The 72089-nt window shown below is 32.3% G+C and overlaps 1 long non-coding RNA gene across 1 annotated transcript; it reads right to left on the reverse strand.

The window, feature by feature from the left end:
- Positions 1-4750: 4750 nt before the first annotated feature.
- Positions 4751-51024, reverse strand: LOC143043070 (uncharacterized). Its single transcript, XR_012968174.1, has 4 exons — positions 50860-51024; positions 38714-38867; positions 10410-10495; positions 4751-6148 (listed from the first exon to the last, which is right to left on the reverse strand). It is a non-coding gene; the product is annotated as an uncharacterized LOC143043070 (long non-coding RNA).
- Positions 51025-72089: the final 21065 nt, after the last annotated feature.

Consider the following 72089-nt stretch of genomic DNA (forward strand, 5'->3'; position numbering starts at 1 on the left):
TGTGCACAATTCGTCTGAAATATGCTTGTAGCCGCCGGACTATTATGTCTAAACGGGAATTAAAGAAAACATTATTGAAATGACAAACTATTTAATAACTACTGTATATGTCTAAATTAGATAGAACTACTTCTCGAAATATCTTATGTTAAATTATATATTGATCAATGGTATTATTTCTAGAGGGTTGTTTAAACACAGCCTTCTGTATAGACTTAATTGTTTAACTAAGCTTTATAAATCTCAATAATTGACAAGACATATTGAACACAAATACTTAACTCCAAGGTAAATAGAATGGTGAGTTAAAACTGGTTTTATAGTTTTTAAAGTTGATTTTGTCAGTTTTTTTGTTTATATTATGTATTCTTATATGCTTCCTCGATAAAGTGCAAATTAAGAAAAATAAGTTTCAAGGGTAAACAAAATGAAAACAATACTTCAAAATTGTACCTTTGGACCAAACTGCATCAAGAATGCCAAAACCCAACACCCGATGTAGCAGGATGCACAAATACACTGTCACGTCTAAAATCATACTACTATAGGGAACATTATATCAAGAAGATAAAAAATGTGAAAAAGTGAACACATGTTTAGCACCTAGAATCTGTCACTCAAAACTATCCTGTATTGTTTGTGAAGAATTCACTGAGTATATATCTATTAAGCAACGGACCTTTCAGATGCTTTTTCTTTCGAAACAACAAGAGACGTTCTTTGGCAAACCAAGGTTCATTTATTTTATCCAGGCAATAAGAGGTTTACAAATTCCGAGAAGCAGCTGCAAACTCTTGAATATCTTATAAGTTGAGAAATAAACGTGTACTCCATACTCGAATGAAATTGGAGTATTGTTACTAATTACTAGTAGGCAAATCTATAATTTTGAAATTAAAATCTTCTAGTTTAAACAAGACGAGTGCCACATTGGAGCAGGATCTGCCCTTCATGAGCACATTAGATCACTCCTAGTTTTTGGTTGTATTCGTGTTGCTTAGTCTTTAGATTTCTATGTTGTGTCTAATGTACTATTATTTGTCTTGTGTGTCTTTTTCTTTTAGAGCCATTACGTTGTCAGTTTACTTTCGATCTATGCGCTTGACTGTCCCTCTGGTATCTTTCGCCGCCCTTTTGTACCAGATTCTGGTACTGAGATTACTGCTGTTGTCAAATTCGAGGTAAATGTCTCAACATGAGGCGATGGTTTATTTAATGATATGTGTATATATGTTTACATACTTCTGAGAGTGGTTGGTGTGGCTGTTAAAACTATTTTCCTTTAGTTTAGTACTTGATAAAAATGTAACACTTGAAAAAAAAATCATTTTCAAATGGAATGATAGAAAACATTTTAATTTGATGACTAAAATATGACTTTTTTGTGTTTTCTTTTACTTAATACACCAAAGAGAATGAATGCAACCAAGTGATGCAAACCATACAAGATTAGTACATGATCTTCAACAGCAAAGTCGTATCAAGCTACATGGCCAGGAACATTTTCAATAATGTGCATGTCTCCATAATACATTGCTGTAAATTACTTAGGAGCTTTCTGTCCATATACAAGAAATTGTGTGTTCCATGTGGAATTCATATCGCTGTTGCATTTTTTATGTGCAGTTTAAAAATATGCAGTTCTTTTGTTTATATGACTTGTATATATGTTGAATGTTATAATATATTGAAATAATTAATCATAAAAAGAAATAAAGAAAAGAAACGGTGATGATGTCAAAGAGACGCCAACCTGACAAAAAAAACATCCAAAGGCCACTTATATGTCTTCAGAGCATCGAGAAAATCCCGCACCCGGAGGCAGACTTTACTTGTTTAAACATAACAGCTTGAAGTACATCAAACATTTCCTATAAATAATGTGTGAGGTAAGTGCCATTGATATGCAATGTAGTAAAGCAACCATATGAATTTTAAAGTTATTTATGTTGTGTCGTTTTAACTTTCTTTGTATTTATGTCATTTTTATTTTTTATCACGATTTTTCAGTTTTATTGTCTTAGAACTGTAGGTTTAAATATTTTTTGATACATTCCGTCTCTCATTTAATCTATAAATGCTAAGAAAAAATATACTTGAAACATTCCTAACGTCTTCGCTTTATAATTGTCGTAAATAGCTGGATAGAAAACTCCACTTATGGTTTAATTCGTCAGGCGTAATCATGCTTTTCTTTTATCATGTTCATCTGGCAATATAACCGATGTTGTCAAGTTTAAGGATCATGACATTGTTTTGCCATGACAAATTCTCAATAACCTTCGACATTTACATTGTCCTTATTGAATGTTCAGTGGCAAACATTTGATGCATATTAAGACTGAGAACAAAGATTATGATTAATACAATAGAAGGTTGTGTAGGGTAGGTAGAAAGGGATGACGGTCGACACATTTTGAATGCTACTGAGAAATGAAAAGCGTGTTGAACATTGATAATGACAGAAAAATACCTCCCCAAAGAATTCTTCCATGGTTTCCGTTTTATGTTTCTTTATTATATATACGACGTGGCTCTGCATGTACTTATACATCCCGTCATTGTGTTTTTGTACTATAACTTTGTGTATTCTTGATTAATATTTGTATGTTATTTAAGTGATTAAGATTATAACGCAATGTTGACTGCTGTATTTTTGACATTTGTGCCTATTATAAAATTAAGAATGGAAATGGGCAATGTGTCAAAGAGACAACAACCCGACCATAGAGCAGGCAACAGCAGAAGGTCACCAACAGGTTTTCCATGCAGCGAGAAATTCCCGCACTAGGAGGCGTCCTTCAGCTGGCCCCTAAACAAATATATATACTAGTTCATTGATAATGAACGCCATACTAAACTCCAAATTGTACACAAGAAACTAAAATTAAAATTATACAAGACTAACAAAGGCCAGAGGCTCCTGACTTATGACTGTTTGTTTTGTGCACGCATCATTGTCAATGAAATGGAATTTGTTGCGACTGTCGTACTACAAGTGAGAAGTTTAGCTAAAACCAGGTTCAATCCACCATTTTTTACATAAGTAAAATGCATGTACCAAGTCAGGAATATGACAGTTGTTATCCATTTTCCTCGGAGTTCAGTATTTTTGTGATCTTACTTCTTCCTTCACGTGCTGAGAGTTAGGGATGAGAAAAAGTTGGTGCAGTACCGATTACTATACTTAAGAAATAATTCATGGAAGCCATAGATTGTTGGAAATTTACACATGGCCCATGCCATGTGTAAATTTCCAACAATCTATGGCTTCCATGAATTATTTCGATTCTAATAGGACAAATACGGTCATTAAAAAACTGAATCGAGGGTGGGTATGCTGTGTGTGTGCCTGTTCTTTTTAACTTTTTACTCCCTGTTAGATAAAGCTCTAATATCTTTATAAATATGTAGCTTGCGTAGGTTATTTCGTGAATAACTGCTAGAAAAAAACTTTTTAATACTTTAAATTCGCAAACCCAACATTTGTCATGTTTTTCTCGTAAGCTTCCGTCACAAATCAAATGTAGACATTTTGTAACTAAGGAGCCGCCATGTTGACTTGCTGAAATGAGTAAATATGCGAATAATGCAATAGAACAGAAAATAAAACAAAACCTACCTCAAAAATCAGTTTTAATACAATATCATACGAATTCCGATGGTTCACGTAACAGAAAACTTTCAACTTTAGCGGTTTCATTTGTATGACGTCATGTTTTTAAATGACTTAAATGCGCAAGATAGATTAATAGACGGAATTTTATTTTATTTTTATTTTGTTGATTTCCCCGAGCTCTTGTGCATTACATAGAGAATAATACATGGCAAAATCCGTATCATATGTCGTATCATCCCGAGACACCAATATCAGCCCAAGGGCCTTTAGGCCCGAGGGATGATATTGGTCGAGGGTGATACGGCATGTGATACGAATTTTGCCATGCATTATACGCCTTATCATATATTTCAACAGGAGAGTATTATATTATATGAACTGTTTTCTGATCCATAGCACTGGGTTACCTTCAGTTCTACTTTTGTCTTGCTTCAAAGGCCTATGATTAATTACTGTAGCGTGGAAATCAATAAAATCCATCTGGTGTTAACTTCAGAGCCTGCTTAGTCATAAAAAAAAATCTCAATTTAAAATATACATTTCCCTGTAGAAATGTGTAGTATTCTTCATGTGAAATATTGCGTAGAGGCCAAGCTCTATCCTCACCAGGAAGTACTATCTACTGATGAATTGTCATTTATTAGTTACCGGTGTTTTGGCTGTGATAGGGGTGTGATAAAGGGTATGCGATAAAGGGTAGGGGTGGTGATAAAGGGTATGCGATAAAGGATGCGCATCAAAGTTGCGCGATATGGATTGAACAGCAGGCTATTTATCAAATATGCAAAACTACTGTATTTACTACTAAACATATGATAATTCTTTTTATTATGCATACGAATAAGAATAAAAGTTATTTTGTCTTTTTTTAATTGCACTTTTTAAAACAATAAAATCGGCAAAGGGTCTGCAAATAGGTTCCAATACATGTAGATTTACGTTGGAAGTATATTGTAACAGCCATTATTATGCATATCTTTGAGTCTGTGCTAAGTATATTGTATCGAGAATTTTATCACAGTGTTGTTAACAAAGCTAAAGAAGCTCGTCATATTAGAATACGAAATATTTTGAATTTGGTGGAATACTATGGTATCAGTAACTTTAATATTGAAAGATGACGTTTTACCTTGTTTATGCCTTAGTCTTTAATTGAAATACATGTAAATATTTTTTAAAAGGTTGTCATAAACTCTTTTTTAAAGAAATTTGTGTCCCAGAGTGTAAAATTATTTCTTTGGGTGATTAAAATTAATGATACATCTTCCTCATGCAGATGTGCGTATTCGTTGATCCTCCGTTATGGCGAATATTTTATACAACATAACAAGCTTGTTGACGACAGTTAAACGATTAACTTCCTGTTTTATTCTTTTTAAAATGTTTGAGGTCATTACAAGTTTTATTACACCTATCATTTACAATTCGTTCTTCCTAAAAATGGGAAGTGATTTGAAACAGCAAAGGAAAAACTTAAAGTTCCGTCTATATCGTTTACTGTTGAAGGCATACAACAACGGATTCACAGCCGACTTCAACCAAAGAAACCACGTTAGAGCTTCATAACTTAACAATTCGATGTCTCCTTTCCGTACGGATTTGATAATTGTATAAATAGTATACGGAGCCCACGTGACAAAAAACACTGCCATCAATAAACCTAACGATTTCATAGCTTTCTTCTCTCTACGCTTTCTATAATCAGTTTGACATTTTTTGTCTTTCCTTTTGGAGTCTTTGCTTTTTACAGAATCCACCTTAGATTCACTGATTGATATCAAAGAAGATTTAGATTTCGTTGATTCGGATTTTGACTTGCTGCTTCGTCTGAAACTCTTTCTAAATATTGATGTGATACGAAATTTTGTTCGTTTTCGTAGCTCAGTTATAATGGAAATATCAACAACCGAGAGTAGAATTAAAGGAATGAAAAATTCTAAGAATGCTGTTGTTGTTGTAAAAACAGAATGGTGTGCGAATTGTACATCGCACATTCCTGGTACATTAATGTCGTCCTTATCCTGCCAAATGTCCCAAAATATTATAGATGGTCCATAAACCAGAAAGGCTAATACCCACGATAACCCTATCACTATTGAACATTTTCTTTTTGTCTCGATCTGATTATACGACATACCACATCTTAGAAGCATCAGACGATCGTAACTTATAATAATCATCATAAACACGCCTTCTACACATACTGTAAAATCTATGACATAAAACGCTTTGCAGAGGTAGTAATCCAAAAAGAAAGAACTTGGTCCGATCTCGTAGACCATATAAATCGGTAGTACCACGAATCCAAGAATAAAATCTGCTACAGCTAAGTTTAATATATACGTGTTATACACTGAATGTAGTTTGTTGTCTCTTATGTAGGATAACACCGTTAAGAGGTTTCCAAGCACTGTGAACACTGTTATCAGACCGCCGACTGTACCAAATACGATATACACATAAATAGGAAAGGTCGGAAGGTTATCGTCGTCATCTGTACCAACAGTGGAATTATTCATGTTTACTGATCTGAAATATAATAATATGGGTTTTCAATGACTTTATATAAAATGTATATTGCTTGTACAATTTAAAAAGGGGGAAATCATCCTGCTGGTGATCTTTTAATATATTTTGTGTCTAACATGTAGTCATTGTCTTGATGTCTCATTGACACAGCACCGAAGTCTCCTTTGACTTACTGAACTACATTGTCAATCTGTTAAATATAAGCAGCGAAGCCGGTTTACAAATGTTGATCACAGTTATTTGTCTACGTTAATGTGTCACTGAAAGTGAGATTACTGTTTTATAAGCGTAAGTGTCATGTGTATTGCTATTAATCCAAAAATAGTTATTTGTTTGTGTATGTACATGCACTGTTGGATTGTTGTTATCTGATTATATATTGTTCTTTTAAAAAAGAGTTCACTTGTCTGTCTGATTTCGAGCGATGGTGTTTGATTGACCGAGTAGCTTTCTCCTTAATTTTTACGTTTACTTAAACCATCTTTTACTTGTCTGCTAACTATAAATGTATACATACATATCTTGTTTTCCTCTCCTTCTTCACACTAAGCATCCCTTAAATACGCCTTAACATAATTGTGTAACTTAGCAATGAAAAAGTACGTTTATAGATATAGGAAGATGTGGTGTGAGTGCCAATGAGACAACTCTCCATACAAATAACAATTTAAAAAGTAAACCATTATAGGTTAAAGTACGGCCTTCAACACGGAGCCTTAGCTCACACCGAACAACAAGCTATAAAGTATGTTTGATATATATTTGTTAAGGTGATGTATTTTTCATGTTATGCCCAGAAAATTTAACGATTAGATTTATAATCATATATTTTACGAGTTAACTTATATCTTTTGACAATCTACACGAGGTTTCCATTAAAATAACAGGAACTATGTCTGTCTGAATGAGATTATAAATGTATGTTTTGCGTAAGCATAAAGGAAGACGTTGCCACTAAACAGATTGTCACAGCGTTTACATGGAAAAAAGCTAGGATAGAAATTTATAATTTCGGAATTTAACGCAAATCTGATTCTAACTTTACGAAAGCTGCCTTAACCATGCATGCATCATGCTTTACAATAACCAATGGTCAAATTGCATGAACACCCCTTTCATCACCTTAATTATTGGAAGCTATGTTTCAGCTTTGACAATAATACATTTGTGTAAATTAGATAAACCCATTTTGGCTTATATGCCGTCATGGTGTATTAATACAAATAAAATAATGTATGTGGTATATATATCGAATAGACAAGAACCCAACGACCAAGAGAAAGCAAAACAGTTAGGTAACACATACAAGAGGCGGATTGTTTATGTCTTTTACAGACATCTTCACGAAAAAATGAGGACAAAAATACTTGTTTTTAAAAAAAGAGGTTTTATTTTAACATTAGACTTGTGTTTAATCGTTGTATATCTTTCATCAGCAGGAGAGAAAAAAAACTGTAATCAATAGAAGGAATTGTGGGGGTTTACTCCTTATTGTTGAGAGCCGTATGGGGATCTGAAGGTGCCAACGTCCTCGTTAGGAAACTATGTGAATAAATAATATAAATGATATCAAAGATATATATATAAACAACACTACGATATCTTAAGCCCCAGTCCCACTAGACCACGATCGCACCACGCTCGCCGCGATCTAAAATAAATTCAGATGGTGGTGAGGTTGTGGTATGAGCGGCATGAAAATGTAAATTTTCGTTGCTTTCACGATGCTACTACGTCCTCATTACGCTTCTACAATGATCCCGCTACGATTATACCACGTTCTCACCGCGCTTATTCTGCGACCTCACTGCGCTTATCAAGATCTTTCTACGCTCATCACGTTCTCTTTACGACCAAACCACGAGTTATCCGATTGCAACACGATCTTGCCACGCTTCTACTGCGATTACATCACGTTCTTACCACGATTATATCAGATTATTACATGTCATTTTTCATATCGCATGTATTATCAGCCCTCGGTCAATATCAGGCCTGGAGCCATGCGGCTCTTGGGCTGATATTGAACCTAGCGCTGATAATACATGCGATATGAAAAATGACATGTTATGATCTTTTTATCATATGCTTCAACAATGGAGAAAAATAACAAATTCATATATTGATCCTTTTACGTGGTTCCCAAATAGAAGTTCAAAGATTGAAAAGTTCAAGGACGTCGGACCCAAATTTAGTACATTCGATATCAAATCTTTCTACCATATGCCTCAGCAGAGCAGAACACATTTTTAATATGGACGACTCGACCAAAAAAAAAAACAACAATATACATAATGAACACTGTTTGGAAAAGTCAACCTTTTCAAAGTAACTTTCGAAATTATGTTTGAAACTTATAAAGAATGCATTTATTTAATAATTTGTTTGTTTTTTTATTTTTATTTTATTTTTATTTTTTTGTTATTTTTTTGTTGTTATTAATTTACACAATATACTTTTCAGTATCAGACTTAGTAAATAATTGTTTTGTACACTATTTCGTAATGTTTTTCACTGAAAACGTAGCATTTGGGTGTATTTTCCGGAATTTGCAGAGTATCACCGGAATGCCATGTGATAACGTTACGGAAAGGCATGTGATAACAATCGAAGCATGTGATAAACTTTTCATATCAGCCCACCAATTCGAAAAATATGGAATTTACGTTAATTTAATGCTATTATCATACAGTAAAAATCATATGTTATTTAGTCTAAGTGTATGATAATACTACGTTCATACCGCGATCTTACTACGTTCTAATCAATAACGTCAACATCGTGTTCCATATCAATACAGTTCCATTCCTTCTATTTCTGATTAATACATAGATTCTCTGAAACAATACAGTCATGCCACCAAAATCTACTAGAACACGTGGGCGTAGTGGTAAGGGCTGATGCAGAGGTAGAGTGAGCTCTGATAGTAACGAATCCTGGTCAAGCATGTCGGACCGACCAATCCAACCTAAATAACAATCTATTGCCGGTCCATAAAGCTCAAATGACGATTTTTAGTGAACGATAGCAGAGATGACACAGAGGTGTCATAGATATAGGAAGATGTGCTATGAGTGCTAATGAAACAACTCTCCATCCTAGTAACACTTTATAAAAGTAAACCATTATAGGCCAAGGTACGGCCTTCAACACAGAGCCTTAGCTCACATCGAACAACAAGCACAAGCTATAAATGGCCGCCAAAAGTACTAGTGTTAAACCATTCAAACGGTGAAACCAACGGTATAATCTATATAAAACGAGAAGCATGGTTGAGCCGCTAGGGAAAATGGACAAGAAATCCTAATTACATACAGACTAACAAAACCTGAAGAGATTTAATATCTTTTAAATGAAAATGTCAATGACAATGATGGTCGTACTATGAACGTAGTCAGGTCGTAAGAAGAGCGTGATGAGGACGACAAGGGCGTGCTAGAATCGTACTATGGTAGTGAAGAGCGTGGTATAGTCGTAGTGGAAGCGTAGTTGGGTCGTGGTGAGAACGTGATGGTCGTAGTGAGGTCGTACAGATCTGTAATAACGTCGCTGTGAGATCGTAGCGCAGTCTCTCCGAATAGAATCACGCTTTCGCTACGCTCTCGCTACGATGGTACAGCGACCTTTGCGATCTTACTACGATCTAAGTGCGCTCTCACTACGCTTCTACTACGACCTGATTTCGCCACGACCGCACCACGATTGTTTTGAACATGTTCAAAGTTGGCCACGCTCATCACGATCTTGAAGACCTCACCACGACCGTGATACGACCTTACTGCGATCTACACGATCGTACTACGATCATCAAAATTTGCATTTTTTCACAGATCGTAGTGCGATCGTGGCCTAGTGGGACTGCGGTATAAAGGACAGCTAATACGAGTAACGAGTGTACCAACTTGAAGATAGTCAATATGCAGAGATACATTTCTATGATTGTTTAATATAAAATGGAAATACACAATATATGATGATTGATTGATTTGTTATCTTTATTTCATACATTCATATGAAGATTTTGAAATTTAAATTATACGAAAATAAAGATTTAAAATCCACAGGAACAGATTACTGTTTATCAATTTTAAAATCTTCCAGATGCATAACTGTTGAAGGTAAAACATTCGACTAATTAGATAAACTCTTCGTTTAGTGTCTGTTTTGTAAAGGCGAAGAACCGATTATTGCAACCAGAATTTTTTAACTTTAGATTATTTCTTTAAAAAAAATGTAACCATGATAACATAACCATACTTACAACTAAATATCTCTTACTGTATTAATCCATAGAACGACTCTGCGACTTCGTTATTGGCTGACAGTAAACGTAGTTCTTCATATTTCCTAGAAATAATTCAAAATAATTACACAATGTTGGGAGTAAACACAATGTTACATACTTAATATCAAAAGAATTGTAACCTTTTATTCCCAACCTTTTGTTCTTTATTATCTTGTATTATGGTATCTAATTAAAACTATGAAACCCAATATTGTTATAGAAATATTTCAATAACAATGTTAACTACACAAATAGGATACATTAAGCTATTCTATGGAGTCGGAAATATCTCAGACCATCTGGGACAAATATTATTCAAGACTTTAAAAGGATTATAATTTGCATAGAATATTTATTCTATTTTCGTTTGTAATATATGTTTAATTTTCATTACGTGACTCGAAGTACATGTATTAAAGCCGCAATGTATATTAAAAGAACTTTATTGCAAATGCATGTGTATGTGATACCCATCATCGAATAACAGGAATCACAACGCATTTTCATTACATGTTTCCGGTATCATCAACATACTAGACTGTTCATCGCTACTTACATAGCACTTACACAAATTATAACAAAATATTCAAATATTGTTCATCATAAATTTAGACATTATAAAAAAAATGAGATTTCATCTCCCTTAGACATAGTTGACCTGAGATGGTGCTTGTTATATTTTACGGTCATTTTTGCACATGTATAATGCATTTCATCTGCTTCGGTTCTTATACATCTATCATATATTGTGCTATTAATACCACTTTAAAAAAAAAGACAGATTAAACTCAGCATTCGATCGTTAAAGATTGAGAAACAGTATCCACCAACCGCAACCAACTGCAAACAATTGTCAACTATTGAAATCATTACATTGAGTCAACATATCGCCCGTAGATGGTGTGCTATGTTTGCTCGCAATACCATTACATTTGTGCGTATTATTTTAAAGGTAGACGCGGAATAATATCCAAGTGCTTCGTAAATTAGAAATGATAACACAAATATTAACAATCGGTTACTGATGTAATATACACAAAGAAATGGTGTTACATATTTTCGGTTCGCTTTTTTATCCAAGTCTAAGTATAACATACATTTGTATTTTGTTACGTTCCACCTCAGATTTTGCTTTTGTTACACTTGTTGATATTTAAACCATTGAAGACAATTACATCCCCTTTCCAGAATCCAGAATCCGGATCCGTCCCTGATAACTGCATTGCATTTTCATTAACATTAATGTTAAGACTGCAATTATTTGAGATCTCCTTCTCTGTTTGTGAATTATAATATGTAGTTAACGATTGGAATAATTTATGCATTGCTTTTTCTGAATATTTGAAATGTATTGGAATAAAAGAATCATACTTATATTACTACCAAGTTAACCTATTGATTCAGAAGTCACAATTCTAATATAATAAGCCTTATTGTCAACATGCTGTAATATGTAGATGAACCCATATGCTTCAATTACCTCATAATTTATTCTCAAGCTTAGGGATGAATTGAACGATTTTGAATTTATCTAAGGTTTTACAAATTTTTCATTTCCATGAAAATTGCAGATAAAGTACTACAATGCGTTTTTCAACGTTTCAATGTGTTTTGGTCTTTTGCACGAAACATTTGCTGCTTTACATCTCTTTACCAGAAATACATTGAGAATTTTTTTAAATTTTTCTTTGAAAATGCTAATACTGTTGATACTAGCCATAATTTTAGCATCATTTTACAGAATCATGTGTTAAGTTTAAAAGGAATATAAAAACGTTGCTAATACTTAGTTATATACTCACAAGTTAGTTTCATACTAATTACTCTTCCCAATGAACATGACTTATTCTCTATTTCAATAATGTTAACCTTAAATCCTATAAATTTTTAAAACAATTGATCATCCATGTCAGTCGCAAGATTTGATCAGCTATGTAATAAGTTAATACACAATCATCCAGTGTTTACACATGGCCTCAGGTGCGTGATATCTTTCCACTATAATTAATACTTGAAAATCCAATATAAATCAAATCAGCTGGGAACAATGATAAATTGAGAAAACCATTGGACTAGTTGAAGGAATCATGTTTTAACTTTATATTTGATGTTTGAGAGAGGGTTAGAGCTATCAGTCTATGGTGAATAAATATACAGTATCACTGAAACAAGATATTACCATGATAGCTGTCAGTGTTTTAACTGATAAGTACAGAGAAAACATCAGAGCGACACCCAGTTTTGATTTTGAGAGTTTTTTAAAAGAGAAAATTGACGACTCGAATGAGATAAGGATTCAGTCATAGATTGTTCAAAATTTTAAAACCCAACACTGAAATAGTAGCTGCTACATGTAATTGTAGCCGACATTTCTTCGTGGTTGTTTTGTTAAAAGAAATCTATTTTTTTTGTTTTTTTGTTTTACACTTATTCATGAGTTGTAATATCAATCTGGAATGTAATTGCTTTGATTTAACATGTGTTTTGGTTTCAATTCGACCTTCACAGAAATTATTTAAAAATATGAAAGTGTGAGAGAGAAAACCAACGATCATTTTTGTTTAATATCCTTTGATGCACCTTAACTCGCTATCATGTATCTGTTATATTTTACTGATTAGAAGACCTCATACAGATCACCACTTTGACGAACTTCCGGTTTGTCCAGAAGGATACTTAACAGATTGTAATTTGTCAGTATCTCGTTTGATCTCACATTTAATCAATATGATTTTATCAACTTTCCCCGACAGTTGACAATGTATACAACGTTTAACTATTAATACTGAATACTATTTTAAGTTAATCAAAATATTATGTTTCATACTTTAGTACTTTTTTAACTGATTTCCCGTAATGTCCCTGTTATTGCATACACAAAATCAGTTTAAATTAAGTATTTTTGAATTGTGAAATTCTGCTTTTTTAAAAAAATTCGATCTTTACCGATTGGATACACAATACTATATAAAAGTAGAATAAATTTGATCCATAAAAATGTTCGGGAAAATATTTTACTCTATAAAACTTTCTAATTATTTTTTTTTGTTCAATGGTGTTGTCTTTTGTCTGTTTTCTGCTTTTTTTACTATTATCTATGGTTTTCGAATGACCTTTTTTTATCTTCTTTTCTCTTTATGAAACGTTTCAACAAGGAAGAAAAATTATCGGAGTATTATGAATTAAATGAAGGTATGAAAAGAAAACTTTTACAATATTTTCAAAACAGTATCTTTCCAACCACGAAACTGGTTATGAGCATTGAGGTCCTTTATTGAGTAACACTTTAATATAACAGTGTTGTAATCGTATGTATCCAATGGTATTCAATATTATATACCAAGCCTAATGCGGTATGGGCTTTACTCAGTGTTGAAGGCCATACGGTTACCTATGGTTGGTAATTTCTGTGTCATTTTTGTCTCTTGTGGAGAGTTGTCGCATTGGCAATCATACCACATTTTCTTTTTTATATAAACCTAACAAAATCCTATAGTGATTCCTTGACTAATTATTTCAAAACCAATAAATAACATGATATATTGTTAAATGTGTAAACATCATATTGTGAGAACACGTGGAAGACATATTTTGGAAGGAATACCTAATTATCAACATACACACTCTATCTAAACATTTACTTTATCCTGGTTACGTTTGTGATATCTCAGGTGTCTCGCGATTTGATATATCTGTGTTTCGAAATGAAAAACTAACAAATAAAAAAAATAAAAAGCTAACAGAAAAATTACCAATGAAACGATTAAAGAAAAAAACCAAATGAAACGATTCAGAAATAAGAATCACATAAATAAAAGCTGACAACACCTGCACATTGGGAAAACATAAAAAAAAAAACAGATCGAGGACCACGAATCGTCATAATTAAAGGAAACAGTAGTGTACCGCTATTCGGAATTCATCAATCGATTGAGAAAACAAATACGGGTGACAAACTAAAACTGAGGGAAACATCAAATATAAGAGAACGCAACACAATAGAAACACAACTCTAAAATGCAACACACACAGAAACGAACTATGATATAACAATGGCCATTTGCCTGACTTGGTACAGGATATTTTAAGAAAAAAATGGTGGGTTTAACCTGGTTTCGTAGCTATCCAAACCTCCCGCTTTTATGGCAAAGTTAAATATAACATTAAAAAGACAACATGTCATGTCAGGACTACAAGCCAAATAAATAGGAGTACATACAGGACAGAGACACACAAACATAATAGCCGGAGGATAAACACGTGTACTCCGGATGAATCCTGCTCGCTTAGTGTCTGTCATTCCTTCTCTTACCATGTCCAATATCGCACATTCAAATTGAAAACAAAATTTTACAAGACACAGGATCTAACTGTAGAACCATCGCATGTAAGATTACCGGAATATCATTTTGTCTTTTTATTATTGATTCTTGGAGCTAAGACAACATGTAACTTTTACAAAATGACAAAATATCAATCTGGGTCAAATTGTCTCTCAAATTTCATAGATGCTTCTTTTTAATGCATATCCAAACTTAATTGTCTTAAATTATTCATGCTTTACAATAACATTATCATTGAAATAGAGTCTCTTAATAGCCATGTTAAAAAGGTAATATAATCAAACTCAAAACAAAAAAATTCTTAAAAACATTTGAAGCCACTTTTAAACCTCATACTATTTATCAATACTAAGAACTTTTGAATATTTGACCTTAAGTCGAAATTCCCAAATGTGGTCAGATATATTTAGATTCACCATAAAAACAATTGACAAATAAATGATATCTTTATCAAAAAGGGACGAAAGATACCAGAGTGACAGTCAAACTCATAAATCAAAGATAAACTGACAACGCCATGGTTAAAAATGAAAAAAGGCAAACAGACAAACAATAGTACACATGACTCAATATAGAAAACTAAACAATAAGCAACACGAACCCCAAATGTATACGTTATATTTTACCATTTGTTGTAGTGACAATGAACACTATTAGTAATTAGGCCTGTTATCATCAGAACTATTGGAGAAAATAAAACTATTTAGTGGAAAACGTGATCTCCTAAACTAGACAATTAAGCGATAAATACTGTATCTGTAATCAATGTCATTTCAAGGAGGTTTCAAAAAAACTTCAAATACAGCATTAAAATACCAATACAGTTTTTTTTTGTTTTGTTTTTTTTATATCGTACAGAAAGAGTTGCGTTTTTAAATACCAGCGTTAGCCTTCACGCCTTTCTAGTCTTTGGCAATATAATTAACATAGCAAGAGTTTGACTTTGATCGTGACACTGTTTAAGATTCGTTGGTATTTAACTACTGTATGTCAATGTTTAGAAATAGACGTGAAAGTGAACGCAACATTCTTATTTTCACAATTTGACGATTTCTAAGGTCAAGTTATTGAACTTTAACAGAGATCATATCGTAAAAAAGCACAAACTCCAAGGTAAATTCGTATAGGAGGCGTCCATAAAAACTGACAAAATCAACGTTAGACTACATGAACCACTAAAACACATGAAAACTATATCACTGACTCGGTACAGAAAATTGATGAGGAAAATGATTTTGAAACTAGCTAATCCATATTATGTTGATATTATTGAATCTAAATGTACAGAACGATACCTCTGTCGTTTTCTAATGGTAATAAACTACAATAGGTTGCATACTGTTTTATGGTTAAAATACATGATAAACAATGGTGTCCAATGTTTTTCTATATCAGATTTGTGTGGGAAAATATATGAACTTCAACAGATGACGAAAAGACATAATCAGTTTATGACATTTGTTTTGAAATAATATTTTTTATGTGTGAAGTGTTTAGACAAACAACCTAACTTGTGAATATAACATGTGACACATGTTTGAAAAAATGTATCATATATTCTTTTTGATTCATTGTTTTGTACACGCATCAGGTCGTTAGTTTACTCGTATGAATATTGTTTTACATTGCTTTCTATGGGTGACTGTATGGTATGGGTTTTGCTCATTGTTTATATACTTATATTACTTATATCATTGTAAATTGTTTCTTGTTAAAAACGGCCAGTTGAAATTTTGATAATCACATTGGCATTTTAAGCCTTCAAATTAAGCACAAAGAGTATTGAAGTTCATTTTGAGTCAGCACATGTACCAACAAAATATATTACCAGATTCGAATTATACATTTTTCTGTTGTATATAGATATAGGAAGATGTGGTGTGAGTGCCAATGAGACAACTCTCCATCCAAATAACAATTTTAAAACAAGTAAACCATTATAGGTCAATGTAAGGCCTTCAACACGGAGCCTTGGCTCACACCGAACAACAAGCTATAAAGGGCCTCAAAATTACTAGTGTAAAACCATTCAAACGGGAAAACCAACGGTCTAATCTATATAAAAAAAAACGAGAAACGAAAAACACGTATAAATTACATAACCAAACGACAACTACTGTACATCAGATTCCTGACTTAGGACAGATGCAAACATTTGCATAGTATAGGAGAAGGATTAATGAAATTTTACTATTACAGAAGATTGCTTTCACTTGGGTTTTATATTACGAGTGAACGTCTATTTCGGGACAGAGCTCGATATATTACATGTATGTAGACCTCTGTCTGTATGTTGTCGAAAACTGCTAGTATGGTTATGTCTTTTGTGTTATTTATTTAGGTGCGTTGCTTTCTCATTTAGGCTGTTGTTCCCTCATCTCTTTGTGCCCTATATCGTTTGTTTTCCTATTAAAGAAAGATATGTTATGCTGGTAATGTTTATTTGATTTCATATGAAAAACATATTGGTGTTAGAATAATACACGTCTCTTGGTTTCTACAATTTCTATAAGTTTTAAAAATAAAAAGACAAATGAAGACTCCCTTGCTTACAAACATTTCCTACACTATTTTCCATCTTTACTTTAGATATATACAACAAGGCTGTCTGCTTTTCCTTGTATCCTTGTGTAGGGATTTTATCGAATTTTAATTGCATTTCAGGAAGTTAAATACTATTATTTCAACTTTATTCCGAACATTCAATCAAACAGACTGAAGATGCCACTTTATTTTAATGAAACCTTTTACAGAGGTCTATATAATTAGAAGGATAGCGACAAAAGTGCAAATGATAACACTGTATGGCATTTAACCGTACAAATTGAATTGTTTTTCATGTAACTCTTTCATAAAGATAAGAAAATGTGGTATCAATGCCAATGGAACAATAATCCACTAGTTTGTGGATTTTTAAACTATATAGACAAGAATGTAAAAGAATACATTAATAAACAAGAGAGTATAGAATGAAAACAGGAAATGTTTCAAACAAAAAAAACCAACCCTATCAAAAGGCAGAAAATAACACAAGGCCACCAAAGGGTCTGCAACATAGCGAGATAATCCAGCACCCACGTCCGATGTTTTATTAGTAAATACGAGATTACATATTTTTAAATTAAATGCAAAGCGATGTGTATTAAGTACGTAGTGTAAGAACTCAAACTGATTTGTCCCATTTGGCAGTGCCGTCAGACATGGAGAATCTACCAGACAATCAATAAGTAACAGGTGACGTAAACAAAAGACAAGACGTATTCGATAATACATATCGTGCGTTGGTTATGGACATGGATATTCCTTTGGAAAAATATTGTGACTTTCCCATATCTATCCATTTCAAAAAGGTTTGAAATAAGTGTTTAACCCTCTGAACTACCTGCAGTTGAATTTGATACTAAACCTTCCTTATAATCTGTTACAAAATGTGAAAAAAAACAGTGTTCTTCTGACAACATTAGAACTGTGTTTTCACATATAAGCAATTTTACACAAGAACAGTGTTTGACAGTTCTAAACTAGAACAAATTCTAGAAAAAAGTTTTATCTGTTACAGCTTCTGTTAGCTCCATCTCTAGTTTTCGACAGTTCTGTTATATAGTAAAAGCAAGGGCAACATTGGATGAAGTCATTCTTACGTTTACACTCTGACAAGTTCACATAGCGGCATTTTCTTTGGTTACATCTTCTGACATCAGACTCGGACTTCTCTTGAACTGAATTTTAATGTGCGTATTGTTATGCGTTTACTTTTCTACATTGGCTAGAGGTATAGGGGAGGGTTGAGATCTCACAAACATGTTTAACCCCGCCGCATTTTTTTGCGCCTGTCCCAAGTCAGGAGCCTCTGGCCTTTGGTAGTCTTGTATTATTTTAATTTTAGTTTCTTGTGTACAATTCGGAATTTGGTATGGCGTTCATTATCACTGAACTAGTATATATTTGTTTAGGGGCCAGCTGACGGACGCCTCCGGGTGCGGGAATTTCTCGCTACATTGAAGACCTGTTGGTGACCTTCTGCTGTTTTTTTTTTATACGGTCGGGCTGTTGTCTCTTTGACACAGTCCCCATTTCCAGTCTCAATTTTATACTCCGTAAAGATAATCATGAGGATGAACAAAATTGAAACACCATGTAGACGGAAATATTTTTACAGTTGTTTACATTGTATTTGATAATAAGATTCAACAATAATAACGAAGTTTATAGTTCGGATGGTGCACTCGTCAAAAATCTATCAAAACACACCAAGTACCTGATGCTTTTAGATGTTTTAATTAAGGAGAAATCATAAGTATTTTAATTGAATCAAGAACGCCAATAATACTACCTACAAATACATTACATTCAAAGACTTATTGTTTCTCAGTAAACTTAAATGTTGGAAAAACATAAGTAAAGCCTCAAATCTTACTGTTTGCAGCTTTTTCAATTATCTGTTAACGTATACCTCTCATCGTTGCAATCTGAAATAGTAAATAGATCTAACTTTTACTTATAGAGTTCACCAATTTATCTTTAAAAAGCAAAGATCATCATCAAACCATTCATAAATTCAATTACTGGACATTTGATAGACCAGCAAATAAATAGGTTATCCTGGCAACCTTATTCTGCTAGTATATATTTGTTTAGGGGTCAGCTGAAGGACGCTCCGGGTGCGGGAATTTCTCGCTACATTGAAGACCTGTTGGTGACCTTCTGCTGTTGTTTTTTCTATGGTCGGGTTGTTGTCTCTTTGACACATTCCCTATTTCCATTCTCAATTTTATGATGAATATATTTACGAGAATAAATAAACAATGTTTTTTAAGGCTGCCAATAAATTATAATTTTATAATTAGATCCTCGTTATATCAAACGAGAAAAACAACCCTGGCCATGTGTTACTTTTATGTTATTTCAAAACTAGTTGTGAAACAACATTGTCTAATAAAATCTACATTTTTTGTCAACTATCAAATTACTTCACTGATGATGATTCGCTTGTCATATCTTAAACATTGCGTAAACATACTGGTATTCGATTGTATGGAGTCTAACTTTGAACTTGTTTAGAGATATTAACCATTTTTAGAGGTTGTCTTATTACACTAGCACTAACACTTGCGTCTGGAATGTAGTAAATGTTTTAACTTCTTTTATGATTCAGTTTGTACATGCAACTTGAGCTACAATCTATCTGTTAGAAATACTTCGATTGTTTCTTAAATCTATTTTTCCACTATTTGGAGATTCTGAAATCCTTTGTTTTCACTAAAATATGTCGCAAACAATTCTTTTTGTTCTTCCAAAATAGAAGATACCAATTTATTTATGACAGTGTAAGAGTGAAAAAGACCATGATGTGTTTTGTTAATATCCTTATATCGTCATCTTTTATCTGTTATATTTTCCTGGTTAGAAGACCTCATACAGATTATCCCTTTCCAAACTTCCGGTTTATACAGCATGATACTTCAAAGATTGTAATTCATCAGTATTTCGTTTGATCTTACATTTAATACATATCGACTTTCGCCAACATTGACAATGTATACAAGTTTTTACTATTAATACTGAGTATTAGTGTAAGTTTATCAAAATATATGGTTACAGACATTAGTATTTTTTTAAATGATTTACCGAAATGTCCCTGTTATTGCATATTGCGTACGAATAATCAACTTTAATTGAGTATATTTGAAAGTGAAATTCTGCTTTTAAAACAAATTCTATCTTAAGCGATTTGATACAAAATAAGATAAAAAAAGGTTTGATGCATACAATTTATTCTGGAAAATATTTTACTATTGATGTAACTTTCTAATTGATTGTTGTTCATCAATTGTTTTGTTTTGCTTTTGTTGTTGTCTGGTTTTTTTTTTTTGTACTTTGTACTTACAGTTTTCGAATGGCCTTTTTTTTCTCTTAATTAAACGGTTCAACAAGGAAGAAATTATAAGAATATAATGAAAAAGTTGGATACGAAAAATAAACTTTAAAAATATTGTCAAACAGTATTTTTACCAACACGAAACTAGTTATGAGCATTGACGTACTTTAAAGTGGGATCTTTTAGTATAACAGTGTTGTAATCGTAAAAAGCAATGGTATTCAATATTATAGAACATACCAAGACTAAACGTAACAAACTCCTATAATTATGCCTCGATTGAATGACTATTCCTATCTGACGAAGGAATTATTTCAACACCAATATATAACATATATTGTTAAATGAGTAAACATCCCATTGTGAGAACACGTGGTAGACATACCTAATTATTAATAATGCACTACATCTAAACATTTACATTATATGGTTAAGTTTGTGGTAACTTAGGTGTCACGCAATTTGAATTATCTGTATCTCGTAATGAAAAACTAACAAATGAAAAGACGAAGAAACAAACACGCATCCCATAAATAAAAACTGACAACACATTGGCAAAAAGGAAAAAAGACGAGAACATTACAAAAAAAGTTGATACAAAATACACAGATAAGATTCAGAAACACACGCCTTACCAAAACATTGAGATAAACACGTGTGTACCGGATATATCCTGCTCTATTTGTGTCTCCCGACCTTGACTCATTTATTATGCGCCGGTGAGTTATATCTAGTGATATACGTCATTCAATAGTGGATCATTATATGGGCGTTTTTCAATAAAAGTGTGAATTTTAGACCCCAAATAAAATGGAAAATCAACTTGTCTAAAATTTTATTTAGAGAGTTATTTTGAATGCCTCTTTTATAGACCTGTTTGTAAATAAAAAGTGCAATCTTAAATACTCTTTAGAATGATATTATTTTCATAATTTATGTACTGTTTCGTTGGCGACATTTGTCCACTACGAAACTGCTTCTAAACGCACATTTAAAGGCATTTTTCTATTGACATTCCAGTTTGTTTTACTTAATATACTAGAAAGATCTATTTTTTTCCTGAATTGAAGAATTTTTTTTATCGATAAAGAATTGGACAGTTCTTTACATATGAAGGTACAACTCATGTTACGTAGTGGACATTTTGATGAGTTTCGTAGTTGACAAATCTGTTTTGTAGTGGACATAAAGTTTCGTAGTTAACATCAACCTTATTCTTTGTTGATAAGAAACATACTGAAAAGTACATGAAACTAACCATAGATATATTTTTTTGCACAAATATAATTGACAAAAGAGTATAAAACGACGGCATGGTAGTTGTATTGTCCACTAAGAAACGTTTTTTCTCCCATACTTGTTCCGTAGTTGACCGTTACGTAGTGGACAAATTCAGATGTTTTATAATTTTCCACAATCTCTATATTGCAATAGTAACAAGAATGGTGATATTTTTTTCATAATTTTAAAACCAGATACTGAAGGAGTTCGATCCGTTTCGTAGGGGACATTAAAAAATACGGTATCACTCTACGTGAAAACGGACACTATAAGTCATTAGGCCTGTTATCAATAAAACTATTGGATATAATAGAATTATTCAGCGGGAGATTTGATCCTCAAAACGAGATAAAAGTGCGATAGATATCTGTAATCAATTAGATTGTCATAATTACCCACCCATCAATTAAACATGGTATAATGTCCACGTATATGGAGTTATCACAAAGTTTACGATACAGTTGTAAAATACCAATACATTTTCTGTGAAACGTGTGTACTTTCTATGGAGCCCCTTCGATCTCATTCAGAAAGAGCTGTGTTTTTTTTTAAGTGGAGTGGTCAATTTTAAATCGCTAGTAGATGGTTTTAGGCTTCGGCACTAGACAGAAACTAAACAATCAAAAAAGACTCACGAGACCATATCACTGTGTTTAAATCTAAACCCGTGTCTATACAGTATGCTAACCTCTTTTTCGTTCTGTGTCAACTTATAACTGGCAATAACATTATACGAAACATTGTATCATACAAAACAATTCTTTGATATTTCAGAGGATAAAAATGCTCCTTAGGATTATTACTTAAGACTGCGAGTAAGAATGCACTCGTTATATACCGGGGTACTTAATTACTGCTATGTAACTGTAGCTTTAAAACTTTTACGGTTAATAATGTGTTCATTAATGTAGATAATGCTCTCGTCACAATAGACCACATTCGAGTTTGTCTGTCACCGGAAAAAAGTCGTCAATTATGCACGCCCTTATTATGTTATTTACCAGATAGAGGGGATCCCCTGTTTCCTTGCACTATAAACGTTCATCAAACGACTTAGTGGTCGTCATTGTGCAGGATAAACTAGAAATAATATTTCTTCCGTAGGTACCTAATCACAACTCCGTTATGTCAGCAGTGCTGAATATCAATTATAAGAATTAAATTTGCTTAACAATTCGTGCAATATAGCATTATCATTTTTTCCACCCATCGCTAATCAAAGGAATGGAAGTGACGTCGCCCCGAAACGCACGAACGATGTTCACAAATGCTAAAGGTTTTTGACGGATTTGCAACGAACTTGAAAGTTATTTATTAGCACAAATACAAGGCAGGTTATTGATTGAGACATTTTGACGATCAAATTCACAAATTACTTACAAATTAAGCACAATTTAAAAGAGCATTCAAGATAAGTTTATAGGTCGGTTTATATAACAACAAGCTAACTAACGCTAAGCAGAGCAATTAACCAGCACTTTCCCGCTTCCCAAATTGAAAAAAAATGTATGAAGATTAATATCACAGCTTCAATAGTTATCAAAGGTACCAGGATTATAATTTAGTACGCCAGACGAGCGTTTCGTCTACATAAGACTCATTAGTGACGCTCATATCAAAATATTTATAAAGCCAAACTAGTACAAATTTGAGAGCATTGAGTATACAAACTTCAAAAAAGTTGTGCCAAATACGGCTAAGGTAATCTATGCCTGGGATAAGAAAATCCTTAGTTTTTCGAAAATTCAAAGTTCAAAATAGACATTTTCAACTTACCAATATAATGTATGAAGTAGTTATCCACTCATCGTATAAAACCAGTTCCAATTAAATCAGATTTGAAGAAAGTATCCTTTAGAATAACACTCAGTTATAAACAAATAATTTTTAAAAATAATTCTTTTAAACTTAAACTTAAGAGTGTACACATATCGTTTTGCAGATTAGAAAAGCATAGGCGTACTATGTTAAAACATTTCAATATATATCTCATTACGCTAGTCTCATCCTTCGCCTTCCGTTAATTATGTATACTTATGTAAAGAGATGATAGTTTCAATGGAATGTCAATTGTTGATTTCTATATATCAGCATACAATCATAATAATTAGCCTTTTTGACATGACATGATGACATTTCTATCATTTATTGGATAGCTGGAAGGTTTGTATAAATTTACTTCACGTTTAGTTGTTCATTTATCGGATATATAAGATGTTTAAGTTCAATTATAAAAAAGAAGATGTAGTATGATTTCCAATGAGACAGCTATCCACAAGAGACCGATGACACCGAAATGTACAGCTTTAGGTTACCATACAAGTCTATTCTCTCGATGTTTAAGGGTTTCTCAACATTTCATTCTTATGATTAGGTCAATACTTTTAAAAAATATTTTTATCACCACTGACTTCCACTACTGGAATCTGTTTTTTTTAATATATTTCCCTTTTTGACAGTTTTGTATTCCTCCTGCAACCTGTTGGTTTATTAAATTTTACATAATGATCTAAACAAAGTTCCAACTTGTCTCATCTTTGCTGATGTACTGACTATGATTATTTATATTTGTTTTTTTCCAAAAAAAACAAATTACACAAAAACCCAAAGTAACAAGTTTTCAACTTATTAATACAAAAAAAATTAAAATTAAAGTTTAAGTATTTTAAGTCTCATTATATCTCAATTCTAATTATCAGACTTGTCTGAAGATGGTAAAATAACTGATTTCAAATAAAAAAGAATCATTTTTAATAAAAAGAAGAATAATTTCGGTTATTTTAAACAATGCGAAGAAAATTTCAGTATGATTTCTCTGACGTTCTTTTAATTTTATGGAAAAAAAACTATTCTAAACTATAAAAAGTACAAAAATACAACGGCGGTCAATAATTTTCAGTAAAATGAAGAAATATTTGCATTTTAGGCAACACGTACAAAACTTTAATATCTTTTTCCTTAAAGTAAGCATGTTTTATGAAAAACAGCCAATCCTGATGTACAAAAAGTACTGAAATCATATGACAGTTAATAATTTGTATCAAAATAAATCAATAACTGCATTCTTATTCCACAAAAATAAAAGTTTAAATATTTTAATTCTCATTATATCTCAATTTTTAATAAGAAGACTTGTCTCAAGAATGCAAGATGGTAGAAATAACTGATCTCAAATAAAATAGTATCATTTTTAATAAAAAGAAGAATAATTTTGGTTATTTTTAACAATGCGAATAAAATTTCAGTATGATTTCTCTAAAATTCTTTTAATTTTATGAAAAAGCCTATTCTAAACTATAAATAGTACAAACATCCAATGGCAGTCAATAATTTTCAGTAAAATGAAGAAATATTTGCATTTTAGGCAACGTGTACAAAAAATAATATCTTTATCCTTAAAGTAAGATTAATTTATGAAGAACAGCCAATCATGATGTACAAAAAGTACTAAATTCATATGACGGTTAATAATTTGTATCAAAATAAATCAAAAGCTGCATTCTTCTTCCACAAAAATATAAGTTTAAGTATTTTAATTCTCATTATATCTCAATTCTGATTAGAAGACTTGTCTCAAGATGGTAAAAATAACTGATTTCAAATAAAATAGTTTCATTTTTGATAAAAAGAAGAATAATTTTGGTTATTCTAAACAATGCGAAGAAAATTTTAGTATGATTTTTCTGACATTCTTTTAATTTTATGAAAAAAAACTATACTGAACTATAAAAAGTACAAAAATCAAATGGCCGTCAAAAATTTTCAGTAAAATGAAGATATATTTGCATTTTAGGCAACGCATGCAAAAATTTGATATCTTTTTTCTTAAAGTAAGCATATTTTATGTAGAACAGCCAATCTTGATGTACAAAAAGTACTGAAATCATATGACGGTTAATAATTTGTATCAAAATAAATCAATAACTGCATTCTTATTCCACAAAAATAAAAGTTTAAGTATTTTAATTCTCATTATATCTCAATTCTGATTAGAAGACTTGTCTCAAGATGGTAAAAATAATTGATTTCAAATAAAATAGTATCATTTTTGATAAAAAGAAGACAAATTTTGGTTATTTTAAACAATGCGAATAAAATGTTAGTATGATTTCTCTGACATCCTTTTACACATGTTTTAATTCTATGAAAAACAACCTATATTCTGAACTATTTACAGTACAAAAATCAAATGGTGGTCAATAATTTCCATTCAAAATGAAGAAAATGAACGATTGCATTCTGGTTTAATAAAATCAAATGTAAACACATACTTATCCTTCAATTATTAACATTTTATTCAAACTTAGTAAAAAAAAAGGCATTGATAACAACTGATTGCAATTAAAGTTACAAAACTTTCCAATATGAGAAGAAACATTTGCATTTTAGGCAGCGCACACAAAAATTCAATATCTTTTTACTTAAAGAAAACATATTTTATGAAGAAAAACCATCCTGATGAACAAAAAGTACTAAAATCATATGGTGGTTAATAATTTGTATCAAAATAAAGCAATAACTGCATTCTTATTCCACAAAAATGAAAGTTTAAGTATTTTAATTCTCATTGTATCTCAATTCTAATTGCAGACTTTTCTCAAGATGGTAAAAATAACTGATTTCAAATAAAATAGTATAATGTTTGATAAAAAGAAGATTTATTTTGGTAATTCTAAACAATGCGAACAATATTTTAATATTATTTCTTTGACATTCTTTTAATTTCATGAAAAAACAACCTATTCGAAATTATATAAAGTTCAAAAATCCAATGGTGGTCAATAATAACCATTTTCGTAGGAATAAGTTTATATTAACAGAGTCATATAATACAATTATGTATTATATGTCTCAGATGTTAACAATATTTAATACAAAACAATTTAACGCTCTAAGCATCTTATTCTGTTATACTATTTTCAATTTTTTATTGCAACTAATTTTATTACAAATTAACGTGTAAATTAAGGTGTCTTCGTAGAGGTCCGCGTTCATGGATTGTAGACACTGTCGCGTTCGGTTTACATAAGAATTTTAAATATATACGTATCCGTCCGATCCGCGCATGCATTTAATTTACTGATCGATCGGTGACAGTTGTCAGGGTAACTCTCACATAGGTTATTTGACTTATCTGACGGATCCTATGGGTTACCTATCACTCATCAATCAGTCAAACATCCGTCACCGATCAGTCAAGTTCATATCAAACAGTAACGCCTAAGGTTGCAAGCACTGTATTAATGCTAAGTATATAAATGATTACATCAAGAATTATACCTCTGTATTTATATAATGGTAATATACTTGAAATACGTTGCATACTGTTTTATGGGGGAAATACATGTTAAACAATTTTATCCCTTGTTTTTTTTCTATATCAGATTTGTATGGGAAAATATATGAACTTTAATTTTTTTTAACAGATGACGAAAAGACATAATCAGTATATGACATTTGTTTTTAAATATCATTTTACATTTGTGAAGTGGTTAGCCGAACTTAAGTTGTGATGATAACATGTTACTCATGTTTGATTAATGTATCATATTTATTTTTCATTCATTGCTTTGTACATGCATCAGGTCGTTAGTTTGATCGTATGCATATTGTTTTACGTTTGTCTTTTCGTTGCTCTTTATATTTGATTGTGTGGTATGGGTTTTGCTCAATGTTGAAGGCCGTCCGTTGACATATATAACTGTACGTTGTTTAGTGTAGAAACGGCTTGTTGACATTTTTAAAACCATATTGCCATTCTAAATCTTGAGATTAAGCACACAGATTATTTAATAATAAACCAACACTTACCCCTTTCCCAATATGATAAAATAGATGTATTAGATGCCATGAAAACAAAAACATCTATTATCAAATTACCCATAATGCAGTAGTCAACGAAATCGTTTTAAACACTTCTCCAATTAAATCAGATTTGAAGAAAATATTATTCAGAGTAATATTCAGTTACAAACAAAACAATGCTCTCAATGTAAAAGTATTTTCCGGCTTGTATTCGATATGACCGTATTGAACAAACCTTAACATTGGGTCAATTCTTTAAAGACATCTTTTGTTCTTTGTTCTTGTTAAACTGTTGTCAACTTTGTTGTATTAATCTCATTTTTAGAAAATTATTAGGATTTGATTTCGTATTCCTCTTTCAATGCGTTTGTTTGTAAAATTCTACATAATGTTATAAATAAAGTATTATTGATCCAAATTTCTCGGTTTGTTATTCACCAACCATATAAATTCTTTAAATCGTACAATAATAAACAAAATATGAGGTGTAAAAGAATGACAAATAAATAACACCGATTTCATACGATAAAAATAAAGAAACAATACGAAAGAGCAGAATGCAGTTTTCCAGCAATTTAAAGAAAATTGTTAGATTTAACTAAGACTCTCATTGAATAACACCTTCTTGTGATAAGATTTGGCACAAATCAAAATGTAACATCACGAAATAAATAATTCTATTGTCAGCGCTATATTTTTCAAGTTTAATCTACTCTGAAAAACTGTTTTTGACAGATCTAATTTGTATGTAATTGTATAAACGACAGCTTTAACGAAATTAAATTTTGATATGAATACTTAGTATTTATCAGACTTGAATTCTACATTTTTCTGTTGATATTGTAATCATATTTTAAAAAAATATGGTATTGGAGACTGATTTATGAAACTTTTGCTATTGCAGAAGATTTCTTCAACTTGGATCTTATATTACAATTGCGAGAGAACGCGTATGTTCTACTAGTATAATTATGTCTTTTTTGTTATTTATTTTGATGCGTTGCTGTCTCATTTAAGCTTTTTGCTGTGAATGTATTGATTTTTTTGACAAGGATGGATACCCCATATCTTTTGTTTTCCTATTATAGAAATATATCTCTTATTCTGTTAACGTTTACTTGATTTAAACGGTAGATACATATTGGTGTTAGTATAATAGTCGTCTCTTTGTTTCTACAATTTCTATATGTTATAATGCTAAAACGACAAATGAAGACTCCCTTGATTACAATATTTCTTACACTATTTTTCATCTTTACTTTAAATAGATACATTGAGATCTTGCATGTAACTTGAGGCATCAAAATATCTGATTTGTCTAAAGTAACAATATCTTGCATTTCACCTCAAGCATTAAGCTGTCAGCTTTATCCACATAATTATGTTTTAATGCCTTGTGCTGACAGTCTTAAGTAAGGATTGCTTCGAATTTTAATTGCATTTTGTGAAACTAAATGCTAATATTTCAACTTGATTCTGAAAATTCAATCAAACGGGCTAAAGATGCCACTTCATTTTAAACAAGTCTTTAACAGAGGCTATAGAATTAGAAGGATAGCGACAAAAGTGTAAATAATAACAGTTATGGTATTTAACCGTACACATTTATATTTATATTATGTAACTCTTCCATGAAATAAGGAATATGTATTAGAAGAATACATTAATAAAAATGAAAATGTTGAGAACACGTGAGTGAGATTGTAAAATCTATAATGGTCAAATCGCATAAATATATTCAGAGGTCAATATATCACGGTCATAAATCATATATAAAAAAACAAAGTAGACAATGTGACAATTAATAAAATTAACAACACAGGACTGCAGTTTATGTTTGACTCGTCTTAGAAAAAGTGTAAGACAACAGTGAACGTCGAACACCAAGCTCTTAGAGAAATTTAAACATTGCAAAGATTATAAGAATTTTATGCTATGGTATGCATACAAAGCGGACAACCCTTATACATGATTAAACTATATATATAATGCCTAAATGACAATAGGGGTTTTATGGTTTATAACGCTATTGTAAAGTTTAGAATGAAAACAGGAAAAGTTTCAACGAAAGATCAACCCGACCAAAGAAACAAAAATAACACAAGGCCACCAAAGGATCTACAACATAATGAGTTAATTCAGCACCCGCGTCTGATGTTTAAATTGTAAATGCAAGAGTATTTCGTTTTAAATTAGATGTTCAACTATATATATTATGTACAAAGTCCATAAACGTCCGTAGCTATTTTGCCTGTGTATATTATGTACATAGTGTAATAATTCAACCTAATTCGTTCCATTTGGAAGTACCTTTAGAAATGGTGAATCAACCAGACAATCAACAGCTAACTAATAGTTATCAAAAGTACCAGGATTATAATTTTATACGCCAGACGCGCGTTTCGTCTACATAAGACTCATCAGTGACGCTCAGATCAAAATAGTTAAAAAGCCAAATAAATACAAAGTTGAAGAGCATTGAGGATCCGAAATTCCAAAACGTTGTGCCAAATACGGCTAAGGTAATCTACTCCTGGGGTAAGAAAATCCTTAGTATTTCGAAAAATTCAAAGTTTTGTAAACAGAAAATTTATAAAAATGACCATATAATTGATATTCATGTCAACACCGAAGTGCTGACTACTGGGCTGGTGATACCCTCGGGGACGAAACGTCCACCAGCAGTGGCATCGACCCAGTGGTGTAAATAGTTATCAAAAGTACCAGGATTATAATTTTATACGCCAGACGCGCGTTTCGTCTACATAAGACTCATCAGTGACGCTCAGATCAAAATAGTTAAAAAGCCAAATAAATACAAAGTTGAAGAGCATTGAGGATCCGAAATTCCAAAACGTTGTGCCAAATACGGCTAAGGTAATCTACTCCTGGGGTAAGAAAATCCTTAGTATTTCGAAAAATTCAAAGTTTTGTAAACAGAAAATTTATAAAAATGACCATATAATTGATATTCATGTCAACACCGAAGTGCTGACTACTGGGCTGGTGATACCCTCGGGGACGAAACGTCCACCAGCAGTGGCATCGACCCAGTGGTGTAAATAGTTATCAAAAGTACCAGGATTATAATTTTATACGCCAGACGCGCGTTTCGTCTACATAAGACTCATCAGTGACGCTCAGATCAAAATAGTTAAAAAGCCAAATAAATACAAAGTTGAAGAGCATTGAGGATCCGAAATTCCAAAACGTTGTGCCAAATACGGCTAAGGTAATCTACTCCTGGGGTAAGAAAATCCTTAGTATTTCGAAAAATTCAAAGTTTTGTAAACAGAAAATTTATAAAAATGACCATATAATTGATATTCATGTCAACACCGAAGTGCTGACTACTGGGCTGGTGATACCCTCGGGGACGAAACGTCCACCAGCAGTGGCATCGACCCAGTGGTGTAAATAGTTATCAAAAGTACCAGGATTATAATTTTATACGCCAGACGCGCGTTTCGTCTACATAAGACTCATCAGTGACGCTCAGATCAAAATAGTTAAAAAGCCAAATAAATACAAAGTTGAAGAGCATTGAGGATCCGAAATTCCAAAACGTTGTGCCAAATACGGCTAAGGTAATCTACTCCTGGGGTAAGAAAATCCTTAGTATTTCGAAAAATTCAAAGTTTTGTAAACAGAAAATTTATAAAAATGACCATATAATTGATATTCATGTCAACACCGAAGTGCTGACTACTGGGCTGGTGATACCCTCGGGGACGAAACGTCCACCAGCAGTAAAACAAAAGACAAGACGTAGTTGACAAGACGTATTTGATAATACATATCATGCGTTGGTTATGCAAATGAATATCGTTGGAAAAATTATGTGATCTTTTCATATTTATCCATTTCAAAAAGGTTTGAAATAGGTGGTCAGCGCTCTGAACTACCTACAGTTGAGATTAATTCTAGCTTAACTTATAATCTGTTAGAAACTGCCAAAACACAATGTTCTCTTGACAATCGTAGAACTTTTTTTACAGTTTAACTTTTAATTAGGATAAGTCTTACTTATACACTCTACCAAGTTCATGACATAACAGAAAACTCCGCCTAATTAAATAATCATAATGAAAAAAAAAGTTAAACAACATGTAGATGGAAATATTTTTAAAGTTGTTTACATTGTATTTGTAAATAAGATATAATAACAATAAAGAAGTTATAGTTCGAAAGGTACACTCGTCAAAAATCTATCAAAACACACCTGATGCTTTTAGATGTTTTAAATAAGGATAAATCCTAAGTATTTTAATTGAATATATAATGCCGATAACACTACCTACAGATACAACACATTCGAAGTGTTATAGTTTCTCAGTCAACTGAAATGTTTGAAGAATATAAATAAAGCAGCAAAACTGTTTGCTTTCAATTATCCGTTATATATACATTTGATCGTTTCAATCGCAGACAGTTAATTGATCTCAATTTCACTTTCAGAGTTTACCAATTATTCTTTGAAAAAGCGAAGAACAACATCAACCCATTCATAAATTTAATGACATTGGATTGACCAACACATAAATAGGCTAATGAGTATATATACGTTAAGAAATAAACGATGTTTTAAGGCTGCCAGTAAGTTATAATTTAATAATTAAATCTTCGTGTTGTATAAAGAAAAATAGTTTACTGGCCATGTGTTACTTTTATGTAAATTCAAAATTAGTTGTAAAACAACATTGTCTAATTAAATGTACATTTTTGTCAATTATCAAATTACTTGACTGATGATGATTCTTTCGTCATATCTTAAACACTGCGTATACATAACGGTATTCGATTGTCTGGGGCATACCTTTGGACTTGTATACATATACCCACAAACTTTTAAAGGTTTTGAGTTGTTGAACGTCGGTTGTCTGACAACATTTGGACTTATAAATTATGACTCGAATGTAGTACATGTTTTAAATACTTTTGAAATACAGTTTGTACATGCTACTTGAGCTACTTTCTATCATATCTATTTAAAAAAACATCGATTGTTTCATATTTTTATTCATCTCTTTTCTGCGTATTCTGAAATACTTCGTGTTCACTAAAAGATGTCAAAAACAATAAAATATGTTTTTCTTTCAAAATAAAAGACAACAATTTATATTTCCTTTGCTCAAGTAAGTTGACATCCTGTTTAAATCTGTACTGTGCTGGATTTGTATCTTGTGTTTAATTATTTCACACATAGTCAAAATATTGGGGATGTTTATTGGTAAGTTAAGCCTTTGTTGTGTATTTTCGAATATATGTATGTAGTTATATATAGGTTACCACGTAGTGTTAATAGTTGCTCGCTTTTGATTATTTATCTTTTTTGGGGACTCTAATATTGGTGCTCTATTAAGTCTATTGATCTGCGCGTTATTTTTTTTATTGATGATTCCGGTTTCCCTAAATATGTATGAACATTTTAAAACTGTGGTATTTTAAGTGGTCTAAACTTAAAAATGATAACAAGAAACTGCTAGTCGAAACAAATCTAAATATTATGATCATGAATATCAAAATAAAGATAGAATGTTTTAGTTGTATATTTGAAAATTATTTTAAACGATAAGAACGTTTACTATATTTCAAAAATTTACAATCGTAAGAAATCCATTTAAATCACATCAAAATACCTGATGATTTGAGCTACTTAACTAAAAGTATTTTGATTAATTTAAGAATGCAACCTCGATACCTGTAGGTGCCAGATATTACTTTTGTATTCTTCTTGATATTGATTAATTGAAGAATATCATTTCCGTAATAAATGTCTTAATTTTTGTAGTAAATCAATTAAATGTTGGAATAAATATCATTGATTCTTGCCACTTCAAAACGATAATTGAACGATTATAATCAAGGGATCTAGAAAAAGTAAAATTTATCATCAAGATATACATAAATCTAGCTCACTGGACACCTAATTGACCAATTAATAAATAAATAAGTTAACACATAGAAAAATTAAATAGGTTAAGACGCCTACATAACTATGATGGCAAACATAACTCTACACTTTACTTCAGAAAAAAAACCTAACAGGCCATGTGTTACGTTTATGTAACTTTTTAAAACAACATTAGGATCTCATTGCTACAATATGTACGGGTTTTCAATTATAGGATTAGTTTGCTAATGGTACCTCTAACTTTTGATCTTAAACACTGCATCGATTGTTTCGAATTCTATTTGAACTTGTAGATGAATGTTCAGTTGTTCAAACAGAAGCCATTTGAACAACATTATCATAGCTTATGAAGTGATTTCATATTGTGATTGATTTGAACATAATAGCGATTATTACTTCAATGTTAATACAACTACAAAAAATAACAATAACCCCAACCCTGTCTGGATTTCATCGATTTTGACATTACTTTATGTGACTCATCACCGGATTTAACGTGCACGAACAACACAACGGGTACCAAATTAGAAGCTGGAGCATCTTATCGAAACCAATAAGATCACTCACGGTGTTGGTTGGGTTATTGGTACCTTTTGTTTTGTTTAAACGCGACATCTGTTTTGTGCTCATGTGAGTTTCGGCTCATGTGGTTTAGACGATTGAAACATATCCGTCGTCATCTGTGACACTGATATATCTTTGTTTGTAAGAACGGCTTTTGAAAATATTTCATAAAAAACAGATAGACGTTAGATCCAGTATTTTATCTTTGATTTAAATTTAAAAGGAATTGGTTGAGCAATGACTTTCATCGTCTGCGTTATCTAGAGCTCAAACACAGTTATGTTTCTTCTTAATTCGATAATGAACTTTAAAAGATGATGACCTGACGTTGTTTCTAAATTTGTCCTTCCTATTATCATCACCATGTATTAAATGATCTATTAAACAATTAATTCACAGATCTTCTCTTTCATTGAATGAAAATAACAATCTAGTGATCCCAAACAGAAAAAAAACCACGAACAAACAAAAGTATATATTAGTGTAAAAATGTTATTTAATGTGTTTCCCTCGGTTTTGTTTTATGACCCGGATTTGTTTTTGTCTATCGATTTATGAGTTTTGAACATCGGTATACTACTGTTGCCTTTATTTAATGAATTAACGAAAAGAAGGCATTTCAGAGGCTGTTTATTGTATGATTTATTATGAATAGCACTGTATATTATTTTAGAAAATGATATAAATAACAACACCGTTCCTTAAGGTAACCCCAAAGCGGGAAAACGAATTGACAATTTCCAACGTTTGACTTGTAGTAAATCAACCAACAGAACGAATGGATCGGCCTAATACCCTCAGTTTTAACTCACGTTTATACAGAAAATAACTCTTATACAATGCTTTGAAAAGGACAATAACACTTTATCGATATCTCAAAAATACTGAACTCCGATTAGAATTTTTTTTAAAAAGTCCCTTATCAAATGGCAGAATCAAATGCTAAAACACATTCAAAAGAATGAATAACAACTGTCACACTCCTCACTTGGTACATGCATTTTCTTGAGTAAAACAGTATGGGATTAAACCTGGTTTATAGCTAGCTTGACCTCTCACTTGCATCACGGTAAAACATACAAATATGATACCAAGAGCAAACACAAGAATGTTGTTAAAATCTTATGTTTTAATTATCTTTTTACAGCAATGTTGGCTACTGAAAGCTATCGTGTTTTAATCATCAGATTAGGTTGCTGATGGTACTGCTTGATGCTTTTGATCTTTATAAACATCGTATATAGGTTTGTGTGAGATATGCATTTACAATCTGAAAGGAAGTTCAGTTGTTTAGAGCATTACAGTAATTTCAAAGGAAAACTTTTGAGAAAATTGTTTTGCAAGTATTATCAGATTGTAATATATTAAAAAACGAAAACATCCATGACCAATTTTAAAGACATAATGTTTGATTTGAATTTGTTGATAATGTCCTTTTTTCATTATTTGTTTAACGTATAAATGACATATAAAAAAGAAGATGTGGTATGATTGCCAATGAGACAACTATCCACAAAAGACCAAAATGACACAGACATTAACAACTTTAGGTCACCGTACGGCCTTCAACAATGAGCAAAGCCCATACCGCAGAGTCAGCTATAAAAGGCCCCGATAAGACAATGTAAAACAATTCAAAACGAGAAAACTAACGGCCTTATTTATGTAAAAAAATGAACGAAAAACAAATATGTAACACATAAACAAACGACAACCACTGAATATACAGGCTCCTGACTTGGGATAGGCACATACATAAATAATGTGGCGGGGTTAAACATGTTAGCGGGATCCCAACCCTCCCCCGAACCTGGGACAGTGGTATAACAGTACAACATAAGAACGAACTATAAAAATCAGTTGAAAAAGGCTTAACTCATCAGATGGACAAAAATATAAGTGGACGTGGCCGGGTACTTATACATCCCGACATAAAAAGACACAATGAACAGATCTGAGAGTACTCGCAGTTATCTTACAGCTAGTTCAAAGCCACTAACTACTAATAAAAAAATCATGCATCCAAGACTATACTATCAATCAGTACACATCCAACATCCAATGGATTTAGTGTAAAGACATCATAAACAGCCAGAGAAAAACATGACCTTGTGCAATGCCAAGTTACAGGTATCGACAGATTGTAGATCCATGAATATGTATATATATATAACATGCTAGTAAAATTTAGTTAGTTTTTTATCTACTGATAACAAAATCAATATTTATTCCAATAAAAACAATATTCAATGATCTTATTACAGTTTTAAATGGTTACCTTTTAGAATAAGTTTTTTTAAAGGAGCGGCAAGTTTACATGGATCATTTCTAAATTTCCGGGCACGGTTAACAACATTTCCGTAAAAATGAGGATGTGCTATCCCGTTTGAAATAAGTTTTCTACAGGTACATCCAAACTTCAAAACCAAATCTTTATATCTATGGAAAAATTTAGTAAAGGTTTTCAGTAATTTATGGTAACGATATCCCTGGTTTAATAATTTACCAGTAATACATAGGATGCGTTCGTTAAAATCAAAAACGTCACAACAGACACGGGCATAGCGAACAAGTTGTGAAATATAAACACCGTAAGATGGTGCCAAAGGAACATCACCATCTAAAAATGGAAAATTAACAATAGGGAACGAAAAATCGTCTCTTTTGTCGTAAATTTTAGTGTGGAGTTTCCCATTTAAAAACAAAATATCTAAATCCAGGAAAGGACAGTTATTACCGAATAAATTTGATTTATTTAAAGTAAGTTCCTTGGGGTAAATTTCAGCAGTATATTGAGAAAATTCTTGATTATTTAACGAAAAAATATCATCAAGATAACGGTAAGTGTTGTTAAATTTATCAATTAAATGCAATTTCGACGGGTCTTTACTGAGTTTAGTCATAAACTGTGATTTGTAACAGTACAAAAACAAGTGTGCTATTAAAGGGGCACAATAAGTGCCCATGGGGATACCTACAACCTGTCGATAAACTTTGTTGCCGAAACGTACATAAATATTATCAAGGAGAAAATTAATAGCTTCAATCATCTCATCACACCTACAGTAAGTATAGCTAGCATATTTATCTTTCTCATTAGAGAAGAAGGCTTTAAATAAGTCGCAGCAAATATATCTACATTCAGCTTTACCAAACGACCATTTAATTAAATAGGAAAACTTTTTTTTAATAAGATGTTGTGGAAGTGTAGTATAAAGAGTAAAAAAATCAAAACTATCAACAGAATCAAAAGGACCATCAAAAGCCCGTAATTTATCTAAAACATCCAAAGAATTTTTTACACTCCAAAAATGCCTATGCACCGATCATCATTCAAAATCATCAGCTTTTTCAAATCCATATGATATATTTGCATCACAAATGAAAAAAACCGAATGACATGTGATCCTATCATATAAGTAGCATGTATGGATAAGTTTAAAAACTGATATGTTTATCATGGATTATGTTGTAGAAGTTCTAATCCTGTATTGAAAAAAGGTCTCATTATTCTATCAGCAGGAGTCCTTTCAAAATCAATGATTAATCTATGACATGAATCATGTTACATAATACAAATCTGAGTTCTAATCAAATGGAACAACGTCCATCATGGCATGAGACCGAGTTAAAAGTAGTCTCTTGAGAAACAGGTACATCATGAAATCTATAAATCTTTCCCATATAATGCAGGAATTTAGCTAACCTTTATTAACGTTCTAATATCATGCAATTTATTGTTGAAACAAATTGATCGATTAATTGATTGGTGTTTTATGCCACATTCATCATTACTGTGCTATTTTACGACGGTCAGTTTGTATTTGTGGCGGACACGGGAATGTCCCAAGAGAACCTGCGAACTTCGGTAAGACAATTGATATCTCTAGTCAATTAAGATTCGAGTCAAGCTAATCATAGGATTCAAACTAAGATGTTGACAGAGTAGTGAAACAATAGACTACACCCGACCACCTAGACCATCCGATCACCAAGACCCCTTTACAACTTCGAATATCATTTGCTCTTGATTCTCATGTGAGGCAAAACCTGAAGTATGAACTGCGTAGTATCTTAACATTAAGATTATTGAGTGATCGCTTAGTTGATCTGTTGAGAATAACATTATATTTATGACGTTTCAACAACTATATCAGGTAAAAAGAGGTGATAACTCTATCTTAATTGACAAAAAAAATCTTACCTCACTCGTAGAAAAGAGAATCTATATATTAAATCTCTCATTCTAGGTATCGAATTATAAGTTTATAAATGAGAGTTTTGAGAGAGGAAAAAAATACAATTGAAATATTCGTGACTTAAAAACGTTAGCATATATATTTATTTTTAAAAGAAGGTTTTCTTACTACTTGCTGCTGAAACCATCAGTGATATAAAACGATTTATTTATAAAAACAGAATCACGTTTGAAAAGATTAAAAAAATAGCAAGTGTATCTGTACAGCAGCAATTTATCTAAAATAATGCAACCTACCTTTCATGAAATCCAGTACTGATTTACTAATCTCCCTTTTTCTAATCCGTTATATGCAGCAGTGAGTTGCATTAAATACATTTTATAATTACGACTTCCAAGGTTTTCGTGACTGATTTTAAGAAGACTTCATTTCATGCTTGATATGTAATATCTAAAACAAAGCGATGATTGGAAAACATTAACTTAATCATGTGATACCTATAACATATATAGGTCATTACAATCGATTACGTAATTTTTTAATAACTGCATGCATTTATTCATACAATCAAGTACAAACGTATTCAACAATATTACTCATTTGAATACTTCTAATTCCGTAAGCATTTTGCACCTGTCTGAAGCCTCTGGCTTTTGTTAGTAATGTATGCTTTTTAATTTTAGTTCATGTATATGTTTTGGAGTTTAGTATGTCGTCTATTATCACTGTACTAGTACACGTTTTTGTTTAGGGGTCAGCTGAAGCACCTCTTCAGGTGCGGGATTATTACGATGTGTTTAAGACCCATAGCTGGCCTTCGGCTGTTTTCTTTCTGCTCTTTGGTCAGGTTGTTGTCTCTTTGACATATTCCCAGTTTCCATTCGCAATTGTATTACCCAATAACAGTTCTAGGATAATAAACTTATCTTAGATACAAGGTTTAACATTTTGTCCGTATAGTGGTTTATTAAACATAGCCATATAAGTGATAGGTTTAGCTAGCCATAAAACCAGGCTCAACCAATATAAAAAAGAAGATGTTTTCTGAAAATGTCCTGTACAAGTCAGTAATATGGCAGTTGTTATCAAATAGTCCATTGTATCTTGACGTTTGTATTTATTGCAGTTCAGTGTTCTTGTTGCAGTTCTGTGTTTTTGTTGCAGTTCTGTGCTTTTGCTGTTCAGTTGTTATCTTCTTATTGTTAATATGTAACCCTCGGTTTCAGTTTGTAACTCGGATTAATTTTCATTTAATCGATTAATGACTATCGCACAGTGATATACTACTTTATTTTTACATCAAATGCGCGGTTCGTCTGCAAGAAATACATAAGTGACGATTCAATCAAGCAATCAAAAAGGACAAATAAAATTCGAGCATTCCGAACGTCTTCGCCAAAAACAACCTATACATCTTTTTCATGGGGTTAAATTTGAAGTTTTGTTTTTTTAAGGTAGAACTGTGTAATTAGACAACAGCGAAAAATCAAACATACCAAAGTCCGAGCAAATTTACATAACAGTTGATTCTGGCAATTGTAAAGAATGGTCGAAACTAACCACAACGGTATGCTTAAAACGCCAATCCATACATGGGGATAAAAAAATACATGTATAAATAAATGATTGTATATATTATTACATTAAATGTTTAAGCATAAATCAAAAAGATGATTATGTCAAAACATCCTATTTTGATATACAATAAACAATTATTATACAAGTGAGATTTTTACAGCCAGGTTTAAACCACCATTGTTCACATAAGAAACGCTTGTACCAAGTCAGGAATATGACAGTTGTAATCCATTTAACATGAAGTGTGCCACTTGTGGAGCAGATAGGTGGCGTTTGCCTCTGATGAAGCAGAGAACATCCTCCGTCTTTTTTTCACGAAGTTCCTTTTTTATTATGTATTTTCAATGCAGTGTTTAGTTATTTTTGTTTGTCTATTTTTTTTTTTTTTTTTTTTTTTTGGTTTTTGTTTTAGTTTTGTCTTTTAACAAGATGTTGTAGCCCTGTTTTCGACACACATTAAATATTTGGACATTTGAATCTTTCATAATTCAAAGTAATATTTAAACTACTTTGTATAATGAAATACAAAAGTGATAGTTAAAAATTTTAATAATTATATAAAAGGAAATACTGACACAACGCTTAATTATTGTTGTATTTTTTTTAATACAACAGTTTAGTAAAAATACGTAGATGATTGAATTGAAAATTTCTATTTATTCTAATATATGAAGATATTTTTCAAATCATGTTCAATTCACCATTTTCTACACAATTCAATTTAATGCAAGAACCAAGTCAGGGGTTTGACAGTGGTTTCCATTCGTTTTAGCCATTTGATATAGGTCTTTTTGTTTTGAATTTTCCTTGATTTTATATATTAGTTAATCTACTTTACTGTTTATGTAAATGACCTATGGTTTTGTGAGTCTTTGTTTACTCCTTGGTTTTGATTGTTATTATCTTCTTCTTTATGAAAATAAATGATGAAATAAATGTCAGGATTATACAACACTTATAGCTATAGAAATCAGACGTTAATAATAATCATTCTGTCAACCGACTGGCTTTATTTGGCTTTACACATCAACTAGTCAATAAAGACATACACTTTTGAATTTAACAGTACGAAATCATTATTAAAGTGAAGATTGAAACAATAATATGTTTACTTCATCTTCAAGGATGGTTAAATAAAGTGATTATTTGAGTAACTGTTCAAATGTTTTTTTAAATGTTTAAGATGTTGTTCCGGAATAACAACGAAGCTACTACTAAATCGAACTCTAGTGTCTTCCTGTCTTCCATTGTTAAACAATATTCCCCAAAATTAGCCACAGTAATGAGCCTAAAGAATAAATTACCGACATTTTCCATACTTTTTCATCAAGAGATATTAATATTAATGATTTAAGTGATTGGCATTTAGTAACTGACAAACCCTAACACTGCTAATCAAGTAGTAATAAATGAGTCTGTTTTACGAGACAAAAGGTCACATTTGTTTTCATTAAACTAATCATTGCGAATCAGTCGTTATAAGCGGATATTCTGGAGATAGTTTTATGAGTAGGTTGAAGGACTATTTGGTACTACAGTATTTGTTTGGCATATAAAAAAGCAATTGATATCAGATTCAGTTGTTTATATGCTGTTAAAACTGTTAGCTAATTTCAATTAGACATGCACGCATGTAAAAAAATGTATTAAGTAAGAAATCATAGAACAAAAACTTTGTTCTTAAACTTTCACCGTTATATATGTATCGTTTTACTTTGATTTTTTATCTATGGTTAACATATTGTGTCATAATCGTCAGTTTGAAAACAATACCACATAACACTACACTGTATATACTGGGTTTGTAATAACTACGGGTGCAACATGTTGAGTAGGATCTTATTACTCTTCTGGAGCACCTTAGTTCACCCACAGTTTAAAGTGGGGTTCGTGTTGCTAAATCCTTAGCTTTCTTTGTTGTGTCTTGTGTACTATTATTTGTCTATTCGTCTTTTTCTTTTTTAGCCATGGCGTTGTGAGTTTATTTTCGATCTATGAGTTTGAATGTCCCACAGGTAATTTTCGACTCTCTTTTGGACATGACCATGACAAGCAAAAAAAAATCCGGCTCAAAATGTTTCAACCAACGTGCGTGCGACAAGACGCAATTAAGACGCTAATACTCACGATAAAAAGGGTAATTGAGTGACTTGGCATCATATTTTTAATAACGTTAAAAGTAAAAAACCAGTGGCTGTATTCAAATATTGGTACGCCCCATGCTAGTTTCGTGTTCATAAGATTCATAAGGTTTTTTTTTCAAATGAGCCTGGTTACCAATTTTAGAATTCTTGTTTATATGTATATGCAATAGTTAAAAAAGAGAGACGAAAGATACCAAAGGGACAGTCAAACTCATAACTCTAAAATAAACTGACAACGCCATGGCTAAAAATGAAAAAGACAAACAGACAAAGAATAGTACACATGACACAACATAAAACTTCACTGTAAATTGACTTTTATGATGTAAGTTCATGAAGACAGAAGTTTATCGATGTTAAACTTAAATTTGCTTCAAACATCGATGATTGATTTTAGATTTCAATTTATATTTAACACGCATTGGTATTACAATGTCTGTGCAATGTCTATCTCATTAAATGAAGGCATTCTGATCTCCGGTTCCGGCTCTACTACCCGTCATATTCGTGTTATTACCTCATATACAACCCAGAGCTGAAATTTTGAAATTAAACTCTTTATGATATTCCCATAGAAAGCTGCCAATTCAGTTCATTTCAAACTTATTTGCAAACGAAAAATGAATCGATTGGACTTTTTGATGACACAACACTACTAGATGTACCATAATAACGCATCTTTAAACTGTCTAGATTATCTAAAATCGGTTATATGCATGAGATATCTGCTGATATTGTAAACTAGATTACCTGTAACACGTCACCATGGCATGAAAACAGGAAGTTATTACTTTTTACAAATGATCGCTTGATGTGCAATGAAATTTTCGTTATAAAGTAACATTTATAAAATGTGTGGTTGTTTTTTTAAAGAGGCGAACGATACCAAAAGGATATTCAAAAAAAGTAGAAAATAAGCTGAAACGTCATTTGTTAAATAGAAAAAAGACCGACAGACAAACAGTAGATTACAAAACACAACTTAGAAAGAAACAAAGACTATGCAACACGAGCATTATTGAAAACGGGTCTGATCTCAGGTGTATCGGAAGGGTGAGCAGATCCTGCTCCACATGTGGCACCATTCGTGTTGCCCATGTTAATACAAATACAGGACATGAACTGATTTTCTATATATTTTGCCTGGATCTTTTTGGATGCATATATTAAAAAAATTTCTATACTAATCCTGTTGAGTGGTTCGAAACATAGAAATAATATAAATCTCGAATAACTCATGCATGTACAAATATACGAATAAAAAATACATTGAACTACAATTACGATATTAAAATTATGAAATATGTTTCTCTTATTTCAGGAAGAAGTAAGATCATAATATACAGAAAACGGAAGCAAACGATTCCATAAGTAATATGGACACAGACAAACTAATAGTTCAAGGTTGTTCTGACGACTGAGTTACTCCGCAGAAAATGAGTTCGTTATATCTTTTATTCAAAAAGAAAACTTGACAAATGGAAGAAAACCTCATCCGGTTTTAAATCATTTTAAGAAATATCGTTTCATTTAAATATGAATATCATGGCTTCCGTGTGACATCAACAGTAACTTTTTCGAACAAGTTTAAATGTCGTATAGTAGTCGACAATCCATATTATCTTTCACTTTATTTAAAATTGGGAAAAAATATCTTTTTTAATTCTTACATAACATTAAAATGTTAAACATTAAAAAAAACAATGTATATGCATCAAATTTGCGACACTTAAGGGCATACGATACAGTAGAGATCCCTCGTTGATTTTTTCCTAAAATTTTGATAGTAGGTCAATTTTAATGTGTACTTTCCAAATATGAAAAGAAAAAAGTACCTTCATGACTTACTTTTTGAGATAATTTGGTTCGAAATTTGCATATTTGGAAGAAAATTCCCGAAAATTCATAAATAATGACTTTTAAAGAAAGTAACAATACTTTTGAACAAAAAGTCATAACTTAACCGGGTTTTTTGTAAAACGTTCCCTTGATCCATGGCAGCTACATGCTGGAACAAGTTTAAGGTTAAACCAAATTATCATTTTCCGGATTTAGATTGATATATGCGAAATGAAGAAATTGACCATATTTTTGCGTCTTTTCGGAAGTGCAGAAAAAAAATGATCGTTGATTTTTTCTTGAAATTTTAGGGGAGTGTTCTTGAAACAGTACTTGATTGATTGCAAAAGAAAAAAATATGGGTCCATGTGCTTGTTTTTTCAATAAAAGCCATATACCTTAAATTTTTACGACGTCTGTCAGTATGGCGCTAAATTACGTTATATAAAGTTTTAATCGCACCAACGTCGTGTAATCATTCCCGCCGTACACGAATACGCTGTCAAGTATATGAAGGTGTTTTCCAAAGCGTTGATACTTATCATAAAAGTTCATAAGATGGTTATTCATAAAATCGCTAAACATTTGTGATAAACATGAGGCTAAGCATTTACGAAACGGAATTTGGACAGGAACCTTTTCATAATAAAAAAAAAGGATATAAAAAAGGATCCCAGCAGATTACTTTGTCAGATGTACGGCAAAACAGAAAAATCTTATAGAAGTATACAGGTGCAGCTTCGTCCGACATAAGTTTTAAATTACTTCATGTACCGAAAGAGGATAGCCAACATTATTGCAAAGGCCCTAACATGGCAAAATGTGAACCAACTATAAATTAAGTGAGGTGATACCATTAATTAACAACCGTATAACCTTCAACAATGACAAAACCTGTCAGCTTTAAAAGGCCCCGACGTACTTGGATTTTTTTTCTTTTTACATTAAACAAATAATCATCTTTCAAATTTAGATTATAAGGAGTACTTCTTGTTCTATAGTTTGAGCTGTTTTGTGCAATTTCATGTCATAATTACGTCAGTCGACTGAAAATGAAGTTGTAGTATAACATTTCATAGGAAGTACAGCAGCTAGTATATTAGAGAATAATAGTCAAGGATGTCTTTATCGATAGATAAGTTGCATTACCTTTCATACGGCGTAACTGTGTGAATATAGCGTACTTGTATGTCTATAAGTAGAGCTATATTGAAAACACTTTATTTGTTCTTCTGTCCGATGGTGTAACTATAATTGTGTTACTTTTCTCAGAAACAACGCTACTGCATGACTTCATAATTGCTCATCAGCTTGACAGCGACGAGTTTTAACGTGTGTACACTTTTTGATCTGTCTGTCTGTCTGCAATTAGTGTACATTTGTCGATACTTCAATTTATATCTCTCGATACATTGAAGTACAAAAGGGTGATGCTTATACAAATAAGAAGACGTGGTATGATTACCAATGAGGCAAATCGCAACCAGAGATCAAATGACAAAGACGTAAACGACTATAGGACATCGGACGGCCTTCAACAATGTTTAAGGCTCACACCAAACAGCAAGCTATAAAGGGCCCTAAAAATTACTAGTGTAAAACCATTCAAACGGGAAAACCAACGGTCCAATCTATATAAAATCTATACTCATAATTAGCTATTGCAGCTTTTGTCATGTTTGTGCTGATGTCAAAAATAGCAGGTTCTTTTGTTCCGTAATGTGTCTTATTTGTTAAAATGTTTTTCAGCATGTTACAGTTTAAGCAACGAATAGTAGGATAGCTCCGAAATCCTTGCAATTTTTCTTTCTCTTGTACGTTGAGCAGATTCTGTTTGGCCGTACAGTTTTGGCAGTTATTCAGTGCTTTTGACAGACTAAAAAGCTCCACAATTTTTCTTCCGTCTTTCCATTTTATGCTGTCAGAACTCTCTTCTGTGTCTTTTACCTTTTCTTTTCAATTCGTCATGCAAAGTTGTATTTGATTTATTTTTGTTCATTTTCAGTATTTCCTTTGATCTCACTGCTCTTCGGCGGATTTCGCCGTCTTTTAGAAACAACATGGCCGCTTTTTTAGCAGGTACTTTTTTGAAATTCGCGCAACCTGATTATGACGTCAGTGAATATTCCGCGAAAATATGACTTCATCTAAAGCGACGTCGCGAAATGTTAACGTTCTTATTAGAAACATCGCGAAATTACAACGTTCTGGTTACCAACGTCGCGAAAACAACACAAAAAGTTTTGAAAACATTATTATCTGCCCCTGCTACTGTATCGTATTCCCTTAATCATAACTATTGTGTTGTAGCCAGTTAACTGACTAGATTCCAAGCCTCACAAAATATTTTGTCATCTCTTCTTTTCTCTTATATATGTTATCAAGATATATATATCATATTTTCTATATAACACAGCCTAATATGAACTGCATGCAATCTAATTCATTGTTTCAACGTAACAGAAAGTAATTAGAATACTTGTCACAAGCCGTTATTAATTAATATCGAAAAAGCATTCAAGAGATGATTATTACTTTTGTTTCGAGTACTAGTAGCAAGATTATTGTTTTAAAAACTCTTTTTTTTTATTTCTAATTGTAAATTAGCAACCAGGAAAACTGAATTAAATAACTGAAAGTAGAGAGGTTTTAAAAGTATTGTAATTTTCATTGTTATTAATGACTGTTATATCAGTATTATAAATCTAATATTGAATCAATCTTAATTCTATATTATTTTGGGGAAATATTTATTTAGAACTTCAAAAATGTGACGTCACTTTGCTAACTCGGCTGTGTACTTTTATGTGCTGGATGAAGTTGTTTTATGTTATGTATCCGTTTTTATTCTATAGTTAGTACCCCCTTCGGTTTTATCATGTATATCTATTATACAGTCATTTTATAAAATTGACTGTTTGCAAAAGTATAAACTATTCTAAATAATAAGGATGTTCTTATCCAAGGCAGAAAACCCTAGCCCTATTTGGCACAACTTTTTGAAACTTATAATCCTCAGTGCACTTAAACTTTGTACTTGTTTTGGCTTTCAAACGTATTTTATCTGAGCGTCACTGGTTAGTCTGGTGTACACGAATCGCACGTCTGGCGTAATAAATTTTTAACCTAGTACCTATTATTCATGTGTTTCTCTGTCCTATATGTTCTCCCATTTATTTGTTTTGTAGTCCTGTCATGTAATGTTGTCATTTTAATGTTATATTTAACATTGCCATAAAAACGGGAAGTTTGACATGCCAAAAAAACCCAGGTTCAACCCACCATTTTTTTTTCTTAAAATAACCAAGCCAGGAAAATGGCCATTGTTATATTATAATTCGTTTCTGTGTGTGTAAAATTATGTAGTGTTTTTGTTGTGTCGTTGTTCTTCTCTTATATTTAATATGTTTCCCTCAGTTTTAGTTTGTGACCTGGATTTGTTTTGTTTTTTATCATTCGATTCATGAGTTTCGAAAAGCGGTTTACTACTGTTGCCTTTATATTTGAAAGTTTAGGTAAATACAGTTCATTGGTAAAGTAAAAAGATACAGAAATTAGATGATGACTATCTTATGGATTATAATAAAACTTTATTTTAGTACTTTAAGATGTAACCATTGATATCATTTTAAATCAAGGTCTTTGTTTATTATCTATTTTCTCTAGATAAAGCCAGTGGAATCCCATTAAATCGTTATTTACGATTTATAATCGGTATATCCAGATACTGTTTTCAACCAGTGAAACATGTAACAAGTCTGTTAACTATTATGTAACTCAATTACAATAAATTAAGATGTTGTTATTGGTTTAATGTTGTGTGTATATGTCTTCTGTTTGCAAATTAATAGTAATAAACAGGAAAAAAATCTGCTCCGTGAAGATTCACAAGAACATAAAGCTTTTATCGTTTTCTATAGTTAAGATTTTCAATTTTTTTTTGTAACAGTACCCAACAAACACACCATAATACAACTAGTTAGTTGTGAAATGTTCCGGAACGATAGCCAATTTTCACTTCATTTATGGTATCAGTCGTTAAAATGGTTAAGCTCGTTAAAACAATAAGTCCGGTAATAAGTCGTTAACATTGCTATAGAGTTTGACTGCAGCCAAACGAAACATCTATGATACACATTAGTCAGTCATTCTTGTCATTATGGAGTTCACTAAACGTCCGAAAGAGAGGCGGAATATACGAAGAGGACATCAAAATTCGGACATACACTGATCAAGCCATGGCAATAAAAAAACTAAACAAAAAGTCCACAAATCAGTACATAAAAGATGAAAAATGGACAATATGAAATCCACAAAAATAACAAAACACCGATGATTTCACGTGATCCGGAAGGTTAGCTGATCGACATATGGCACAATCATGAAATGACTTCAGATTTTTTATGTTGTTTTAAAGGCTTTTGAGTTCAAGTTAAGTATTTCAAATCAGTATTGTTATATGTCAAAATGTACTTCTGTCTATTTCTATGATTGCACCATATATTGAGATTAATCTTTTTCAATTACAATAATTGTTTTTTGGGATAAATCCGGTCCGGAGAAGCTGCAAAAAGACACATGGTACCAATGGGCAAAAGAAATTCATACAGCGGTACATTTTTCATATTTCAAAAACCAATTACCGAAATCGATTGATCAAGACTTCAAAATGCTTTCATAATGGTGTATTTGTGTATTCAAGGCTATTACGGAAACCTTAGTGGAAATATGAATCTTTGTAATCTGCAAGCAATGTAGGAGGTTTCTGAGAACTTCATACAAAAAACGTTGTTGTTGAAGTAATAAACACTGTAAAAATGGGTTTAAGTTGTATGAAATGTTTGAAATAAAACCTCTTCAATGGAGTATTTATCAAATTATCGACAAATAGTCACGGTAAATTCAGTTATTACATTTTATAGTTAAGTTAGTTTCTGAAATATGTGTTTTATATATTTCAACGTTTTCTATAGACAGTTAGTGCGACATACATAATTATATTGATTTCGTCGACAATGACAATAAACTTGATCAATTTCCATCGGGCCGAAATCCCCATGGAACCAGTTGAATGTAGCTGTTCGACGTTTTCTTCCTTCAAGTTGAGTTAGACTCAATAACTTTTCATTGACAGTACACGAATTCTTATGGACGTATGTTTTTCTCTCTGCAAAAACTTTTTAAAAAACTTTGAATTGATTACTAGTACTCCCAATTGCAAATTATAACATGACGTTAAACTGATATTCTTGTAATGCAGTTAATGGTATACCAAGGTTTCTGCTTCTTATGCGACTTTGAACAATAAATATGTCCTTGGTTTCGCTCAAAGCCATCTGAAAATGCGAAACTTATTAACTTTGAATTCATAAATACAGGTCAATTTATTTGAAAATAGATTTCTTTTAGTTTGTAATATTCATATTTTAGTGATCATTTGGGAAAAAACCTTTGCAAGGAAATAATCTAGTTATTTCATTGAATGAATGACAACGTTTTGACTTCTTTTTACTAACAAATTTGAATATGAACTGATGGTTTTAGTTTCAGAAGCATACTTTGATTTTGTGTAGTTTGTGAATAGCGAGTACTTTCAGATCAGGACTTTGTATCTTATTTTCTTTTCTCCCGTGTTTTAGTGCGTTGTAATCAACTCATGAATCAACACTTTTGCAACTTAATTTCATAAATTTGAAGAAAAAAAAATTGTATATACTGCTTTTCTTTTTTCACGGAAGACTGAATGCTCGTTTATATGTTTATTTGTCAATATTAAGCAGATATACACAATGACGTAATATTTCGAGTCAGGATAATACGTGCTGAAAACTGGTATGACCATAGGGATAAAACCTGTTATATGGACGCTCAATGTCATGATGAGAGATGACATCTGGTATGACCGTAGGGATAAAACCTATTATATGGACGCTCAATGTCATGCTGAGAGATGACATCTGGTATGACCGTAGGGATAAAACCTATTATATGGACGCTCAATGTCATGATAATGAGAGATGACATCTGGTATGACCGTAGGGGTAATACATGTTCTATAGTCGCTCAATGTCAAATTGTATTGAAGTTAGCATCAAATATCAGAGGAATTTCTGATAAACGGTTGATAGTTTCTGAACAGAACAGTTATTGCATTATAGAAATTAATTATTGTATAGAGGCGATATGACAAACAGACAGATTATTATCAAATATAAACTACATTGATATTTGCATTTAGTATTGTTAACTAATACAGTTACTGAACCTCGAGTGACAATACAGTTCAAGGAAGTCATTCGGTATATCGAGGACACCAGATTATGTTCTATATTTTTAATTCAATATGCTGCCAAACGGATAAAGTTTTTAATAATATTTACTCATAACGTGTCAACAATTTGGAGACTCTTGAAATTATTGGTATTCAAATATAAATTGTGTTGAATAATGTCCACATCAAAAGAGTGTAACCTGCATAACTAGAAAGAACTTTAGCTAACAATAAAACCAAATTTAACCCACAATTTTTCGAAGGAAAAAACCCTGAACCAAGTCTAAAATATGGCGGTTGGTTTCTTTTTTTCTTTCTTGATCCTTTGATTGCTACATGTATAGATTTTCACTATTTAGTACGGTATAAGAGTCAGGTGTATGTTTCTAACTTTCTAATTTCATTCATACATCTATATATATTTGAATGCAAATAACAGAACTGAGGAAACAACAAACTGTTTAGAATCAACAAAGAGGAATGTGAATTAACAAAGATTTAAGGTGTTTATCAATGAGACAGCAACGCTACACCATACACATGATACATTGATTAACGCGAAGATAATAATAATGTTAAATCATGGATAGAAATATTAAAATCCACTTACCCGTTTTCAAACAAGAAATTCTGGTAATACTTGATAATATTCAGGTTTCTCTAACTCTCCTTGAAAACTCATAAATCAATCAAAGGAATTCACATCTCGGTACTGTTTTTATGTAAACCAACTATCAAGACTAAAACAATACAATAAATTGACTAACTATTGCATGTTTAGATGGAATATGATATGATAAGCGAAGTCAAGTGTATACTGATTGTTATTGGAGAGTTTATACAGCTAATTAGTTGGCTATTTTCATTTGGCTTCAATTATATTGTCCAACAAGATTTATTTACATGCAATAGTTATGGGAATACACGCAGGTTAAAAATGATCACTTCTTCAAATCATGGATATCAAACCACTATTTGATTGATATGAGAAATTGAATACATTCTACACATGAAATGAAACTACAGTTGTTGATAAACGAAACAGCAGTAATTTAGAAAAAATCAAGAGGTGATTTCAAAGTTGTAATCAGGAGACAAGTATATACCTATACTTAGTTATGTAAATGTGTTAAGTTCACGATTGGAACTAAAAGTAATGTTACCAGGGGTCTTTATTTTCAAATGTTGATGCATCGGAAAAACACACACCTGTTGCATATTGATTGAAGGCAAAACATGTTTACAGTAAGAACATTTGATCGAGAAAAAAAAATTGATGAACCCTTAATTGATCATAATTACAAACATGGCGATCAAAAGAAGGCATAATCTGAGATTTCGTATAATGCTATTTACTGCAAGAAGGTCAAACTCCGAGGAAAATTCAAATCGAAATGTGTCTAATAAAACTGTAAAATCAATTCCATTATGTTGGATTAAACCAGATATTATAGCTAGCTTTATTAGTTATCAAAGGTACCTGAATTTTAATTTAGTACGCCAGACGCGCGTTTCGTCTACATAAGACTCATCAGTGACGCTCATATCAAAATATTTATAAAGCCAAACAAGTACAAAGTTGAAGAGCATCGAGGATCCAAAATTACCCAAAATATTGTGCCAAATACGACTATGGTAATCTATGCCTGGGATAACAAAATCTTTAGTTTTTTTCGAAAAATTCAAAGTTTTTTAAACAGGAAATGTATGTAAATGACCACATTATTGATATTCATGTCAACACTGAAGTGTTGACTACTGGGCTTGTGATACCCTCGGGGACGATACGTCCACCAGCAGTGGCATCTACCCAGTGGTGTAAATAGTTATCAAAGGTACCAGGATTATAATTTAGTACTCCAGACGCGCGTTTCGTCTTCATAAGACTCATCAGTGACGCTCATATCTTAACCTCTTAATTGTATGACAGTTGCATAAAGGGACAAGATAACAATTTGTATGAACAGCTGATATTGCAAATTAGCGCTTTTGATATATCTTCTGTTTTTTTTTCCCATTTACATGAAGAGCATGTAGATGTGGCACTGCTCATTTTACATTCCTTAACTTTTGTATTGCTTATCATTCGTCGTTATAGCATATGTAAAATTTATATTCTTAACTGAAAATTACCAGTTTCTCAATAAATCAGTAAACCTTCTTGTTTTTAAAAAACCAAAACGCATACACCATGTTTTTTTCAATTTCCAGAAGGATGTATCTTTGAAAATTAGTATGTGGTGATGAATGAAAAAATCCCGTGAATTTGCAAAGACAACAGATAAGGTGTAACCCAAATAGAAACAGGGTCACGCAAGGCTAATGCAAGGCGAATGCAAGGTCTGTAATAGCATGTGCATGGTTTGTTCTATCTAGTAATTCAGTGCTAATATTATAAACCAAAAAAATTCTATTGCAAGTAACTTTCTCTTTGGGAATTTTCCTGGTAAGAATTATTAGATAATTAGGTAATGTTGCATTTTAGAAATAGGTTAAAAAAAAGGAGATGTGGTATGATTGCCAACTCTCCACAAGAGATTACAATGACACAGAAATTAATATCTATAGATCACCGTACGACCTTCAACAATGATCAAAGCCCATACCGCATAGTCAGCTATAAAAGGCACCGAAAAGGCCTTATATAACATGCCATTAACGACCATTTGAAACATTAGCTCTAATCGGCTGGAAACATGGGTAAACAATCAAAAATGCTTTACACTGGGAACTTATAAATAAGAATGTTAACTAAAGGTCAATTTCATTGTCATTGTTTAGGAATCTAATAAGCGTATTAGCACGCTTCCTATCCATGATACGGACGAAGACAGATTTACAGATACAGGGTAAATCTTGAAAGTAATTTTAGGAGAAAGATGCCTTGAAAAAGGTTCGATTTTATACATTTTTGTCTTTCAAACAAGGTATAAAGGATTGGGGCTTGGAAAATGTGTAAAGGTACAATTACTTGTATAAAGCGAAGTTTTCATGACAGTTTTGAACAAAAGATGATTTGTTTTGGGCAGTTGTAATAGCATAGTATAATTTTGCATAGCTTGCATAACCCTAACTTTGTTCTGTTTATTGATTTTTTTTTAAAAGTCTTCGGAGTTTCAAGGTGAGTGTTATTCTTGTCTTAAAACACAAACAGAGACCATAAGAGAATCATACTTACATATGAGAATACAGAGTCTGAATTGTGCTGAATCAATCAAAGCATAATTTAATAAATGTTAAACAAAAAATAAAACAAATAAAAACATTTTTATCTCAAACAAGTCAAATTCTCAAGAAAACAACTAAAACTTGTGTTGGTTTAGGAATTGGTGGGTGTATTTAATGAGAGTTGTAAATAGGAAAGTGGACTGAGGATCAAACTTGTGCTTCTATGAATAGAAATGAGCCACATCATGACAATTTGTTGTCCAGTGTATTTATTACATCTCCAGTTTCCGGTGCATGTCAAAACATGGAGGAAAACAAAATAGTCCATTTCTTTCTGAATATTTTTCGGGACTCATTATTTTATGTTTGATTATAGGTTTATGCTGAATTAAAACATATATATAGATTGAAAAAAAAAATTGCATCTTTTTGGGGATATCAATACAGGAAAGTGGAAGGATATCATGTTTACTGGAAGTGGTGCGGCCTAGTAAAAACAGCAAACAGAAAGTACAAAAAAAATGTTTTGACTTCAGGGTTACGTAACTTTTTATTCCTCGTGGCATGACAAACTATTTTCCGATTAAATCACAATTTCACATTAGTACATACATGAAATGAACATGAAATTTTGTTTCTTCGTAGCATTTTTGATTTTTTCATTTTCAAAGATTATCTGTTGTGCATGTAAGCCTATGGAGCAGTCAATTACAAGACTACAACTTAACAGTATGTATTGACTCATTCTTATCAAATCGAAGCAGACAAAATTGCAAACATTGTTCCGGATTTGACCGATGGCTTGTTTCTTGATGTCTTTCAAATGACCCGTTAGATGAATATACTGTCTTTAAAATAGATTTTTATCTGAACATTAATAATATTATCTGTTATCTATATGCTACATGTGCTATAAGATCATTCAAAGGTCATTTAAAAACAATATAAACTACCAGTTCTCTTCTTTGACAATTTTTTATTGGCCATTGGCGTTTCTGCTTTTTGGCTTGTTTTTTCTTCAATTTAGTTATTTTTAGTCGGATATCTATCATTTCAAAAAGCATAATGCAAGTCGCTAAACACCTGATAAATAAGTTAAATACATTTATAATATACTAAATAGAATAAATTAAAAAGGTCTAAATATCAAATCAAAGACTTACAAATGATATTGGACAAACAGAATTCATTAAATTACAACACACATGCTGCATTCAATACTCACACGATTCTATTTTTTCCTTGTCATTAACATAACCGTTACTTACATTATATTTTTAGTCTAAAATATCCCCCAAATGCACGACAACATTAAGAAACAAAACACGTAACTATTGTTTATCATTTTTATTGCGAGTTTTAAGGTAATTGATTTTGCTTAATTTCATTTATGTCTGGCTTATAATTATTTATTGCTGTAGAAAAACGTTGGTATAGAGTTTTCAGTAGGAGTTAAATAGGATTTGCATAGAGGATGAGGAAGAGATCGGTGCTGCAATGTATACAAATGTAGTAAAACGGGCTGCACAGTCATAAGCACTAACATTGACTCCTTTCGAATATATATTAAGATTTTAGATTTGTTGTCCACTGTCAAGCTCTACGAAGACATCATGGGCTACATTGGATTCATAAAATTTAAACCTTGTTACTCTCTCAATTTGATTTGTTACATGTAGTTTATAACTTGACGTTTTTTTAGCATGCTTTTTATACAACAAGTTGTGATACGATTCGGTCTAAAACTAATCTAGAAGCAAAACGATCCGTAACCTATTTTCAAGAAATCACCGAATGCACATTTGTTAAAATGCCTGTTAAGTAAACCGTTCAATAAATGTAAGTAAAGCCAATATAGATACCAGGATATACGAGTGTTTTATGCTATCAGTAACAGCGAAAGTTCATTCAAAGTTGAATACAAATAACCGATAAGATGTCATAATCATACTTTGTAAAATATGACTTGATTCCATGTCTCAGAACATTTCACTCTGGGATATTTTCCTTTTTAGCTCACCTGGCCCACAGGGCCAAGTGAGCTTTTCTCATCACTTGGCGTCCGTCGCCCGTCGTTGTCTATCGTCGTCCGTCGTCTGTCGCCCGTTGTCGTCTAACGTCGTCCATTGTCGTTATATTTTACAAAAATCTTCTCCTTCTACTAAACTAAATTTAACCAAACTTGGCCACAATCATCATTGGGGTATCTAGTTTTCAAAATGTGTCCGGTGACCCTGCAAATCAACCATGATGGCCGCCGTGGCTAAAATAGAACATAGAGGTAAAATGTAAATTTTGGCTTATAACTCTGAAACCAAAAAATTTAGAATAAAATGAATTAAAAATATTTATTATGTCAGAATCTATCTGCCCTGAAATTTTCACAATGCATAGGACAACTGGTTGTTGGGTTGCTGCCCCTGAATTGGTATTTTAAGGAAATTTTGCCATCTTTGGTTATTATCTTGAATATTATTATAGATATAGATAAACTGTAAACATCAATAATGTTAAGCAAAATAAGATCTACAAATATGTCAACATTATCAAAATGGTCAGTTGACCGCTTAAGGAGTGATTGCCCTTTATAGTCGTTTTTTACCATTTTTTCGTAATTTTTTGTAATCTTTTACAAATATCTTCTCCTCTCAAACTTCTAGGCCAAATTTAACCAAACTTAGCCAAAATTATTATTGGGGTATCAAGTTTTAAAAAATGTGTGCGGTGACCCATCCAACCAAGATGGCTGCCATGGCTAAAAATAGAACGTAGGGGAACACGTAGATTTTGGCTTATAACTCTGAAACAAAAGCATTTAGAGCAATTATGTCTGGGTTAAATTGTTTATCGAGTCAATATCTATCTGCTGTGAAATTTTCAGATGAATTGGACAACTGGTTGTTAGGTTGCTGCCCCCAATTGGTATTTTTTAAAGAATTTTGCCGTTTTTGGTTATTATCTTGAATACTATTATAGATAGAGATAAACTGTACACAGCAATAATGTTCCGCAAAGTAGGTTCAACAATATGTCAATATTACAAAAATGGTCAACTGACCCCTTAAGGAGTTATTGCCCTTTATAGTCAATTTTAACAATTTTCATTGATTTGGTAAATTTCGGTAAATTTTTCAAAATATTTCTTCTGTAACTAAAGGGCCAGGTTTATTATGGATAGAGAAAATTTTAAGAGGAAAGAATGTTCAATCAAATAAGATCTACAAACACATCACCATCATCAAAACACAATTTTGTCATGAATCCATCTGTGTCCTTTGTTTAATAAGCACGAAGACCAAGGTGAACGACACAGGCTCTTTTAAGAGCCTCTAGTTTATTAATATTTTGCTTACTGCTTTCTAATACTTATTTTTACCAATCTTGTTATTTCATAATCAAAATATCAATCGATGTCTTAAGCTTTATGTGCACTTAGAAACAAAATGACTCAACTCTACTGAAGGATAATAGTAAAAGTTTTTTTTTTTTAATTTCATCAAATAAATCGTTCACTTTAATTGAAAATCTTATAAAAATCGTGAATACAACACTCGTCCGATTCTCTGTTTTCCTTTCATAATAATAATGTTTACTGAAAAAAATTGAGACCAACATACCCTTCAAAGCAGCGTCATTCTAAGAAATACAAAACCAGATATTTTATTTAATATCTATCTTATCGCACCTCGGGTTAATCATCGACATTGCAATTGGCTAAAAAGCTGTCACGTGGTAACCTCGATGGATTTGTAGTGCGTCAGTATATTTATTTGGGTATCATGACGTCGCGTGTACTAATAGATAAATGTAGTTATGAATCATACGTGATATTTACATATAAATGAAAATCTAAATAAATGGTCCAACAGTATAAGAGTATATATCGTGAGTTGGCAATATTATGTGCCCGCAATTTTACAATAGTTCCTTTTCCAATTACATAATTGATACTATTATTACAAACTTTTGAAACAAATCACTTCTCTTTGTATATCATAGACTTGTTCTATACCCGATCTAAGGGAAACCACGAAAATCAGTTAGATCGTAAATTCTAATTTTGCAAAACATTCAGGTTACCAATAAAAAGGACTATTGCGCATTTAAGGGTCTTTTCTCTGTAATTGATTGGTCATGCTTGAAAACTGAACCTGAATCTGTGTTTAACATAAATCTCATCTATCGTCTCTCTGAGTACTGATACCGTCACCACTATTGGTGGAATTGTTTTTTCTTCTTTTTCTAATCAATCTAGTTGAGATAAAATATTATTTTCATGTGAAGACTTATATAGGCGTCTTTGCATCGGAACTAAACACATTTATTCAAAAACCAGTTGTTGGCATGACACGGGTTATGTTCTTCTCATATATGTTATGATGGTATGATACGAAACCCCTAACGGGAAGGATTGTGCCTGATGTTCATATGATGAAATCATAATCTTTCAGTCAGTTTAATTGAAGTCTGGAGCTGGCATGTCAGTTAACTGCTAGTAGTCTGTTGTTATTTATGTATTATTGTCATTTTGTTTATTTTCTTTGGTTACATCTTCTGACATTAGACTCGGACTTCTCTTGAACTGAATTTTAATGTGCGTATTGTTATGCGTTTACTTTTCTACATTGGCTAGAGGTATAGGGGGAGGGTTGAGATCTCACAAACATGTTTAACACCGTCGCATTTTTGTGCCTGTCCCCAGTCAGGAGCCTCTGGCCTTTGTTAGTCTTGTATCATTTTAATTTTAGTTTCTTGTGTACAATTTGGAAATTAGTATGGCGTTCATTATCACTGAACTAGTATATATTTGTTTAGGGGCCAGCTGAAGGACACCTCCGGGTGCGGAAATTTCTCGCTACATTGCAGACCTGTTGGTGACCTTCTGCTGTTGTTTTTTTTTTCTATGGTCGGGTTGTTGTTTCTTTGGCACATTCCCCATTTCCATTCTCAATTCTATTATTATCCTTTCGATTATGATTATTTTAGATTTGTTGATCATAATTGTGGTCAACATTTAGTTTAAAAATTGACTGAATGTTTCGTAAACAAAACGTTTGGAAGCAACTCATTGATCCTTTCTTATCAAAGCTAATCAAGAAACAGGTAAAATTAAAACAATGATCCGGAATTGACCGAGGGCACATTTGCTAATGTCTTTTAAATAACCAGTTAGGTGAATATAAAAGTTATTATATGTTGTCAATAATAATTAAAGTTCATTCCAAGTTCAACTCAATAAACCGATACAAAATGACATCATTATGCTTCATATACTTGATACTAGCATATTACTTGACTCCAATTTTAGTGCAATTGTCTTTGGGATATATCCGTTTGCGTCTAGCGTTTCTGTTTTATATAAATCGAGTTAATTAACTCACAAAAAACAACATCAGTGGATGGTCATTGTAGCCCTCACAATCAAAATTACAAACTGTACTAAATAGTTTGCATTCCATTTATTCATGCTGTTTTCTTTTCATAAACAGTATTTTTACTTCATACATAAAGCGCTTTATACGATCCAAACCCGCCACGATATGCATTATACTTATTTTAAAAAGGTCTATATGTTTGAATGCTTGAATTTTAATGAGCATGCAGAAGCAGACTGTTTTTATTCTATCTTTAGTGGATGTTCACTATATACGGCATTTCCCAAATGCTGCTAGGAAATCGAAGTGCTGAAGTTGAAGTTATCAATTTAAGACTCTATCACGAGCTGGTTGACTGGTATGGAATACTTGTGTTACATATGATAATGGATATGTTCTGTTTGTCGTTACCACAACTGTAACCATTATTTCCTTGAATGTGACCGACAGAAAAAAGTAAAATTACAAAAATACTGAGCTCCCAGGAAAATTCAAAAAGTAAATTCCCTATTCAAATGACAAAATATGAATAAGACTTATCACCGGGTTTTGTAAACAGAATCACCGGGCTGGTAAACAAAATCAGACTTACAAAATGTATCACCGGGTTTGAACCAACACGACGGATGCGACATGTAGAGCAGGATTTGCTTACCCTTCCAGATCACCTGAGATCACCTGAGATCACCCAGGTTGTAAGATGGGTTCGTGTTGATCAGTCTTTAGTTTTCTATGATGTGTTATGGTTGGGATATATAGATTCCATAACTGTAACAAGTGTATTACTACGATATTTCTCCACTCGAGACAGTTAAATTTTAATATTCAAAACGCGAGGCTGAGTCGATCTGCGAGCTTTTTAAATAATTAAAATTTAACTGATGAGAGTGGATAAATATCGTCATACACGATGTACAGTGGTGGAATCTGTTTCTCTATAAATGATTTATATCCTTCTTTTTCAAAGATTTGAGGAAAGTTGTGTACTTTTGATGTAACGTCATCAGGCATGCATGGTCTTCTTTTTTTATGACGTCACAATAAGAAAATTCAGAAGAAAACAAGAAATTTCAACGTGACAATTAAATTTCAACCAATCATTTGCCGAGAACAGATTTTTCACTAGTGAGGAGAAATATTTTTCTCAAATTTTTGTGCTATTTTCACATTTCCTGACCGGTGTGAGAAAAATATTTCTCCTCACTAGTGAAAAATCTGTTCTCGGCAAATGATTAGTCGAAATTTGATTATGACGTCAAAATGTTTTGTTTTCTTCTCAGATTTCCTATTGTGACGTCATGAAAAAAGGCGACCTTGCCTGATGACGTCGCATATAAAGAGCACAATTTTCTGAAATCTTTGAAAAAGAACGATAAAAAGCATTAGAGAAACAGATTCCGACACTATAACTCGTGTATTACGATATTTCTCCACTCTCGACAGTTAAATTTTATTATTTAAAGGGTTCGGCAAGCCTCGCGCTTTAAATAATAAAATTTAACTGTCTCGAGTGGAGAAATATCGTAATACACTTGTTGCAGTGTAAGAATCTATATGTCTCACACCGGTCAGGAAATGTGGAAATAGCACAACAATTAGAGAAAGCAATATAACAAAATTATGGGACATGTGTGTAAACTACAAGTTTCACATGTCAAACTATATGATTTGCTTAAATATCAAAAGAAAAAACACAGGATTTTAATTAAAAAAAAACAACTTACAGTTTCAATTCATCGAATGGATGAAGCAAGATAGTGTAATTTTGATGTGATACTCTACATTATTATCACAAAACATGATTCATTAAGTTGCAATAATGTGTATTTGTCTTCTTGTTCTTTAAAACTAATTATTTGTCTTTAAAAAGGAACCATTAAGTTGTGTCAGGTGGGCGTGGGTTGAAGAGATGCTATTTTGATTATCAGCTTTACGTCTCCCATTATGTTTTTCTCATCATGTTTGAAAAACAAACATTAACCCCACATGTTCTACTACAGCAAAGTTAAACCATCGATACAATTAGTTGACTTTATCTTTTTTATGATGTCCGTGTTGTTTAAATGTTAACAATAATTATCTGTATTGACATATCTTTTAATGTTCACTCATTTATACTCAAATAATTCCTTTCAAATAGATTGTTTAACAGTTACTAATTCACTCAAGATACAATTTCGTTTTTAGTATATTATTAAAGTATTGATTGGATAGTCTTGACACGCTACAATAAAGTATAAACAAGAAGTACTTGTACATGACTACTACCATAGGAATTGAAATAAATGATATATCTATCAGCACTAATTACTCTGGTCGTCGCTGAGTAGTCTAATTGGCGTGTTGTCATTTCAGACTTATTATAACTCTTACCAACATATTTAGAAAAATGAAAATCTGGTCAATACTCAAGAAGTTCGTCTGTACATTATATTGCAAAGTTAAATAACGAACGCTATTTGTCAGATATGAACACATTGTGGAGATTTATTTCCCCGAGGGTATCACAAGCCAAGTAGTCAGCACTTTTAGTGCTGACATGAATTGTCATTGATATTGTTATATTTATAAATTACCTGTTTACAAATTTTTGAATTTTTTGAAATAGTAAGGCTTTTCTACCTCAGGCATAGATTACCTTAGCTGTATTTGTCAAAACTTTTAGGAATTTTGGTCTTCAATGCTCTTCAACTTCGTACTTTATTTGGCCTTTTTAACTTTTTTTGAATCGAGTGTCACTGATGAGACTTTTTTAGACGAAACGCGCGTCTTGCGTATACTAAATTTGGTCCTGGTATCTATGATGAGTTTATTGTATTTCATCTACTAGAAAAAATTGTAAAATTATTTTGTGGAACTCAGACTACTATGACTACGATGCAACTTCTGAACATGTATTTGTAGAGCTGAACATGCTGAGCTATATAAGGGATGTTTTTTCTGTATCGCCTTTTCGTGCAATACGAAGTAAAATGTATGAGAAAAAGATGGACGATACGAAGTCGGCATTCGCAAAGTAAAAGTTTCCAAGAAATCTGGTCAAAACCATATCAAAAGTAAAACGACAAAAGGATAAACAACATTAGTTAACTGAGAAAGAAGACTGAACAACAAAATCTTAGCCTGGTATCCTACCTTACTGCTCGACAGTAGACTGACGAGTACATCAGTTTTACCCGGCTGCTAGGCTATATGTACGTAAGCCTGTTATCCTGGTTCCCTGCTCGACAACAGACTTATCGAAGGAGGCGTTTTGACTAAGATGACAGCCAAAACTATATCAATAGTAAAACAACAAAAGGATAAACAACATTAGTAAACTGAGAAAGAAGACTGAACAACACAAATCTTAGCCAGGTATCCTACCTTACTGCTCAACAGTAGACTGACGAGTACATCAGTTTTACCCGGATGCTAGGCTATATGTACGTAAGCCTGATATCCTGGTTCCCTGCTCGACAACAAACTTATCGAAGGAGGCGCTTTGACTAATATGACAGACTTCTCAGATATAAGCCTGGTATCTAAGCACACTGCTCGACAGTAGACTGACACTAAGAGAAGGTACCTTTGATAACTTTTTGACCCGGATGTCAGGCTACACGACCCTTACCCTGGTATCTAGACGCACTGCCCGGCGTAGATTGGCCTGAAGAGGCGGTTTGGACAAGATTCCAGGCTACACGAACCCTACAAAACCCATCGAGTAATGCATGGAACTGAAAGACGGGTACACGATGACATATCAGTTTATGCTCGGTAGTTTCTATATTCTTTCATAGTTGTCAAGGATCGCTCAAGGATATATGTGGGTTTCTGGAAATGGTGACCTCGTGTCAATTAAAGAAACTGTCTGAGAATTCCAGACAAGAAGAAGTCATACATACTGTGAGAGATAGCGATGCCATCCTTAGCCTACTTTTTGTCACCATGATGTATATTTACGGGGATGTTAGCTACCAGATCGATGACATCCGACGTGGTCATTACTGTAGATGGTCGCTTGTTATTAATTTTTCACACTCATTTATTAAATCCCTTGTGACATTGTAGTTATATTTATTATGTTAGGACTTTGATTATCGTATTTTCACCAAATCAAATCAAATCAAGGTTGTTTATTCCGTTCATAAACAATATAAAAAAGTTAGTGCTGCCATTCTTATAACAGTGTTAGTTCAGGAAACTGTGCGTAATGAATTATTTGTAAAATTATTATTATTCAAATGAAAATAAGATAATGTATCTTATTTCCAATAAAAAAAAAACATTATCATGATTATGGGCAAAATCAAGACAACGGTTAAGATACAGATGTATTATTATACGTATTTAGAAATAGTTTGACTAATACCATATCGTATCTCATAAATACGTTAACCCCCAGTGTCAGACATCTTATGAGTATTAATCCTTATATTTTAACTACATATTTACTATTTTCTTTACAATTTTTATTCTTAAATAGTCTGAAAAGTTCACTAAATTCAATATCAATTTAAAATAAAAACTGTCTAAAAAGCAAAAAATATATTGCATGAAAAAAGTTTTTAAAAAATCCCAAACAATCACGACGTCATTCCTTCTTTGTAAGAAATGAGTTTTCTATTATACGGTGGTATTATATTAAACAATTATTTCTTTTATTTTATGATTTTAATATTCAGAATAAAATTTGATTTCCCTGATTGGTTTACATACCTGTTGTGAGGTATATTACCTAACAATAATGGTTGTATTATAATCAAAAGTATGTCTTTTCCTGTATTCATTATCCTGTATAAAATTTGTTCTTTAATCGTACTAAATCGTTGTGAAGTTATAGTTAGCATACGCAGAAGGGTTTAAAACAATAAGCATTTTCCTGGAAACTAGATTAATCTAAGTTTTAATCAAAATGAATATTACGATAAAATTTAATGTCAAGGGGTTATAAAATATTGAAATATGATAACAGTATAATTTATGGGATATCTCAGTCTGTATTGTATTCCAAGCATTAAATATACTGATATCATATTGTTAAACATACATGTTGGTTTTTGTTTGCTGTGCTTGAAATTTTAAAAATTAAGAAAATATGAGATGTGTTTTAAAACATGAATGTTTATGGTGCAAATAGAACATATCATTATCATAAGTATATCAAAATACACAATAAAAATTGTCACTATAAGGGAAATACACAAAACAAATTATTGATTGAGTTTTAACTGATTAAGCGAATCAGTTTCAATATCTATTTTCAATTTTAGCTGCTACTTGAGTTCAATTCATAGTAAGGAATATTGGAGTAATACATTATTCTTAGATTCTTTATTTATTTGTGTGAAGTAATGACAGTGATTGTAACGAACGTAATCAATGTACTACTGGAACATTATTAAAGGGGCACTGGCTGTCAAAATCATGTTTATAACATACTTAAACGTATATTCAAATTAGGAAAGTCTTGTATAATCAATTAACAAGGCATGGTCGATAATATGTATCATCTTTTCGCGTGTTTTTCAGTCTAGTTTACTTTCGAGTTGACCTTCGAAGACTTTCGACGGTCATATAAACGATAAAACATAAAGATAGATATAAATAGATAGCGAAATATCGCAATTGGATGTTTCTATGTCTGTTTAATTTCGTATTATTTATAGGATAGAAAATACTTGGTAATGCTTTTATGAATGTTAATTTTAAGCTCGAGGCCTTAATGTTTATAAAACATGACCAAGTTTTGTTTGCCAATTTAGAATATATTTACACATTTGCACAATTTTTAAGTGACATAACATAAAAAGCCTCTCATGTTGATACAAAGTAAAATCAACAAGAGGCTCTTTTACAAGAGCATGTGTCGCTCACCTTGGTCTATGTGCATACATGTATTAAACAAAGGACACAGATGGATTCATGACAAAATTGTGTTTTGATGATGGTGATGAGTTTGTAGATCTTACTTTACTGAACATTCTTGCTACTTACAATTTTCTCTATCTATAATAAACTTGGCCCTTTAGTTACACAGAGGAAAATATTTTGTAATTTTTTTTAAAAAATTACCAAATTATAAATGCAAATTGCAAATTGTTAAAAATTGACTATAAAGGTCAATAACTCCTTAAGGGGTCCACTGACCATTTTGTCATGTTGATTAGTAGATCTTACTTTGCTGAACATTATTGCTGTTTACAGTTTATCTCTATATTCAACATAATAACCAAAAACAGCAAAATTTCTTTAAAAATTACAAATTGGGGGGCAGCAACTTAACAATCCGTCCAATTCATCTGAAAAAGTCGGGGCAGATAAATATTGACTTGATAAACAATTTAACCCCTTACCAGATGTGCTCTAAATGCTTTGCTTTCAGAGTTATAAGCCTAAATCTACATTTTACCCCTTTGTTATATTTTTAGCCATGGCGGCCATCTTGGTTAGTTGGCCGGGTCACCAGACATATTTATTAAACTAGATACTGTAATGATGATTAGGGCTAAGTTTAGTAAAATTTGGCCCAGTAGTTTCAGAGAAGAAGATTTTTGTAAAAGATTAAAAAAATTACGAAAAATTGGTAAAAAATGACTATAAAAGAGGGACGAAAGGGCAATAACTCCTTAATGGATCAAATGACCATTTTAATTATATTAATTTATTTGTAGATCTTACTTTGCTGAACATTATTTCTGTCTATCTATAATAGTATTCATGATAATATCAAAAACTGCAAAATTTCCTTAAAATTACCAATTCATGGGCAGCAACCCCACAACGGGTTGTCTGATTCATCTGAAAATTTCAGGGCAGATAGATCTTAACCTGATGAACAATTTTACACCTGTCAGATTTGCTCTAAATGCTTTGGTTTCAGAGTTAAAAGCCAAAATCTACATTTTACTCCTATGTTCTATTTTTAGCCATGGTGGCCATCTTGGTTGGTTGCCCGGGTCACTGGACACATTTTTTAAAACTAGATACTCCAATGATGATTGTAGCTAAGTTTGGTAAAATTTGGCACAATACAGGCGCGGATCCAGAGGGGGGGTTCCGGGGGTTGGCCGATCAATGCATTTGAATGGGAGCATATAGCTGGAACCCCCCCCCCTTTACTCTGGGTTGGGAACCCACCCTTTTTAAAATGGCTGGATCCGCCCCTGCAGTAGTTTCAAAGGAGAAGATTTTTGTAAAAGTTAACGACGACGACGGACGACGGACGCAAAGTGATGAGAAAATCTCACTTGGCCGTTTGGGCCAGGTGAGCTAAAAATACTGAACTCTGAGGAAATTAAAAAAAGAAGGTCCCTCAAAAGCTCATACACATCAAACGAATGGAAAACAACTGTCATATTCCTGACTTGGTACAGACATTTTCTAATGAAGAAAATGGCTGAAGGAACCTGTATTTATAGCTAGCTCAACGTCTCATTTTTATGACAGTCGCATCAAATTCCAATATATTGACAACGATGTGAGAACAAAACAAACAGACATCATACGTCAAACTTTGATATTAGCTCACAAATGATAACACGGTTAGTAAAAGGGTTCTTATTCATAATTAATGTTCATTTCAACAGATGGTTTTGTGATAACCAAAAAAACTAGAGGCTCTAAAGAGCCTGTGTCGCTCTCCTTGGTCTATGTGAATATTAAACAATGGACACAGCTGGATTCATGACAAAATTGTGTTTTGGTGATGTTGATGTGTTTGTAGATCTTACTTTACTAAACATTCTTGCTGCTTACAATTATCTCTCTCTACAACAGTACTTTCTGTGGAAAATGTTATTGAAAATCTTCAAATTAAGAAAATTGTTAAAAATTGACTATGAAGGGCAATAACTCCTTAGGGGGTCAATTGACTATTTTGGTCATACTGACTTATTTTTAGTTCTTACTTTGCTGTACATTATTGCTGTTTACAGTTTATCTCTATCTATAATAATATTCAAGATAATAACAAAAAAACAGCAAAATTTCCTCAAAATTACCAATTCAGGGGCAGCAACCTAACAACCGATTATCTGATTCATCTGTAAATTCCAGGGCAGATAGATCGTGACCTGATCAACAATTTTACTGCCTGTCAGATTTGCTCTTAATGCTTTGGTTTTTGAGTTATAAGCCAAAAACTGCATTTTACCCCCATGTTCTATTTTTAGCCATGGCGGCCATCTTGGTTTGTTGGCCAAGTTACCGGACACATTCTTTTAACTAGATACCCCAATGATGATTATGGCTAAGTTTGGTAAAATTTGGCCCAGTAGTTTCAGAGGAGAAGATTCTAAAAGATAACTAAGATTTACGAAAAATGGTTAAAAATTGACTATAAAGGGCAATAACTCCTAAAGTGGTCAACTGACCATTTTGGTCATGTTGACTTATTTGTAGATCTTACTTTGCTGAACATTATTGCTGTTTACAGTTTATCTCTATCTATAATAATATTCAAGATAACCAAAAACAGCAAAATTTCCTTAAAATTACCATTTCAGGGGCAGCAACCCAACAACGGAATGTCCGATTCATCTGAAAATTTCAGGGCAGATAAATCTTGACCTTATGAACAATTTTATACCTGTCAGATTTGCTCTTAATGCTTTGGTTGTTGAGTTATAAGCCAAAAACTGCATTTTACCCCTGTGTTCTATTTTGAGCCATGGCGGCCATCTTGGTTGGTTGGCCGGGTCACCGGACACATTTTTTAAACTAGATACCCCAATGATGATTATTGCCAAGTTTGGTTAAATTTGGTCCAGTAGTTTCAGAGGAGAAGATTTTTGTAAAAGTTAATGCAGGACGACGACGACGGACGCCGGACGCCAAGTGATGAGAAAAGCTCACTTTGCCTTTCGGCCAGGTGAGCTAAAAAAGAGATTAATTTTGCTTCAGGTACAATTTAATGTTTTATATCTTAAGTTCCTTAATTAAAAAAAGCAATTACATAGAGATTAATACATGACCTTTTCCATATCGGTTCGGGTATTATCCCGAGACCCCTATTTCAACCCGAGACGTAGTCATGGTGCTGATATGGGTCGAGGGATGATACCCGGACTGATATGGAAAAGGCCATGCCTTAATATCTTTATCATATACTTCTGACAATTGCTTTCCGTATGGCAAATTAACAAATAAAATAACTCAAACAGTCAAAAACTTTATATAAAATTAAATTATGAATCCAAATATACACTTTAATTGCTCAACAATAACATCACTACCTCCATATGTATTTATGTTACTCATTTCCTATAGAAGCTTTTTGAAACATTGAACATTTTGAAGAGTTTTATGATCATTATTACTCTATATATGCACCCTGTATAACCCCGATACAGATGAAACCGGACGTTGACGCGTTCGAATCGAACACATCGTGTAACACTGAGTTCAGACAGTAAGGAATTAATACTTTTAAAGAAAATCCAATATCTATTCTTCGGATATTTTGCTCCAATATATTCTTTGCCATAATACTCATTAGTTACTAAAAGGTTTTTCAAATATGTGGAATTTTTATATACAAACATCAAATAACGCACGACGATATCAATGATAAAACGTGCTTGGTATTTTTAAATATTCAAAACTTAATGTTTCTTGTACCTCATAGTTTTTATAACATACATTTTTGAAAATTTCATAGTTGAAATTAACAAACTTATAAAGGTCGTATGTTTGTGTTGTGTCTAGAAACAAAAAAAATACACGTTTTAAAGTGTCTTTATTTTCATGTTGTGTACGCTTCGTTGTCATTGCACCTTTTTATACTGTACGCTTCGTTGACGCAATATTGCGTTTGTCAATGAATTTTGCGTGTATGAAATAATGCTTTGATATGATTATAACCAATATGCATGTTTAAAAAATAAATAATATACCACCATAACATGCAGACAGCAACCCATAATATCCGTTGTATTGTCGAAACACTCTTGGAGGTATTTTGTACATGTAAACAAAAATCCTTATGTATACGAAAGTTGAATTAGTAGAAATACATTAACTCGACAGATGCAAATATGACTAAGCATACAGATACACACGTCCGAATATCTAATTTGATAGCATTTTAGAAAATGTTTACCATACGACAGTCAATGTACGGTTAGGGGTGGGTTAGGTGCCCTCTAACATATTTAATCCCGTCATATTCTGTATGTGCCTGTTTAAAGCCAGGAGCATGTAATCAGTGGTTATATATATATTTGTGTTCACTATTTTTTGCAAAAATTAGGCTGTTAGTTTTCTCTTATGAAATGTTTTACATTTGTCATTTCTGTGTGATTTTTTTTAGCTGACTATGCGGTATGGGCTTTGTTCATTGTTGAAGGCCGTACGGGGACCTATAGTTGTTCATTTTTGTGTCGTCTGGTCTCTTGTGAAGAGTTGTTTCAATACCACATCTTCTTTTTGATGTAGACGGCAATCATAAACAATTAATGGATTATAGGCTTTTGGCCTGAATCTCCGAGGCGGGTCCAAGGAGGTCATAGATTACAATAGAGTTACATTAAGGCTAGAGAATATGTGTATACAATGAACATGTAACTTATAGCCGTCAATAGTAGTAGTTTCTTTAATGTAAAGATATAAAGATGAAGAGATACTGCTTAATATTAACTGAATTGCTTTTTTCGGTTATGTTTTTTTGTTTGTTTAATTTTTAAGATATAAAGATTATGCTTAGTTTCCTCGAACATTACAGTCTTTCTACTGTGATGCCAAAGTCTACATGATTGGTAATTCTGGTACTTTAAGCACCTTGAAGTCTATACCCACCCATATGCATTTCAACCATCAACCTAACCTTAGACATTTGCTTTGTTTCTTTTATCATCTCTTAAATAGTTATCAATAAAAAATTGAAACGTTTCATAGTTGATACTTAACAATTTCTGGACCCCTTTATTTGTTAATGACACGCGTACGTAATAGCTGATTGTTGGCTGTTTAACGTTTAAGATAAGCAAAGTAGCAACACATACTACATTTAAGTCCTGGAAGGAGGCCCTCCGGAATTACGTCAGGGAAGTTTGGACTGCCACTGGATAAAATGAGGTATATTGAATAAGGACACAAATGTTGCCTTTCAACAGGCCATTTATGGATCTCTCAAAAAGTTTTTCAAGGCCGGTTCGTAAAGTACACGAGACACTGGATCGTATATTCCCATTCGTCCTTTGTCGATATTTTATGTATACTTCTTATTAGTCAGACCGTACGCGTACGGTCCAAATACTCATACGGTCTGGAACATAATCACTGACTAATACTTTAGATACACAATTTACCTCTTAGTTTTAAATCGTTTTGAAATAACTATCAGTTACTACAATTACTCATTTGTCGATATTTTATGTATTTGGTTTTTGTGCCTTGTACCGACATTTTGAGTTGAGCCAATTGAAACTGTACAGGTTTTTTTTATGTTTTTTTTTATAAGTTGTGCTGTTACACCAGTGTCCCAGGTTAAGGAGAGGGTTGGGGCTCACATGTTTAATCCCGCCGCATTTTTTTCGTGTCGGTCCTACATCATGGGCCTGTATAACATAGGTTATATAGATCTGTCATATCTTTTCTTGATAAATAATCCATAAGGAAAAGATCAATGTCACAGATAAAAAAAACTTAATTCAAATAGTTTTGGGGTGGGGGTTGAACTGCTGCAAGATATGGTTATCCGACATTGATTTTTACATATATCTATATGGATCAATCAATTTTTTTCAAATTAAGTTAAGAAAAGGGGGGGGGGGTCAGTGAAAAAAACTATGTGAATTAAGTTTTTTATCCTTCATTGAACTTTTGATGTCGTCCCTAAGTTATAAATAAATAACCGTTAGTTTTCTCGTTTTTATTTTTTCACATTTTTTATATTGGTGTCTTTTATAGCCGACTATATGGTATAGGTTTTCCTCACTGTTAAATGTTGTACATTGGACTATAATAATTGCTTTATTCATCCACTTCATTTAAACTCTGGTGGAAAGTTGTATCACTGGCCATCACACCACATCTAAAAAGCTTTATATGTATAAAAAACAAAACAAAACAAAAACAAAAACAAAACACCCATAGATAAAGCAGTTGGAATGCCATCTAAGGCATTCGGCAAACTAAGTTCAACGCGCTCCTATGTCTACTTTCGTCTATGCGAATTTGGACCAACATCAGCATTTTGAAGAGCCTCAAATTGTGAAAAGGAAGTCATAAATGTTTTAACGACTGTTCTATACTTTTTGAAACTTTATTTCCTCTGGAATATATTTATTAACTGTTCATTTCATCTGGAATAACGTTGAAAGTCCCAATTATCAATAGAAACATTCCTATCATATGTACGCTGGTTAAACACTGCAATTTTGGCTTTGGGTGACTGGTGATTTAAGTTCAACTATTTTGACTAATTTAACGGATAAACATTAACAATAAAATACAGAAAAAGGGTCGCCGACATCATCTCGAATACCTTGACAAGAAAGTGATTTGTGAAGGTTTTTGTCAACGAACTGTACAGTGATTTTTTTTAAACACACAACGAACGCGACACATTTAGTGGAACGAACAATACAGTAAGAGAAAACTTATTTACTATGATATTGCGTTTATTCTTAGTTTTAGGGAACATTCGAAGGCACGTAGTAATGCAAAGTATAGTTATTTGTTATTGCTTAAGGTATTAATACGCAAAGGTGTATGCACGAAAAGATATTCAGCATTGTTTATCTCATAAAACGTATGAAATTGCACCATGTCTGTGCGTTTTGCATCTAGCAGTTTTATAAAACGTTCTATGCAATATCTAAAACTAACAACAATTGTATAATTTAATAAATAAACTAGAATGCACATTGACATATTTATATATACTCAAATAAGTTCTTGAGAGGCATTCCAAATTGTTGTCATCATAAATATTGTCCTGATTATCGCTTCGAACGCGTCAACGTCCGGTTTCATTTGTATCGGGGTTATACGGGGTGATATGTGTTGTACTATAAAATGATTCATAATTGTCAACGGCATTTGTAAGCAAGACTTTAGTACTAAACTATCCCCCTAAAGTTCACTTAAATTTTGACGTCGTCATAAAAATATCTGACGTCACAATGGAGAGGTAAACAACCGATACCGGAAATACCGGAAGTAACTCGCACGAGAGGCACTATTATGAGTTGTGCGCACGAGATGCCCCTGATATCAGCCCGGTGTGAAATTATGGCTTGTGTACTTCCTCACATTACACATATGCAAAAGCTATCATAGCAATGCTAAGTATATGATAAGTATAGATTAT

Source organism: Mytilus galloprovincialis, chromosome 8 (assembly GCF_965363235.1).
Source record: "Mytilus galloprovincialis chromosome 8, xbMytGall1.hap1.1, whole genome shotgun sequence".
Lineage (NCBI taxonomy): Eukaryota > Metazoa > Mollusca > Bivalvia > Mytilida > Mytilidae > Mytilus > Mytilus galloprovincialis.